We start from the raw sequence: 72089 nt of genomic DNA, 5'->3' as shown, positions 1-72089 counted from the left end.
TTTTTTTTTTTTTTTATTGCTTTTCCAGTTTGTGTAACCATTTTTTGACCTAACATCTTTCCCTCTCTTAGCTTATTGTCTTCTTTGTTGTAATACATTCTCAAGTAACTTCTCAGGGAAATGTAAGTGAGAATTAACTTTCCTAGTACTTCTATGTGTGAAATGTGTTATTCTGTCTCACCCTTTATTGGTTGTTTGGGAAGAAATTACTTGATTGGTTCAATCCAGATAAATCAGATTTCGATGTATTTGAAGAAATAGTCCACACATATCAGTAATTTACTTAAGGCAATAAAACTGCTCAGTGCAGTTGGGAAAAGATCACTGCTCATTTTAGTCCAGTCCAATGGAACCTCAGTTAAAAAGCTTTCGTAAAGCTCAGGGCAGATAAAAGAAAACATGATGTTACTATTCTGAAAATATCTACCAGAAAGTGAAACACATTATTTCTGTTTGTAACTGTTGACCAAGAAATTCATATGGCCATATCTATGAGTGTGGGCACATGTGGCACATAATATACTTCACACCTAAAACTCACACCTGAATACATGGCGTTCAATCCTGAACGGTGCTGAAACAAGTACTAACACCAAATTTAACGTTAAAAAGGATACATAGATACAATTCTACCACATATCTGGATGAAGGGTAATCTTATCATTTACAAATTTACAAACAGTGGCTGTACTGGATCATATTTAAAAATAAATTTCCTTAGGTTTTCAAAGCAGTTTTTCAAGGTGTCTTAGTATCCAGGGATCTTTTGAGTGCTTTTTTTTAATTTTCAGTAAACCCTGAGAGAGTATTGCTTACTGTTTTAGATCTTTCTTTTTGTCTCCGATGTTATAACATTTATGATGATGGGTACAGGTGCTGTGGTATAGTGGATAGATATGCAGCCTATAGCATTGGCATCCCAGGTGGGTGCCAGTACAAATATTAGCTACTCTATCTCTGATCCACTTTTCTGCTAATGTGTTTGGTAAAGCAAAGGGAGATGGTCCAAGCTCCTGTGCCTCTGTACCCATGTAAAGACACAGACGCTTCTGGCTATGCACTGGTCCAGTAATGGCTATTGTGGCCCATATGGGAAGTGACACAGTAACATGTTATTTAATTTCATGGCATTGTGAATTTCTGTTTTTCTTCATGTTTTTGGTTTTGCTTTGTGGCTTTTCACTTGAGGGGGGGTGGCGTTTAAAGTGACTGTGTAGTGGAAATTAACATGTCCAGATGTGAGGATACTGCACAGTGTGGATCTCTACTTCTGGATCAAGGATGGACTCCCAGTGAAAATGTTGGATGTGTCTTGACAGAGGGATGCTGAAATCTTTGCATTTGTCCATGCTGCAATGATGAACTTACAACTGTTTATGAGTAACTATTCTGTTGTAATGATATGGCAGAACTCAGTGTGTGTGTGTCGGATGTGAGGGGCGGTGGTTAGAAGAGGAGTAGGGGAAATCCCAGGACCTATGGAACTGTATCATTAAATGATAATAATATGATAATAATAATAATGAAAACAGGAAAAAAAAGTATGGTTATGTTATTCCATGTAGATCTGCTACAATTCATTTTGCTGGGCATAAATACTTAATTTTTTGTGCCCAGAGAGATCATTTATTGGTTAAATCTTCAACTTGTACGAAGCAAGATCACATATGGGTGCCAGTTCATGTCCCAGCCTGCTCTACTTCCCATTCTGTTTCATGCTTCTGGTCTGGAAAAGCAGCAGAGGATGGCCCAAAATCTTGGGACCGTGCATCTGTGTAGGAGATCCAGAAGAAACTCCTGTCTCCTGCCTCCTGGCTTCTGGCATTAGATCAGCTCAGCTCTGACTGTTGCAGCCTCTTGGGGAGTGAACCAGCAGCTGGAAGATCCTTCTTTCTGGCTCTCCTTCCTTCTGTTAGTTTGCTTTTCTAAGAAAAAAATAAAATAAACACAAAAAAGTAAGTCTTAAAAAAATGTTTGCCACATTTACTCCATGTACACACACATACACATACAAGCATACATGTTATGTTTTATGAAAGCTGGGATGAGTATTTTAATATTATCTAGTTTGGGATTCAGTTTTTAATTCAAAGATCACAAAGTACAGAAAGAAAGCCATAATATAAGAGACATAAATAGGTGGAGATCAGTTTTACAAATATTTATATACCAAAATCCACAACATTTTAAAAAGATTTGTTACTTTTTTATTGGAAAGACAGATTTACCAAGAGAGAATAGAGACAAAGATCTTCCATCCACTGATTTACTCCCAAGTGGTCGCAACAGTTGGAGTTGACCTAATCCAAAGCCAGGAGCCAGGAGCTTCTTCCGGGTCTCCCACATGGGTGCAGGGTTCTAAGAGCTTGAGCCATCCTCTGCTGCTTCCCCATGTCACAGGTAGGATCTGGATAGGAAGTGAATCATCCGGAACACGGACCATGCCCATATGGAATGCCGTGTTGGAGGTGGCAGATTATCCAGTTGCGGTGGCCCCCAGGACACATTATTCTATTTATTTATTCATTCATTCATTTATTTATTTTTGCATATTAATGCATGAAAATGAGAGGAAAGCTTATGGTATTTTTGTGTGACTGGCTCAATGATCCCTAAAACAAAATGATTTCCTATTCAGTCATTCATTGGTAGGCATTTAGATTTTTTTTTTTTTTTTGCTTTTGTGAGGAGTGCTGTAATAAATGAGGGGGAACAGGAGTCTCTTTCAAATGCTGACTTCATTTTCTTTGTGTGTATCCACAAAGGTGGGATAGCCACAAGAGATAGTTATACTTTCTATTTTTTAAAAAAGACTGAAAACTTGCGACCTTCAACTCTAAATGAAATTTTGAAATGTTAATTTCACATTTTTTCCTCTCTGCATTTCCTTGTTCTTACATTGTGCAACTCCCACTAGTTTATTTAGAGGAAAAACAGCTTGAGAACCATATATCCGATTTAAAAACACATAATGTACTAGAAAGAAATCAAGATAAATGGTAAAAAGCAGATGTGTCTTACACATGGGGAACTGACAGGAAGCAGTGAGTCAGCAGGTATTATCTTTTCTTAGAAAATTCTATTGTTTCATGTTAACACATTGCACACTATTTTTTTAACTTTTTATCTTGATAATTAGGGTTGACAAACTATTCAAATATAGAGGATATAGATTATTCATTGTAATGGAAGTTATAAATATAGAGTCAGAATGTTTATTACAATTTAAATAGAAAATAATGATTGATAGATACAAAACATACCTATATGACATCTATTTTCCACTGATAGTCCTTATCAATTAAGAATATCCACATAGAAGGTAAATTCAAGTCATCATGATATTGGATTAAAATAAAGGAATGATTAAAAATCTTAATAAAAAGCCAACTCATAGATGTTACCATTTGATGCAATGGTTATAATATCACCTGAGATTTGTACATGTTGTATCAAATGCTTGATTCACACCCTTGCTCTAATTCTGTTTCCGTCTTTCAGATCATGACTATTCTGTGAGGGAGCAGCTCATGACTCAGTTGGTTGGGTCTTGCCGTCCACTTTGAGACCAGCTGAAGTTCCTAGGTTTCAGCAAGAGCCTAATTTTGACTGGTTATTGCGGGCACTTGGGAAATGAATCGGAGAATGGACGATCACTTTCTGTCTCAATTTCAAATAAAGCAAAAGAAAATACATATGTTTTTATTATAACAGATAGAAGAGCCTAACATGTTTTATTCCTTTTCCTCTCACCTAGGGTATGTGTCAGACTAAAGTTCACTGTTGTTATCTTGTCTTTACACTTAATTACACAATTGATAAAGTGATGACCAAACATTTTCTCATAATCAAGCATTGCAAACTACAATGTATCAATATATTATTATTATTTTATAACTCTCATCATTCTTCCTTTCGCTCTCTTTTTTAAAGTTTATGATACAGTTCAATAGGCTTTTGAATTTCCCCTCTCTCCTGGATTCCCCCCTCCGCCTGCCCCAAACACTGATTTCCAATTTATTAGTACCATGTATAGTCCTTTATAAGTAGTCATAAGTTCATTTAAGTGTATCCTGACATTCTAGGTATGAACGATGGCAAACAATCCAGCATCACATTGTCAAGATACATGTAACAGTTTCATTGGAAGTCCATCTTGGATTTGGAAGTAGAGATGTACACTGCATTGTGTTTTCCCAATTGGATATGATCGTCACCACTACACAGTTACTATATTGCCCCTTAAATGAAAATCCGTAAAACAAAATTGACAACTTGAAGAAAAATACAAAATTTATAGCAATATCAAGTTAAAATAACATGCTACAGAATGAACTATGTGTCACTAAACTAAAAGAAAATAAAATTCTTGAAGAAAGTGATGCTACTATACAACCTATGAGTCACTGAAGAAATTATTAAGGAAAAAAAAAAAACTTTTTTTTAAAGAAATGAAAATAAAAACAAAAATATCAAAACCCAAGAGATACAGCAAAAAACAGTTAAATAAGATTTAGAACAACAGATACTTACAATCAAAATGCCTCAAATAAATAATGCATCTCAAGGATTTATTAAAAAAGAAAAAATGAGCGGTCCAATTAACTATTAAATTATAAACTAGAAAGAAACTGATAAAGGGAAACACACAACTACTAGCACAAGTTAGCCACATGCCAATACTTCTTCCCTTTACCTATGTATATTGCTCGTTGTAAGTTTCTGTTAAAAAGTTCCAGCAAAAACAGCACCAATGTGTGAGGCTAAACTGCTGCCTGATAGATATACTGACATCTCATATGAATTGTTGTTCGAGGCCCAGTTGACCCACTTTTGACCCACTTCCCTGATAATGTTCAGGGAAAAGTAGAGATAGTGTTTGGGTTCCTGCCAGCATCAGTGGAGACCTGGAAAAAGCTCCTGATTCCTGGCTGTAGCCTTGCTAGTCATGACTTTGGGGCATCTGCAGGAGCTGAGAGATGGAAGATCACTGTGTGTCCATTTCTCTGTAACTCTAACTTTCAAATAAACAAACTTATGTTTCTAAATATTCTATCAGCAGTATTAAGTATTCACACATAAAACACGTTCTTCAAATAGCTTTCTGAACAAAGACTATGAGATTAGCATGCAAACTATAATAGAAAAAATGAAAAAAAATAATCATCATCCAACTATGAGATGAGTTTTGACTTGTCCGAGGTAGAGATAAAAGTCCCTATACATTTAGGCATATTTATTTATGTGTATGAAATCCTGAGTCAAAGAGAGGCAGGGAAAGACAGAATGAGAGAGGGATCTTAGGTCTACTGGTTAGTTTCCTAAAATGACCACAGCAACAAGCCAAGAGGCAGGAGCTTCCTCTGGAATTGTCATGTGGCTGGAGGGAACCATGCGCTTGGGCTACCTTCTGATGCTTTCTAAGACACATTAACAAAGAGCTGCTTTAGAAATGGAGTAGCCAGGACTTGAACTGGAGACCATATAAAATGACAGCGTTGTAAACAACGTCTTAACCTACCATGCCACAGTGCCTGCCCCTCGCATAAACTGTTTTAAGCTTGCTTGTGCTATGACTAAATATAGATGTATAAGAGCAGGGGGAGTTTTTGAGATAAGTGTACCTGAGTTTGCTAAACATGGGGAGATGCGTACACACATTGCCCATTCATCCCTTACAAATGATTAATAAATAGCAGTAAACTGAGTTTTTTCATTTGTTTGTTTAGATAATAATCCTCACGCCCCAAAAACACAGAAGGAAGGAATGAAATAGTAGTAATGTAAAGCAAGTCAGAGAGGCAAACGATAAATGAGCAACACACAAACAGAAGAACATACCAAAAACCAGATCAATACACAAAGAAGTTACAACCAACTATGGAACATTCAGAATAAAATACTGCAGAAAATAAAAAGGAACTCTTGGAAGATAAACAAATGCTGTTTAAAAGGAAAAATTCCGTAGACGGATGATAAGGTAACTTTGAAGAAATCTAGATATCAGAATTTTAAAAAAGTAGAAATGGAAATAGGGCTAAAAGCAAAAAATGCACATATTTCATCAATGTTGGATTTTCTACCCTTCCATATAGAAATTGTGGAGTAAGAAAATAGGAAGGAGAAAAATATATTGATGTTTTATAGATATAAACACCATCAGAAACAGATAATATGTATTTTCCCATTCATTAAGCACAAGATTGAAAGTGTATGTGTGAGATTAGTGAAGAAGAAAAAGTAAATTTGCCCTAAGAATTTCCAAATGCTTTTATTTTCTAACTTTGAGTCCTATCAATGTTGCAACACTTTTCCAACAGTCATCTTTCGAGGCATTTCAGGGTTAGCATGGTGGCAGAGGAAGCTAAAATCTGCCCGCAGCATCCTTATCCTATATGGGCATCAGTTCAAATTCTGTCTGCTGCACTTCCTGTTGGATTCCTGTTGAATATTCCCTGGGAAAGCACAGGAGGATGACTCACACCTTTGGGCTTTTGCTCACATGTGGGAGACCCAGAAGAAGCTCCTGGCTCTTGACTTCAGATCAGCTCAGCTTTGGAAGTTGAGGCCATTTGGGGAGTGATCCACCTTTCGGAAGATCCTCTCTGCTTTTCATAACTTTGTCTTTCAAGTTAAATGAATCTGTCTTTTCTTTTTTTTTTTTTTTAAGAGATGTTGCAATTTCTTCACTGATACTGCTACCAGTAAGTGAATAAATAAGGCAAGGTATAAATAAATGCTTACTTCAGAATTATCCTTTGTATTACTCTTGATTGATCTGTTCATATAGGGTGAATTTATTTAAATTTCCTTTAATATACAAAAATCAATTTGAGCCCAGCCTGATAAACACATGGATATTTAGCTTGTAAAACTATTTAATTTTCTTGGTAAAAACTTCATTTGTGAATATAGTATACTATGTGATTAATGAATTCTCCTGGATGGCAGTTCACAAAGGTTCAAATTTATGATGAGTAGTTGACTTAATAAAAATATAAATAGCCTCATGGGACAATGCTTTGATGATAACATGTACTTTGTATCTGTTTGTCTAATCTGTCATGTCTCACTATTCTTCTGTCTTAATTCATTCACCTCTATTCAAAATTCATGAACAAAACAAGATGTATGAACTCCAGGAGTACGGACAACATGACATTTATCAACTAAGTCATATATTAATTCAGTGTGCGTCATTCCTTTCTGGTCTTGCGGAGAGCAAGAAATGCCCCCACTTGTTTAGCCTTGCATTCTTCGGGACTCAGTATTTATATAGTATCACACTACTGATCCATAAATGTTTGATGCTCTGAAGAAAACCACTATGACAAGCATAAAGTATTTTATACTTGGAAATAGAAATGTATCAAAGGCTTAGACATGAATTCCTCTTGAATCTTCAGTATTTACCAGACCTAAAAAGGAATAAAGCTGCATCCCCGAGTGTATTTCCCAGAATCTGGCCCTCTTGCATACTTTTCTTAACGAAAAAAGCTGCTACATGTTGACAGAATCTAAAATACAATCTTCATTTTCAAAATTCTCTTTCACTTTTGTTCTTCGGAATGTTGAGTATTGGCTTTTTTTTTTTTTAAAGATTTTATTATTGTTATTGGAAAGCCGGATATACAGAGAGGAGGAGAGACAGAGAGGAAGATCTTCCATCCGATGTTTCACTCCCCAAGTGAGCCGCAACGGGCTGGTGCGCGCCGATCCGATGCCGGGAACCAGGAACCTCTTCCAGGTCTCCCACGCGGGTGCAGGGTCCCTAAGCTTTGGGCTGTCCTCAACTGCTTTCCCAGGCCACAAGCAGGGAGCTGGATGGGAAGTGGAGCTGCCGGGATTAGAACCGGAGCCCATATGGGATCCCGGGGCTTTCAAGGCGAGGACTTTAGCCACTAGGCCACGCCGCCAGGCCCGAGTATTGGCTTTTACAGTGGCCCTTCCCATCCTACAAACAAAACAAAAGAAACAAATCAGACAAACAAAAGCAAAGCATAAATATTTTCTTTTATATTTCTGGAAATGAGAAAGTAACTTACTTTGTTATCCTTTCCATCTTCAATTTGTCATACATATTTCCAAAGTGTGGCTGAGGACTGGTAAGTACAGTTCTTAGCTTTGTGTCTGTACCATTTCTTTCTTTAACATACTTGTTTCCTAGTATATTTGTGATTTACAAAGAAAGAGATAAGAATCTCTTAGCCACACATAAATCATTGGGGGATATGGTGATATGATTCAGTGTAAAGCTATCACTTAGATAAAGTTTCTATTTGATTGTTTACGCTGAGAGAGAGAGTCAGAGAGAGAGAGAGAGAGAGAGAGAGAGAGAGAAAGCTAGCTTTCATGTGTTGGTACATCCCCCAAAGCCTCCAAAGACCAGTAATAGAACAGGAGCTGATCCAGGAGTAAAAATCAATTCAATTGTCCCATGGGCTTGACAGGAAAACAAACCCAAGCCAGCACGGATACAGTTCTACAGTCAGGAGCTGGAGCTCAGAATCAAACCCATCATTCCCATGTGCAAAATAGGAATCTTAACCACTAAACTAAAAATCTTATTGCATGGACACAAATGAGTCTCATAAGTTTGTACAGACTGTAAAATGCAATGGAGGTTGGTTTTGAAAAAAAATGCTTAAGTGAAGACTTCTGCTCTTGTCCTTTTCACTATTAATAATAATAATCTTCCTGCCTCTTGTGTGTTATCTCCAAAGGAATACAATGCATAATTGATATGCTAAAATTTATGTGGGCACAAAGTCTAGATATATCATTCCTCTTAGACAGTCTTGGAGATTTATTGCAGAAGACCTCAATCTAAAAGATAGGTCAAAGTACATTTCAACAAAGTTGAGTATAATCTTGTTCAGGATTTAATTTTATTGATATATTTTGATATCAAAGCCTCAGAGACATTCATTAAGTGTCTTTTTTTCTTTTAGTTAAAAGAAAATTCCATCTTCTTTTCACCGTTCTGTAAAGTACCACCAACGAGTTAATTTGCTAGAAGCAACCTGCATTTTATAGCTATTCCTTTGGAAATTAAGAACACAAAGGAATTGCATGTTATTTGAGAAAGTTATTTGTGCAAGTTGTATGTACTTTTATCTTCAAGAGAGTTTAGAAATCACTTCAGAATTGCTTTGTGGTTTAATGGACAGTGACAAGGTTTAGTAATTAGAAAAATGAAGAACTGAATTTCAGCCTAACTGCTATCTAATTTGTGGTTGTTCTCAGTTTGAATCTTGTAGTCTGTAACGACAATAGAGTGATAGACCCCTCATAACAAGGTCCTTCTTAACTTCGTCCAGCAGACAGCTTTTGGACTTGATCTGCAATGTCGATTTTACAGTGTGTCATAAATCTGTAGGCCTATCATTCAGATCTTGAATTTGGCAATCTTCATAATCACATGAGCCAGTTCCTGAAGATTTAGTTTACTCTGCACATCCTATTGATCTATTTTGGTCAGGAACCTTGACTGACATGATTTTGGAAGTTGGGCCTTGATTTTTGGAGAGTCTTAATTAAGCCCTCATTCTGTTCCCATAGTCTTCCCTAAAGAAGGATGGTCATTGCTCCCTTGATCATTTCCACATTTTCAATTTATGCCAGAAAAAGGGGAACTGGATGAATGCTAGAATTTATATCAGGGTTAGCTGCTAAAAATGAGGCCTAAGAATGATTTCTTGGACAACTACCAAATGTTTGATTTTTTTGGTTTGTTTAACCCAGAGAACATGTTAATTTGCCTGCTGACACTTTCATCTACTTCTTCATTCATATACCTAACAGACACAGCATGACTCACTGTTATGTGTCAGATAATAGGTATCAGATATCTTATAGAGTATATAGAAATGATTCTCTTGTGAAAAGATCCACACATAAATCATCATGATACTCATTACAACTGACACTTGAGAAGCTCTTATTAAGTGATATGCACTGTGATAATCCTGGTGTATGAATGATATTATTTATACCTTGGAATAACTGAATGAGATAGATGTTAATACACACTTTTTATAAATGAACACATGATATACAGAGCTTAAGTAAGTTTTTTAAGGACAAATAGCTGGCTTATGTTACAGCCAAGATTATGATACCTCTCAGGCATTGCTTGTCAGCTGGGGATATGGGCCGTCTGAGCAGTTCTGAGCATGCGAAGAGGAAGTGAGTTTCAGAGATGAAATCATCTCAGAGCAGGAAGGGTGGGAGAAATGAAGGAAGCTAAGATGAAACAGGGCCCTGGTCAGAAACAGCCTTCATTGGCTCTACCGTCTCATAGAATGAGAATATACTACATCTTATTTACAAGGCAAATTATGTGACCTGATTTGCATTTGAGAAAAGTAATTTTTTCCAATGATAAAAAAGAGAATTGGAGAGGAATTAGAGCAGAAACTGGAAGACAGAGGAAGAAACTCAGAATTGTGTGGGTAAAGTCAATGAGACAGAACTAAGGATTAGAGCTGGGAGGGATGCATTATCTCAACAGGAGAGTTGGGTGGCTTGTATAATTTATTAGTTCACAGACTTGCAGGAGACAGCAGCCTGGGAAGTTGTTCAACAACACCACCCACCTACTCCCAACTTATTTCTCTGCATAATGATGAAAGAAATGTTTCCAAGCTCTGTAACAGTAACTAAAAATAATATAAAATTTCATATTGGGCAGAGGGCAGGAGGATGTGCTCTGCTCTGCCTAGGTTACATTATGTAGCCCCTGGGCACTCGATGATCAGATTACTGTGTTTGAATTTAGACTCAGACCTTAGAAAAAGATGGGGACTGTGGTATCAACAGGAGAGTCAGCAAATTTAGAAATACTTGAGACACCTAGGACAGCTAGTTGTCCAGGAAGACTGTAGACAAAGTAGAAAGGAGATGCTCAAGGTTAGAGGTCTGGCAAACCTTAATATTTTAAGAAGAAGCGGCTAAGGCAAAAGCATGTGTGAGAAAAGACGGGACTCGCATCTTACTTTATCTTTAGGACACATTTAGAATGGCAGTGTTATGTAATGAGATACAATTAATATGACGAAAGAGAAAATAGATTCAATAGATATATCAATTTCTGGAAACTGGAATTAAGATAAACCAAAAAAATGAACGGTACAATATGTCTAACACAAGAATGATGTTTGATGATGAATTTTTCTCCTGTATTCAAATTCTGAGTAATTAGAAGGATAATCAGCTATTTCCTTCTTCCCCTCGTGCTTATTAATGATGTGAATGGTTATATGTATGACTTCATTCTTATTATTATACTTTATCCATCTTGCATGCCTTGGTCAGTGTCTCTGTTTTTTTCTATATATGCAAGTGTGCCTTTTTTATCACACTGCAGAAATCTGGCAGTTGGCATCTTTCCATCAAAAGCTTATAGATTCTTCTCACATTAAGTGGTTTCAATGAACAAAGAAATTTCTTTTCCTCTTATGAGTTTTCCCAACTGCTAAGGACTTTGGAATGGCTGTATACAAGAAACAAATAACTCTTCTGACACTGAACATTGAATGGCTTTACTTTCTCACACATTCTTGGACCATGTAGCATTTTTCTTGTGCAGGGCTGGTGACCTACAGATCACGATGACAGACTCACTACATTGAAAACAACACAAAGATGTTCATTATTTCTTTACGTGTTTCCTTCTCTTCTCATGATATTGTTTGAAAATGGCTAAACTGAGTGGTCAGCATTTTCCACAAATGCTTGCTGGAGTAGAATTTTAGCATAGAGAGCGTTATTATCAGCAGAATTAATCTGTACAATGCCATTCATTGATATGCAGGAGGGCCATAACTTTTAGCATAGAGTTGCCACATAAAAAACTCAAAAGCTTCAGAAAAAAAAAACGTACATTATTTTAATAATGTACTATTATTTTAATATCCATGGGTGTGATCATTAAACTGTATACTTAATGTTTTCCTAATTAATATTGTTCAGTTGTGGAATAGAATTAAATACATCTTTTTGAGAAAATTGGCACTTTTCAAAAGAACCAGTCTTGAGAGTTCTTGGTTGTCTTTTGATAAATAAGATATTATGCTTTAAATATAAGATGTTCCTGACAGAATATTTTGCTGGTTTAAAGTCACTTACTAATGTTTTGCTGAGAATTTTCCGGCGATAACGCTTAGGTTTTGAAATGTATCTTGGCAGCTAATGAGTGTGAATGGGCAGAATTATGGTCAACTGACTTCCTGATCAGAAAAATCATCACCAGGAGGTGAAGTGCTGGTAATGTTATGGGGTGCAGCCAGAAATAGCCAGCACCCATTGACAGTGGGCAAATGAAATTTGGCTGTGTCCCCTACCCTCTGTCCTGAAGGCGGGTCCTAGCAGCAATGGAATTCTATCCTGAACTACTTCCCCCACTTCCTAATTTAGCCAGGATATTGGATGCAGATCAGTCCAATTAGTCTAGATGTTCTTATTCCTGTTCCTGCACATCCCATTGAGCACTAATCAACTCCTTAGCCCACAACAGTTAGGTATTCGCTTCTGCCCACCTGTGAGTCACCTATCAACTGAGAGGGGATAATATTGCATTGTTGTGTAACAACTCCCCTCGCAAGCCCCTTTAGAAGGCCTGTGGAGTAGGGGCCTCTCTCTCTTTCTGGTCAAATGCTTCCATTACTCTGGCACCTCGACTCTTGGCTGACGCAGAACAGGTAATCCCCTGAGCACAGCCCCTGTGTACTGCTTAGATCGGACAATGGATATAGTAATATTGTTTCTGGTTTGTGTACTATCAGGAGTTCCAGGAGAGGTGAGGACTAGCAGTAGCGGAAAGTGGGCAGGGAAGCCAGGGAAAGATGAATGTCTGCAGCTTTGTAAGTGGGTCCAGGTTATTCATTGCATGTCTCTTAGGATAACTTATATTGTTGGGGAAGCTGGGACATAGGTCTTTAACTTAATAGATGGACTTAAGGATAATGACCATTTGTCCCTCTTTGAATTATGTTTAGTTGGATTATGAATTGGTTGGATTGCCATACGAACTTAGAATTTGCTATTTCTAATATACTCTATTGTCACCACGTTTGGTTAATAAAGACTCCTTAATAAACCTTAAACATGCCTGGTGTGATCTCGTTCGCACCCCGCAACAGTAACAGCCAAGCACTTAGGACTTAACTAGACAGCTTCATGTCCTAATTTTGACTTGGGAAGACTTTAGTTTACTTTTTAAACATTCTGAAGTGTTGATTTCTTCATCTGAAAAAAAATTGTAAGTTTAATGTTTCAAGGAGTGAAGTTTACCACCTGAGCAAATCCTTAGTAAGGGGTAGCTCTGGATCAGTTCAAACTTGTCACATCAGTGGAACAAAGTTCGTGAAGCTACCTGGGATGAGTTCCCAGGATAGGGATCTACATGGCTTCTTGAAATGGGAGAGCAGCTGGCCAAGAGTGGGGATCAGAACTTATATAAGACAATCCATGATAGTGTGATAATGAATAGAAGATCTCTAGTGGAGTGCTGATTGATGGAGATCCAGCTGTTAAATGGAAGACTGTTGTCCAGTTACAGTGACCACACAATTGCAGAGATGATGCGATGTGTCAATACACTAGTGTGGGGGAGAATGGTTGAAAGGATGTAGAATCTAGATATAAGGCCTGTGACTTTTATGGTCAGGAAAGCCACTACCTGCTGTGCAACAAGGGGGAAGCAGGTGGGTGCTGGAAGCTGTGGGTTTGGCGATTGAAACTTATGAATGATGTATACAAATGGATGTTGTATGTTGTAATGTGGATGAATAGAGAAGAATAAACAGCATGAAAGCCAACTTTGTGAGAAAACCACCTGTGTAGTTTCTTAAGAGGTGGTATTTAGAAAGATCTGGTACTTAGTTTGATGTTCGGAACTCTCGTTGCTTTTGCTTAAGGAACCATCTGCTTATTTTGTAAGAGGTCCCAGATTGTTGGTGGCAATTTTATGCATATCTATTTTAGATATACAATTTTCAACCAGAAACAGTCTCATTCTCTTTCACTCTGGAACAAATGGTAATATGTGGAATTTTTTTCTTACTGTCATGAGTGGAATTACGCTAACAGATACAGCCCAGAGTTGTTGTAAACTGTGATATATGGGTGTGCCTCTTCACGCTGGAATATTACCAGTTTCAAAATATCATTATCTTCAAGGTAAAGAAACTCTGATGTAGCCTGATGACAGCTTAAAGAAGAAAGTTGTATCTATGGATCTGGACAACTTTAGTATTACCTAATTTCAGAAGATGCTAAGCTAGGTGGCAAATTCTGAGAAATTAAACTCCACACAGTGTTGTGTTGCACTTGGTATGCATATCATCCCTGGTAATGGAAGAATGTATTTTTATAACTGAGTCAAGGAATCATAAAGCTGAACCAGACCGATGCCAGAGAAGAGTCATTGGATTTGGCAGTTATAATTAGTCCACCAGTAGCACCTGTGTAACTCTTATGAGCTTTATTTTTAAAGTCTGGCAGTGGATTCTGGCTGAGTGGTCAGAAAAGCTTCGTTTCTAAGTGCCAAATCACGCTTCTTGCTTTAGTTCACTTCTGGGTCAGTTTCCTGTTAGTTCAGAGAAAACAGCTCTCTTAATACAATACTCTGTTTAATATGAGGTTTTCTTTTACTGTAACACGTAAACAGGACCTTTTCCACTCTTTGCTCTGTTGTTTTGTTCGTTTGTCCTTGTGGACTATAGAGACTGAGCCAAATGGCCTTGCACACTAAAGATTATTTTACATGGACCACAATTGCAGGCTTCCTCTGTACGTGGGCAGGATTGCTTCAGCCACTGGGAAACTGTTTTATGGCCAGAGATCTATCACCTACATCTAAAGGTCATGTTACAAATGTGGATGCAAGAGGGCAGCAGCTGATGAGATGTGGACAGACACATTGAAATGACCAGGAAAACAATGTAAAATGCAGGCCCTAATTTCTAAGGCGCAATCACAGTTAATTTGTGTAAAGAAAACCAGAGAAGTTTAAAATTAGACTTTTGGATCAGGGAGTTTTCCTTTATGTTTCTCTCCCAGATGTTTATTCCTATTTGGTGTGAGAATTTTGTTTTAATCACTTTTCTGGAAAGGTTTATGAATTAACTACAATTAAATTATATGAATTCTGTAGAATGTCAAAACGCAGTTACAGATTCTGAGTCTTGCTTGCATGGATTTTGTAATCTAATAGGAAATTTTAACAGTTATTTCATGGTATTATTATAACAACTGTATTTTACACAAACCCTGGAACATGAGATCATAGAGAAGTTGCAAAGTCTGGAATATCTCAGGCACTTCAATACCTGAAAATATATCCTGGGATTCCACATTCAGAGTCTACACCAGCGGGTATGTGAGGGCATCTTCCAAGCCTGTGGACATGCATATTATGAAAAAATCATGCGTGGGTTTAAGTTTTTAGCCAAATATAAATTTATTTTTTAATTGAAACTTTTCATGAATTCTTTAACTACCCTCTTATAGTACCTGGGCTACTATCACTCCCTATGGAGAATCATATTTATGAAAGAGCCTTCCAAGGGCACAAGCAGTGGGGGCACTTCCAAGAGGAACCAACAAGGGTATTCTAAGAGGTATAGTCACATTCATCTCCAGGGCACCTGTACACACAGTTTTCCTTTGTTTCTGTGTGGTGCTTCTGAATATTGTATTTAACCTTGTCATTTATGATGGGTTTTTTTACACTTGTCTCTTCTCTGTCATTTTACCTTAATAGTAAGGAAATAAATGAAAAAGAGGTTATCGTTTCTCTTTTATTACTTCCTTGATCACAAGTATCCTAGTTTGAATTGGAGGACAGAAGTTCTTCAGACTGAGAACTGGACATCTAACTGTGTGACAATTAAGGTCAATTAGGATTTTCTGGAAGGAGAAGTCTACACATTGAAATTCATGGAGCAGAAAGGTTGTATATTGCAGCAATCTGTCTTGCAAGCCAGGGGTTAGCCTCATAGTGTAGGCAAGAGTCAGTTAGTTCCCAAGGAATAAATATTTGTTGCTTTGCAAACTAACAGACCAAATTAAGGACATTATGTAGGCAGTTGGATAGCACATGTTTAAAAATATAAAATATGACCTCAGCTTGCAGGCCTTACAAAAATAGATATCAGGCTGAATTGGCCCAGAGATTACCATCTGATCCTTGGCAAAAATGGTTTGTAGGAAGCACCGTTCCATCTAGGGACTTTCAATTCTCAGACTATGTGTATTATTGTGGGGTCTTGTGTCTAGTTGCCCTCCAGGGAATCTGAATGAAGAATGTGCGGGTTGTTTTGGGCATGGAAGTGTGTGCCACAGCCCCATTTTCTTCATTTTCCCATCACTCATTTTAATGCATAAGAAAATCTGGGAGAATTTGAATGAAGAATGCCGATTAGAAATCAGCTAGCTCCCTAATGAGATGATGGAGCAGATGTCTACAACCCAGGAACACGTGCATTGGTGTTTTATGTGAATAAGTAATAAATTTCTATTACAGTAAGCCAAAGGAATCTTGTGTTTTATTCATGCCTGCAGCTGGTGTAACCCTAATTAAAACACTGTTTCACAGGTATGTTTTAGCACTTTAAATGAATATTTAAATGCATAATACCTGTACAAGTTGTACAATTTCTTCCAATTTAACAAAGTTCTCCATCTTCTTATTTCTGAAATACCTGATGGTCATTCTTTTTGTCATTGATATACTGAATCTATTTTCAGTTCATTAAGTTGCATTTTATTCTAATTGACTTTACTCAGAGTTTTCCAAATCACATGAAATCATAAATCACAGGTTTAAAAATATTTTCAACTGATTAAAATTTGGCTTGGTTGTTATGAAAGCATTTGATGAGCTGTACAAGTTTTAGAATTTTATATTTATTTGAAAGTCAGTGGAAGAGCATAAGAGTGAGAGGAACTGAGAGCTCTTCGATCTGATGGCTAAATCTCTGTCACAGCCTGATTAGGCCAGGCTGAAAGCAGTACCTGAGAACTCAGTTCATGCATCCCAGAGGGTAGGGCTCCAATCAGCTGAGCTGTCAGTGCTGCCTCGCAGCATTCACAACTCGAATCCAGGCATTCTCATATTGGTCATGGCATGTCCCAAGCAACAGCTGAACTGCTGCACTGAACACTCCCTTCGGAACTGTGCAAAGTTTTGAAGCTGCAACTCCTTCCCTGATTTATATATGATTACCTTATCACTTAAACAATGAGAAATTGGCCAGATTATAGTATCACCTCATGACCTGAACTGAAAACATGACATTAGGACAGCAATAACATTATTTTCCTTTAATTTTATAACTCACATACTATGCAGTCACTAATTTGATGAGAGGTGAGGATGTTTTACTTGATGTTCTGTTACTAAAAGCCTACCTTTTCTCTTAAAGAAAAGAAAATAAGATTATTTAAATAAATGTTGGTTAAATTATTGGAAATAATTGATTTTTAGATGGATGTGAAACAAATACAAGAGAAAATAGAATACTGAAAGTAAGAAACTGAGATGCTTCCATAGTCATGTTTTATATTAGCTGTGCCATCAAGAAAAACATAGAAGAAAAAAATGAAAGGTCTTAAGTCTCCTTCAATGCATTCACAATGGCCTCAACTACTCTCTGTGGAAATAGTTTCCCATTTAACGCCTTCACTTAAAAGTCATCTTTCCTTTTCAAAATCAAAGAGTTTAATACATACAAAATTTTAAAATGTTACTTAAGAATGTTATCTTTAAAAATATGTAGAATATTTGAATGACATACTGTATTAGAGTAAATTACAGAATTTCAAATTTGTGTGATTTTTACACATTTTTTGCTTATTAGTAATAACTATGAAGGGAAAGATGTAAAAATAAATGGCATAAGTGTTGGTAGAGTATTTTTCATAATTATATAAACATTCATTGATATAAATTAGGTCAAGCTTAAATAAATCATATATGTGTCAACAAAAAATATATTTGTTAAATGGCAAAAAAATTGAAGCATAACTTGAAGTTGTTATTTCATTAACTCCTCCACATGCTTGTATCTTCACTTTCTTTTTTGTTTATGTCAACAGCAGAATCAGAGGAAGAGACAGAGAGAAAGACTGAACCGTCTTTTGGGTCACTCCCCAAAATAGCCACAATGGCAGCTTTGGTCCAGACTGAAGCCCAGAAACTAGAGGTCCATCTGGGTCTCCCACATGGGGACAGAAGCCCAATTACTTAGGCTTCCTTTCTAAGCACATTGGCATGAAGTTTGATCAGAAGTAGAGTAGCTGGGAAAATGAATGGTATTTCATTATGTGATGCTCATAACACAGGTCATGCAACCTAGTTCACTGTGGACAATGCTGGACACCATGACTTCAAAGATTCCTGAAGGTTGACTTGTGGAAGGGCACTGTGTGGGTTTAGCTATGTATTTTCACGGTCTGCTAATTCAGACAATATTTGGTCATGACATTCGGCTTTTCAAATTTTGTTTTCCTATCTTCATCACTTGTTTTGCTTTCTTAGATGTATGACCTCTTCCTTGGGAAAACATTGCTAGCCATTTTCAGATTTTTAGAAGACTGGGAAATCTACCAGTCTAATCTGTAAATTCATCAAGTATGGCATCCTAACTGGTAAATTCTTAAATAATAGAATGCATGCAATTTGATGATGCTAAAAACTGGATTGTGGATATGAATCACATTCTATTTTTTTTTCAAAAAACTTAGCAGTTCTTTTAGGAAGTCTCTTACAATAAAGAGCACAGCATAGGTCACTCATAACATGGTAATATCAGTGGATTGGTCAACAGAACCCAACCATGTCTATTTGTTACAAATAGCTGTGATCTGCTATTTCGATTTCTTTCTTTCTCTCTCTCTCTCTTTTTTTTTTTTTCAAGTGTTTTGTATTGGGATTTTAATCTCATTTCCTGGAATTCAGATCTTGTACCAATTTATTCTAGGATAGGAATGTACTTTGTTTTTCTCCTCAGGGAAAAACATGAAACTGTGGTTAGACAGTTTATTCTTGTATAGGTTGGATTTGATGGACTCAACAAAAGCTTGCTCTAAAAGACCAAACAGATGTTCTTTGCTTTGTGGACAATATGACCTCTGTTACAAATGCTCAACTCTGTCCTCTTCACTCAAATATATCCATAGATAATAGATAAAGAAGAAAATAGAACACTTGGACTGCATGACTATAGCCTAATGGTGAAATCTTCATGAAGGCAGAGGATGTATTTGAAATGAAGCATTGCTGTAACTCACATAGTAAAAGTAAACACATTGTTATTCTTGTGATAATCACTGCAATCCACCAAACAAGCATCAGTTCCTGGAAAATATTTCTGGCTAATTGGAAATTTATTTTTTCTCAAGAGATTCATTCACAGTTGTTAAAAGACACATATTTACCCACATTGAGAGAGAAAATGAAGGAAAACACATGATACTAAAGACTTTTTTCATTTTTCTACCTTCTTCTTTTAAATTTATTTACATTATCATCAAAGATCTAGTGCTCCACTAAATAAATATTTCATGAAATAATATAAATGAATAAATAGATCACAGTTTAGCAATAATACAGGCATGGGCTATAAGCAATAATCAAAGAAAAGATGTATGTTCCATGCATACACAACACATTTTAAGATAGTCACAAATCAAGAAATCTTTTCTAGCTTCATGGGATAGAATAGCCCAGTGGATCTCAATTTTTATCATGTGTAAGTACCCAGTAGAAGGCTTATTAAAGCACAGATTCCTTGAATACTATTTCAGGAGACCCTTTTCTGGTAAGTAAGGTAGAGTCTGAAAATTTTGCATTCCAAATTCTTAAGAATTGCTATTTCATCAGGATCACCTACAGAGACCTCCACTCAACACCAACAGATAGAATAGTGGTCAAGACCTATTAGTAATTCAAATTTCATTTCCTAAGATTCAATAATCAACTGGGTTTGAAAGCATTGGCTAAAACAATGTAATTTTGGCCTCTGGGTAATCTTGTAAAATAGCTAATTCTAAAATCTTCCTATCAGTGAAAATGATGATTTTTTAAACTCAGGGTAGTCATCTGAAAGAGATTTCATAGAGTTAAATGTGTTTATTTGAGAGGCTCTCCAACATTGGGCAACTGTCGTGACTGCAGAAGATGAGATTTCTGTGCCTACTCTCCTATTTTTCATAATTAACATAAATTATAAGGGAGTCCGTCTTCTAAATTTCCTTCTAAGTGATGATTATGATGGTGATGATGATAATGAAAATGATTTGCCAAAGGAAGAATTGAACATATTTCTACATTTCTGTTTACCAAAACTGTGTCATTCTGAATGAGTAACTAATGCTATCTACTGCACTGTTGAATCCTTTTCATAATACAACATGTTAGATTTTAGAATTCTGCTATTTTGGTTTAGAGTTTTTTTTTTTAACAGTTCAGCATTTTTTTCTATGCTGCTAGTCTAACTTGGAAGACTATTATTTCAAAGTTAAATCATATGGGTTGAGTCTTTCATCCAGAAGTTCAGAGGCCCATTTTTCCTTAGAATCAGGGGGCTTGAATTTTGGCTCCACTTCCTAACTTCAACGTCCTGCTAATGTAAGCTCTGAGTGGCTGTATTGCCAGCTTATGTAGTTGGTTTCTGTTGCAAATGTGGGCAACCTGTATCAAGTTGCTGGCTCTTCCTTTCAGCCTGGCCTAAGCCTTGCCCTTTGAGTAACGGGGTTTTGAACCATGGGTTCATTCTCTGTCCATTACTCTGTTGCTTTGTTTTGAAGATAATAATAAAAAAGTATGAGCATCACAAAAGTGCATCATAATGCCTGTGTGTATTTTAAAGAATGATAGAAAGTTTCATAAAACTGGAATATGTAATTATGTAATTATACTTAAGAAAACGAAATGAATGTAATTATACTTTGGGAGATTTACTTTTTTATTATTTTAAAGTCAGAATTAAAAAGTGAGAGAGAAGGAGAAAGACTCCCCAAATGGCTGCAGTGACTGGAACTGGGTGCAGGGGAAATCTGACTACCTTCTGCTACATTCCCAGAATATTAGCAGGGAACTGGGTTGGAAATTGAGTATCTGGGTCTCCCACTAGTACTCATATGGCTCCCAATGCAGCAGGCAGAAATCTATCCTGATAAGCCACGGCACCAGCCCCAAATTTGTGTAACTTTGAAGAAGGATTCATAATTTTGAAAGAATTTAGAAGGATTTGTTCCCTTATTATTTTGAATAGAATGCAGAGATTTGGGGTAAGATGTTGAAACATTTGGTAGAATTTAGCAGTGGAGCCATTCCATCTGAGCTTTTTTCTGTTGCTAATGGTTTAGTTATTGATTCACTCTTCATCCTGGTTATAGGTCTATTTAGAATTTTTTAATTATTTCATGATTTAGTGTTGATAAATTGTGTGTGTGCAGAAATCTGCCCATTTTTTTCTAGGTCTTCTGATTTCTTGGCATATAGTTGCATGTAGTAATTTCTGATAATTCTTATGTTCAAATTCTATGAAGCAAATATCAGCTTAATACCAGAACCAGACAGAGACACAACAGAGAAAGAGAACTACAGGTTCGTGTCACTATAAACACTGATGCAAAAATACTCAATAAATTCCAGCCAAGATAATTAAACAATTAATCAGACATATTTTAACCTGGACCATGTAGGGTTTATCCGTGACATGCAGGAATGGTTTAACATGCAAAATTAATAAACATCATATACCACATCAACAAAACGAATAAACATTACTTGATCATCTTCTTAGATGCAGAGGAGGCATCTGATAAAATTCTATCATCAATTCATGCTGAAAACCCTAAGCAACACAGGCATAGAAGGAACACTCCACAACACAATTAATATGACATATGAAAAACTCAATGCCAGCAGCATACTGGATTGAGAAATACTGGAAGCTTTTCAACTAAGATCTGGAAATAGACAGGATGTCCATTTTCACCACTAGTATTCAATATAGTGTTGGATGTCCTTGTTAGAGCTTTTAGGCAAGGAAAAAACTAAATGAATGCAACTAAAAAATGAGAATGTCAAAGTATACTTGCTCACAGATGATATGGTTCTACACATAGGAGAACCAAAAGCCCTAAGAACTAGTATGATTTATTGTGGAACACATAAGAGAGTTTTGCAAGGTGGCAGGGTACAAAATCAATGAACATAATTCAATGGTCTTCCAGACCTACCAAAACCAGAAAGAGACACTGAAAAGTCATATGAATTCTTATGGATCTCATGAAAAATTCTCTAAGGTAGAAAAGTACAAAATCAATTTACATAATCCAGTGGCCTTAATATGTACAACTAGATGGCTGAGAAAGAATTTGTAAGAACAGTCCTATCCAAAATAGCAAAGAGGAACATAAATTCCTTAGAGTAAGCTTAACATGAAAGACCTCTACAGTGAAAATTTCAAAGCGTCCAAGAAAGAAATAGAAGACATTAAAAGATAGAGATTTGTACCATGCTCATGGATTATCAGAATCAACATCATTAAAATGTTTGTATTACTTAAGGTAATATACAGATTCAATGCAATCCCAATCAAATCCCAACAACGTTCTTCTCATAGCTGGAAAATATAACACAAAAAGTTCCTCTGGAAACAGAAGAAATCACAAATAGCCAAAGCTATTTGAACAATAAAAACAAAGTTTGGGGAAATCATAATTTCAGACCTGAAAATATACCATAGAACTTTGGTAATCAAGACAGTCCTATTCTGGTACAGAAACAGAGATCAATGGGACAGAATACAAACCTCAAGGGGACTGAAAATAATCCAGAGAAGAAGATTGATGTATTCAACAAATGCTGAGGTAATTGAGATAATTGCAGAAATAAGAAATAAGAAAGCAAGATCCTTACGTTTTGCCTTTCAGAAAAGTCATCTCTAAATGGATTAAAAGATTCTAAATCTTCACCTAGAAAACATCAAATTATCCATGAAAACTATAGGGGCCACTCTACAAGTTTACAGATATATGTAAAGACTTCTTTGAAAAATAATCAAAAGCACAGGAAGTTAAAGCCCAAGCAAACAAAGCATTATATCAAACTAAGAAGCTTCTGTACAGCAAAGGAAATGATCAACAAAGTGAAGAGGCAAATAATAGAATGGGAAAATTTTTTTGCACACTATACAACAGGAAGGGGATTGACATTAAAGCTCTTCAAAGAGCTTCAGAAACAATCCTAATAAAACAACATATGCATATAAGAAAACATCATGCTACATATCAGAAATATTCTAGATTTTTACTTTTCAATAAAACTGCAGTGGGGGAAACTTTCCAAGATAAAAGACAAAGAAAAGAAGAAGAAAAATGATTTCAGAGCTAAACAACTGGGCTGAGACCCAAACGCTCCCATGCAAGCTATCAAAATCCATTTCTTACCTCTAAATGAATGAAATTTCTCATTCATATTATGGTGATCGGTACATTATACAATATTTTTAAAGTGCTTAAGACTGCATTTGCTTTATTGTGCAGAATGAATACCTGCTTATTCTGATATTCAGAAAGACTGCACTGCTTTTCTTAAGACTACAATCTCTAGAATACATCTTGTGTAGAAAAGGATTTTGTCTAAGACCTGGTTATCTAATTAACATCAGTTTCACACTTAGCACAACATAGAATTTCATGGAACTTGGGAGATAATAAGACTATAACATGTGTAGATATAAAAGAGGAAGATACAAAGATGAAATAAAAACTTTACTTTCTATGCAGTAAAAGAAATTATTATGATAGTTACATCCATTAACGTAGTTTTCATCAACAGAGTGTGACTGGTCAACTTCTACAAAAAAAAAAAAAAACAAGGGACTATTTCACTTCACTGAGGTTTTAATGCCATAGCAGGAAGAAACAGAATGTGAGCCACAATCTTTAGAAAGACAAAAGGTTGGGATCCCAAATAAGTCTGAGAGAGTGCTTACGCTATGATATGTGTGGCTGGGCTGCGCCAGGCTTGAGGCTTGGGATTCAAGCACTGTTCACTGCTGCCATGCCATGGGCAGCTCTTGAGCTAGTCTGGGCTCGAGGTTTGAGAATTTTCTCTGTTCACAGCTACCATGATGTGGACAGATCTTGAGCGAATCTGGGCAAGCTCAGGATCATGACTCTGTCCACCACTACCAGGACATATCCCAAGTAAGTCTGGGCTACAGGCACAGGTGCTTACTCTCCTCGCTATGTGGGTGCAGTTAGGGGAACTTGGACTGGGAGATAGCACCAATGGTGCTAGATGAAGACCTCAGGCAATCCAGCAGTGCACTATGGGGACATAGGGATTTGGAGTTACATGGTATATAGGGGATGTCACAGGAAGGGGCAAGCAGGGACCTGAGGGTTCATGTCCTGATGAGGAATGATATCTCTGGTACTGCCATAGACAAGACCACTGTATTTGCAGTGGAACACACCAGTGGGTATCAGAAAAGGGAACGGGTATTCCATAAAGCCAACAAATACATGAGTGAATCAAGTCTGTGGGTGGAATCTGAAGGGAAGCATGTGGGTTCACCCATGTGGAACACAATCTCTGTTGGCACATGCAAGATCTGTGGCTGGGAACAGGCCTGGTTGGGGAGTTAAGGGGACACCCTGGCTGGGCTGGAATTCCTACTGGTGAGAGCAAGAGCCAGAATTAGGGCATTGTGCTCGGCTGAACATGGCTTCAATCTCCCTCAGCACGGATGTGGACTGGGTCTGGGCGTTGCTGGACTGGACTAGACTCCAACACCCACTGGTAATCGTGAAAGTCAGGGTGGGTCTAGAACAGGCTGGGCTAGGTTTCGACTCCTGTTGAACCATGTGAGAGCTGTGTTTGGGCACAGAACAGGTGTGGCTGGGCTGCAGCACCTAAGAAAAACAGCCAGAAAGAATTTGGACTGAATTGGCAAGGGCACCGTTCCTTCCAGGACAAGAGGTGGACAAAGCTAACCTGGGTCAAGGATCCACCAGTGTGCACAAGATCTGCCATTGAGAGGAGACTGGATAGAGGTGTACTCCTTTGTCAGGTTGCATGAGAACCAAGAAGCAGCCCAAACCAGGTGAGGTTAAAGTACTCGCTGGCGTACATGTGGGTCAGATCTGGGAATGGGACTGGCTGGGCCAGTTCATACCATCAATTGGCAGATCTGAGAACAAGGATGAGGTGCAGGAGGGGCTAGGTAAGTCCGCATTACCAGTCAGTTCACACTAGGGTCAGGACAGGGTGCGGTGCTGAAGCACCTGGTGATGGATGCTGAGTTGACCTGAGCCATGCCAGTCTGGGAACAGTGGGTGCTGGGTCCCTCAGGAATGGAGAAGCCTTTTGACCTGCCTGCAAGGTGGGTGCTGGATCTGTGAGCCCCAGTGGTGGGGGTCTGACAGGGCTTGGGTCACCTGGCCCAGGTCCTTGGGTCCACCTGCATTGTGGGTGCAGGATTTGTGAGCCTCTGGGGTGGGTGGGTTTTTAGGGCCCTGGGTCTCCTAGCCTATGTTATCAGGGGAGCATGCCTGGTGGGTGCCAAGTTCATGAGTCCCGGTAGTAGGGGTTCTCGCAGGGCTTGAATTACTTGGCCTAGATCCTTGGGTCCTCCTGCGTAGTAGATACTAAGCCTGTGAGCCCCAGGGGTAGGGCTTTCTGGCCCAGGTCCATGAGTCCACCTATGAGAACTGGTCCTCTTCAATGTAAAGGATGGAGTGCTGGACGACAGACCTTGGTGCACATGGAGGTAATGGTAGCCCATCGGGTTCTACTGAGGACAATGACAGCAAATATCTGTGCAGCCAAAGGACATTGGAAGGGATTCCTCATCCATACATTGTGAGATCAACAGCATTTCAGAACTATCACATCTACCTGGACAGAACCCTCGGAGCATGTGCCACATTGCGACCCTGGGTTGATAGAGGATGGCCTTTCCCCATCCTTGGGTACAGGGATGGTTGGGAGTCTGGGTATGGCCTGTTCCCTTATCTCCCGCTCCCCCCCAGGAATTGGAAGATGAAATAGAAAGTTTGGAAACAATGATCATACCCACTTATTTGTAGCCCTAAATGCGTCTCAACTTGATCAACTATGTTGACATTATCTAAAATAATAATAATAAAAAATAAAGATAGGAAGTCTATCCTGCTTCTTGTTTGTGATTCTTTTAAATATAGATTGTCAGTTTCACCCAAATTTAGAAAAGTTTTTCCAAAAAATGCTGCTTTAATTCTTGCCTTCTGGAGACTCCAATTAAGCATATGTCAATATTATTGCAAAAGTGTGTATTCATTTTTATTACACTTTTACCCCATGTTTCACTTTAGAGAGTTTATTACACCATTTAACATTGTTAAATTAATGTGCCATCTTATCTGTCCTTTTTCTCATTTTTACTCTCTCTTATGAAATCTGCACTACTTAAATATACTTTTAAGAGCTGCAATAACACACTTGATTACTATTTCTGTCCTCTCTTAAAATACCAGGTTTCCTATGATTCAGATGTGAAAAAATCACTAGGTCAGGATGTGATTATATTAGATAGCTTTTGCACTCACAGATCCCAGAGGAGGGAGCTCAGACCCGGAGATGCTGCTTGCGGAGGCTCCAGGTTTGATGCAGAGGGAACAATGGGAAAATGTGGGTGAGCATTTTTACTTTCAGTTGTTTGTACATGAGAAAAACATGAATAGGCCAATTTAAAGGTGTAGAATTGATTGATTTCAGTAATTTCAGCTGTCGGAGGCTATATACATTTCCCTTGGTTGTTTTTTATGTAAGGTTATTGGGGCAGAGGAATAGCAACCCAGAGTCAGACCCCCGCTAGCACTCGATGAACACAGTTGGGGTGTAGCCTCTGAAACGGTCAGTCTGGATGTGAAAGATCTGCTTGAGGTTGAGGCTTTTTTTTTTTTACCCCTACTGTATAATGTCATGAGTGGGGAAGTTCTTGTGTAAGTAGTGAAACCCCCAGGATTCAAATCATCAATAGAGAGCATGTGGTTATTCTAAGAATCTCTGCATCCATTTGTTTGATAATCTTTGGTTCTCTTTATGAGTAACATTTCCCTGATTCTTGGGATGTTTGGTATTTTGGGAATGAATGCTCGGCATTTTACTTTAGTTTGTTGAATATCTGAATTCTGCTGTCTTTCTTTAAAGAATGTACTTTTAGATTAGCTCCATGTTTTTGGTATCTCATTAAGTTTTACTAGAGTAAGTCAAGAATACATTTCATTGCAGGAGATTTTAACCTCATATTCCAGAAAGTTTTATGAAATCTTTTTTATTCTTATCTATATCACGAATGCTTGCAAAATGACAAGAGTTGTAATAAAACTGTGCAGCAAAACATGAAACAATAGATCCCATATTATTTTCTCACATATCAGGTAAAAGGAATTATGACATATAAAGATAAGATAATGTACAAATCTTTGATGAACAATAAAATATATAAATGTAATGACATGGAGTTGCATTGTATTCAAAATACAGGGGTCTGGAAAAGTCTGACAGACTTTCTGAAAATAAACATGATTTTAGTTTGAGCATATATACTCTATATATGTAGGCTAGCATGTACTCAGTTGCAAACTATGCACTTGTCTACAAGTAGATTATCAGAACTCGAGGTACAAAAGCAAGTAGTTGACATTACTGGAAGGATAATGCTTTTAAGTTGCAGGGATCACAGGTATAAACCTAGCAACGATGCATCAAGGAAAGCATGTAAGAGAGAAGTGTTTAAACTGACTCAAAATGACAGCCAAATTTTTGACCAAAAAAAGAACATTATAAGAAGGATTTACAGTGATTTATGGTAGGAGAAAACTGAACGTATAGTTGTAGAGTCACTAGAATAGTGAAAATTTTTGCAATAAAAATTGTAGTTTTTGTCAGTGAGAACATGGCAGAAGAATGGACAATAGGTTGTCCTAAGACTATATCGGACAAATGATGACCATATCATTGAATGCTTGCAATGAAATCTAAGATGCATTCTGTATCATGAAGACAATGGTATTGTTCAATGCATGTTATGGATCTGAAGGTTAAGAGTGAGATACAAGATGGTAGTTCCTGCTTGATATAGTCTTAGGCAGGCAATTAGTTCAGGGTCACAAATTTGGGATCCAATTTTTCCCTGCCCTGTAATCATTATTGTTCATCTGTGGGTCAGCTGACACTTAGCTGGGACCCAGGGGGAGGGGGGGTCATGTTGCATAACCACTCCCCTTTCAAGCTCTTTGGGAGTCCATGCAGGGGAGGAGCTTGTGCCCTTTGTTTCTCACACACTCCCTTGCTGTCTTGCTTCCCTTGAACTGCCCCTGGGAAAGGAAGGCAGCAGTCTCCCTTGCTTAACTTCTCCCATTCTGGCCACTTTCCCTGAACACGGTCCACATGTGTCTATTTCTCTCACTCTGAATAAACCTTACCGTTTTTCTTAAGCTGTGTTTGATTCCTGTGCATAAAATACTATCTACGACTCAAAAATCTAGGAAATGAATTCTAGGCTCAAACCTAGACAAGTAGAAGATTCAATTGTATATTCATTTCCTGGGGGTACAATAACAAAGTAGTTTAAAGAATAGAAATTTTAAAAAATGTTCTGGAAGCTAGAAATCTGAGTGAAATTTTAATGAGGATTGATTTCTTTAAGATCCAACAGGAAAATCTTTTCCAGACTTTTTTCTTGAACTTGTATGGATCTGTATGTCCCTCCCTGTATTTCCACATCTTTCCTTTGCAAAGGTTTGTGTGCATGTTTTCTTTTCATTTATGACTATGGATTCTGTTAAAGCCTGGTGAGTGACCTCACTTTAAACTGACTACTTTCATAAAGACCCCATGCTCTTGAAGGGTTGTATTCTGAAGTGCAGGTATTTGGATTTAAACATATGAATTATGAGTAAACACCATTTGAATCATAGCACCATGCATGTCAGGTAGAAACTATGGGAGAAAACTAACACATTATTCAGAGTCCTCCTTTACCAAGAGAAATCAAACATAAAAATAGTTATGAGACAATAATCTTTACGGCTTTAGCATAATATGAATTAGTCTTGAAAAAATATATAAAGCTGTAAAGTTTTAAACTGAGGCATTGGTTCTGGTTACATAAAAACCCATAAATTTTTAAATTTGTCGTGCTGTTTGGATTATAAATTCTTTACTTAAAAATAAATTATAGTCTCAAATCCTCAGGATTCACTTTCTAGTATGTAGAATTACCAAAATTTTATTGTCTTTTTACCAAACAAGGATAAGGAGAGAATCTTAACAATTTTTTCCTTACTTCTAGCCATTAAGTCAGTGTATGATTTCACAGAATTCCATGAATAATTTGATCACTATGAAATAAAATTTACCTCACTATCTTTGGCATTCGCTTAGTTGCATCAGATGCTGTTTCCAAATATTTTCTCAACAACTATAAAATACACAGACATGATATTCCCAATGAGAATAGAACTAATTCTTTTGACCTAAAAGTAGAAGTATTGGGAAAATGGTATAAAACTCACACCCATGTTCAAATAGATGAATTTCTCGTACTTCTAAAAAAGTGAATTCTGGGAGCATTAATAAAAATGAAGCAATGTTTCAATATTTTTTCATTTCAATAATTAAGTGCTAGATTATATCTTTCCCTTAATTTCTTGAAAACTATTCTTTTTGCTTAAGGTAACTCAGAAGATCAGAATTTTATTGAAGATTGTTTCATTTTATATTTTCTCTGTCTTTGATTTTGTTGTGTAGTACCACAGCTGACCAGCTTCCTGCTGAAGACAGGTGAATGAACAACTCCAGAGTCAGCAATCCAGTCCCAACACGGAGAGACTAATGCCCTCTGTTTGCTGCAGGTCCAAAATATTCTAATTTAGAATTTATACTCTTTTTAAATTTTATTTTCTTATTTTATGATACAGTTCCATAGTTTCTGGAATTTCCCTAGCTCCCCACCCCAAAACCCCAGCTCCCTATCGATTTTCCCCTATAACATCATAGTAGTCTTTCATAAACAGTCTGCTGTTTAAATGTAGCCTGACACTGTAGGTATGGGCAATGGCAAAGAGTTGAGCATCTTATTGTCAAGACCCATTCAACAGTTTCATTGGGAGTCCATATTTTAGAGTAGAGATGCACACTGCATTGTATCTTGACATCTGGATGTGAGAGTGTCTACTACACAGTTTCTATACATTCCCCCAAATGAAAATCCATAAATCAAAATCAACAACAGGAAGAAAAATAGAACATTTATAACAACATGAAATTAAATAATATGCTTCTGAATGGCTAATATGTCTCTGAAGAAATTAAAAAGAAAATCAAAAAGCTTGAAGCAAACAAGGTTACTTTGTGACCTGTGTGTCAGTGAGGATAGTAATAAGAAAAAGAAATCTTTTGAATGAATGCAAATAAAAACAAAATATCAAAACCCATGAGATGGGGCAAAAAGAAAATTGGGAGGGCTATTGATCTTGTATTATGCATGAATTTTGCCTTCTAGCAGAGAGAACATATGACATTTGTCCTTTTGGGATTGATTTACTTCACTGAACATAATGGTCTCAAGTTGGGACCATTTGGTTGCAAATAGAATTTTTTTTTAATGGCTGGGTAATACTCCATGGAGTAGATGTCCCTTTTGATGGGCATCTTGGTTGTTTCCATGTCTTTCCTACTGTAGATTTTGCTATTGTAAATACAGGACTATAGATCCCTTTCACAAACGCAGATTTCATTTCCTTTGGCTATATTCCCAGAAGTGGGATAACTGGGTTATATGACAGATTAATTTTCAGTTACATCATATGGAGAAGAGAAGTATGTTTTATCAAAAAGTGACAAATATATACTTTTAACTTTAATTATAATTTTAAAATATTTATTAATATAAAGAAAGCAGATGTGATAGGACAATTCTGAAAAGATGAGCATAGGCAACATAATTAATGATGGAGTCTTTCTTCTTATGTTATATATTCTATGAGTTGGTACAGTTCTCGTCTGCCATGCCAGCACCCCATAAAGGTGCCAGTTTGTGTCCTGGGTGCTCTGTTTCTGATCCAGCTACCTGCTGATGAGCTCCACCCAATTTCTCTCCCTCTGTCCAACCAATTTCCTCTGCATTGTTACAATAGCATAGTTCTTCAAAACAGCCATAGATAACATGTTTTTTTAATTTAATTTATCATTAGAGGCTAAGTGCTCTCCTTAATAAAAGATTCAACAAGTGAAAAAAACCACTGGTAGAAATATAGAAAATATTTAATGTTAGTTCATACAGTCAGTAAAATCTTTATAGATTTCTTTCTAGCCAATGGTGCTTGATGCTTTGGAACCAAGACATTGTACACAATGAGGTCTATTACATCATGATTTTTATTTTTCCGGTAGTGTTTTGTAAATGGATTATAAATAGGTTGTATATGCGTCTTGTGACAATAAATGTGCATTAGAGACATTGGGAGAAAAGATACGTATTGACTAGATGGATGTTTCGTGATGCATGACCTGTAAAGTCTCACTGACAATGCAGCATGTGAGTACAGACCATAAGGAAATGATACAGTGACCCACAAGGGTCTTTGAAAGGAACATTTTGGTGGACCTGGCACGATACCCTAAAGGCTAAAGTCCTTGCCTTGCATGTGCAGGGATTCCATATGGGTGCCAGTTCTAATCCAGCTCCCTGCTTGTGACATGGGAAAGCAGTGGAGGATGGCCCAAAGCCTTGGGATCCTGCACCCATGTGGGAGACCCAGATGAAGTTCCAAGCTTCAGGCACCTGGCTTCAGATCGGCTCAGCTCTGGCCTTTGCGGCCACTTGGGGTATGAATCATTGGACAGAAGGTCTTCCTCTCTGTCTCTCCTCCTGTCTGCATATCTGACTTTGTAATAAAAATAAATATAGAAAAAAATCTAGTCAGGGTAACTCTTATTAAAATAATACAAAGAGCAAAAATGACAGATTAGCATGCCATCAAAGTGTTCTTTTCCTTAAGAGGTAATAAATGTAAGGCTTAATATATATTTTCTGGGACACAATGAAAGTGCAAACCCTATTGTTTTCCTTGTACCAGCAACATATGTAGAAAACATAAAAAACCCAAAGCACATTAACATTTAAAACTACAACCTGCAAAGTAAGGTAAGTCGTACAATATTGTTTTTTACATTAGGGAATGTACTTGGTTTCATAAAAGGCATGAAAAGAAGCAAAAGAAATCAGAAATTGTACGTCTACACCACAAATTCTTTCTTATTTATGTCATCACTCCTCAATTACTCATATACAACAAGCTAGTCTACCTTACAAATACATCAGACTTGTGGCTAATGCAGTTGTCACGCTCATGGTTGTATGACAGTATTTAGTGACATTAATACAGCCAATTACCAGTATCTTTATGACTCAGTGAATTTTATATCTTTATACTCTTCCTTAATTATCTGGCTTGACATTTATGGAGAATTTCCCCATAATCATAGTCTTTAAGAACTGAATTAGGAGACGGCTGAAGAAATTGGATAGTGAAGATACAGATATTTAATCCCTTCTTATTTGTTTTGTCACAATTGGCTAAATTACTTACCCAGGGACATAGAAAGATGTTTGCAAAATTTTGATCTCCCCCCAAATCTCCCATGAACACAGAATCTCGGAAGCATAAACTGACAATGAAAAGCACCAATGATTAAAGAGATTTGGATTTATATGTCTTCGGCAATAAACCATTGTCAACTGTTCCCAGTGATGTCTTCGTTACTATTTTCTAATTTTTTTTTTAGTAGAAAATAAGGCCGGTGTATGTGACAGAGTCCTTCAGCTACTTCCTCAACAATTGAGCTTGCAAAATCATGGAGAAGGACATTCAGAGATAACCTACCATTTAATGTCCATTATTTCCCCTAAACCCACATCATTGTTGGAATTCTATCAATGTACCATTTTGAACTTTTTACATTGAAATGGCTGTCAACTTCTTATGTTAGTTTTAGGTATAATATCATTTTAATCTTAAAGAATGCAGTGTTTACAGGGACCGTTGCGGTGGCCTAACGGTTAAAGTCCTCACTCTGAACACTCCGGGATCCCATATGGACACTGGTTCTAATCCTGACAGCCCTGTTTCCCATCCAGCTCCCTGCTTGTGGCCTGGGAAAGCAGTTGAGGACGGCCCAAAGCCTTGGGACCCTGCACCTGTGTGGGAGACCCGGAAATGTTCCTGGCTCCTGGCTTTGAATTGGCTCAGCTCCAGTCATTTAGGCCACTTGGGGAGTGAATCATCGGATGGAAGATCTTCCTCTTTGTCTCTCCTCCTTTCTCCCTGTCAATTCAATTCAATTCAAAGTCAGATATATATATATATATATATATATATATATATATATATATATATATATAAATATATATATAATATATATATTATATATATATATCTGACTTTGAATTGAAAATAAATACATCTTTTTAAAAAAAGAATACAGCATTTACAGAGGTTAGATTAGTATCCAGGTATCATAAAATGCATTTCCTGTTTCTTTGAATAAATACAATCATGTTTTACCACACATAACACTATTTTAATTTTATTTCAACAAATTTAATTTTAAAAACTTGAATAACTTCTGTTAAAAAATAAATCGTTTTTTTAAGATTTATTTTTATTGGAAAGTCATACTATAGAGAGAATGAGAGACAAAGATCGTTCATCTTCTAGTTCACTCCCAAGTGGCCGCAGTAGCAAGAGCTGAGCCAATCTGAAGCCTGGAGCTTCTTCTGGGTCTCCCAGGTGGGTGCAGGGTCCCAAGGCTTTGGTTTATCCTCTACTGCTTTCCCAGGCAACAAGCAGGGAGGTGGATGGGAAGTGGAGCTGCCGGGATTAGAACCGGAGCCCATATGGAATCCTGGTGCATGTGAGGGAAGGAATTCAGCAATTAGGTTACCACGCTGGGCCCACAAAATGGTATCTTTAAAGTTTATTTTAATTATTTAACAGTTATGAAATTGCTGTTTCATATTTCAATTAGGAATAAATTGTTGGAATATATAAAGGAAATGATGCAATATGAAGCTTTTGCTGTACTCTACTACATGACAATAGATTTTGCGATTTCTATCCTTATATCAGATATAATTATTTGTGCTATAAAGTCAAAAGTAGGCTGATTCATTTTGAAACCACCCAATTGTTCAATTTATGAGTAAATAAAACTATACTGAAGTTTTTCTTTTTAAGATTTTTAAACACTTTAAAATGTTTATTTTAGAAGTGTATTACTGTGTTAGATGCTAAGAGTTACAAAAAGCACGTTATGATTATTACCCTCATATAGAGTAGATTCAATGTCGCTCTTAGATGCAATTCTAGGACTATAGACACATCTCATTCTTTTCTCTATCCCTTCCTCTCTCTTCTTTCCTTCTGCTTTTTTTTCAATGTTGGGAGAGCATATTATCAATTTATATTGTGGCCAAAGGCTTCATACTACACTAAATGAAATGTTTAACAGGTAGAAAGAAGACCACAGGTCAGTGGGTAAGGGTTATAATCAGCAATCAAGGAAAAAGATGTTTTATATATATATCAACTTAACAAAAACATTACCCCTCATTAAAACTTTTATGGTTTTCTGATTTTCTTAGAAAATATTTTACTGACAGTGTGCTGGGAGAGTAGCTAGGTCTGTTTCACCATAGAAACTTCAGAATGGAAACTTCCCTGTGGAAGTGTAACCACCACAAGTACCTCTGTCAAAAACCTCATTTTATTTCCTTCTGTGCAAGTTGGGCTTAGGATGAGTAGAGACATTAGACTCATCCATTTTTAATTTTTCTTCCCTTTATCAAAGATGTGAGGGCTATACTATGCTACATTCTTTAGGTGGGGTTGAAGTGATATGTGCCACATTCAGGAAGAGCTATTTCGATTGATCAAGAGGAGATGTGTTGTCCAGAAAGTCTCTGTGATCCTCCTCAAACTTGAAATTAATAATCAACGAAGCACAGAATCACTAAGGATGGATAGTGTTTTGTTACTATGGTACAATTTTCTTGATCAATTTTTTGGGGGGACGCATAGTTAATATGGACCTATATTTTTAAAAAGTTAAAACCTAAAGTGTTTATTTAGTTGTTGGTCAGTTTCAGGTCATAATAATAAGGTGTCAGATACTGGAAGTCTGACAAAGAACTTTGTTATTCATGATACAGCCAAAGGCATGTGCTTTGTGTTTAAATACCAATTCCCACTGATTCTGGGAGGTCCAAGGAAATGCTGCAAACAGAGCAGGCTTGTTTCTTTCCTGATGATCAAGGTCAGAAAACCCAAATCTACATAAATAGGAAGGAAATAAGTCATCCTGAACTTGTCCTTGTGTAGACACTGTACTAGAAACGATGCAATTTTTATCTTCTAATTTATAAGGAGACTTTGTCTTCCAAAGCTACTTGCATAATGGCATCCTTGAAAACACTGGAGACAAGTTATCCAGTACCTCTGTTTGCAACACTCATAAGAAGCGCATGTGGATTGTTTTCCAATGCAGTAATTCTGTTTTCTTGTTAAGTCTTTTGTAATCCAACTCATACTATACCCTTAATGAATTCTTCATGAACTCCTTTAGTTAAGTACATTTCCCTTCTTTTTACTTCTATTCTATTTTGTGTTTCTTTTTCTTGGTAATATATGGCTTGCACCTTTTCACTGTGTCTGTATTTATTTATCAGTAAAAAATGATGATAAGTAGAAAATTTCTTACGAGCAGATGCTGATATTTTGCCCAAATACATATTTTTTTCTTGAAACAATTTTGCAAGTATAATCTCATTGACAGTCTTTTTTTTCTATAAGTCAGATAAGCAACAGAACTATAACAAGAAATGATGAACAGATCAGAAACAACAAAATCTTCAGAATGTTTAAGTATAGAAACTCTTCAATTTATGATAGGCATACATATTGATACACCTGTTACAAATTTCAAAATACTGTTTAAAAATATGATGTAATACAACCAGTCTGTCAAACACTATAGCTTAGTGTAACTCCTTTTAAATATGTCCTAAACACTCAGTGTTAGCATACTGATGGCAATAGCATGTAACATTTAGTCTACTTCTTAGTAATCGATTGAATGTATAATATTTACTCACAAGTGGGCATTTCATAAATGTGGTACGATAAGAACACAGAAAGCTCAATACTTTAAAATTAAAAAAAAAAAAACCCTGGCAGCACAGCACAGCATAGATAATTGGCTACTTTTCACTCAAGGCCATGGGGCTGTCCATCACTGTGAGAGACAAACCACTGAGCACTTAGTAGTTCCAAATTCAAGCTTCCTTCAAATTTTCTACTTAATATATATAAGCTTCCAAGTGATTGTGTAGTCCAAAAGTCATGTCAGGCATCACCATATGGGGATTTTGTACTATGTCTTGGTCAAATAATATCCCAATAGATAATTGTTTAATTTAAAATATATTGGAAGAAAATCTAGAGATTAGATTATAGATTATAATTAGTGGTATGAATTTTTTTTTTCTGTCACTACCTTTGCTAATGCTAGCTCTACTTTGTCATCATTTACTATGGCTTCCATCAGAGTGTGAGCCTGTACACTAACAGCTTTGTAATATCTCTTTGTATATTTCCAGATCTTAAGTTTTGGGGGATTTTTATTATTCCAATCTTCAGATGAAGAAATCAAAACATCTAGAGTAACCTATCGAAATTCACATGAGTCTTAGGGGTGAGAATAAAAAAATCCTTTTACTTTATGACAATGTCTGTTTTTAACTATTTTATAATCATGATGATCTGGTTATGGCTCACTAGTAAAACCACACCTAATTAGTGAGGAAAGCCTAATTGCATTTTAAAATGATTATTCAAGTCAAGAGGCAAAACACGTATCCAATTCACTTCAAAATTCTTCAGTGTTCTATTTTATCAGATGCCTTCACTTTGCGCTGGTCCCAGGAGGTCATGTCTGGTAATTTATAAATAACTGTAAACAAGCAAAGGAGTAAGAAGTCAGCCACTGATTTTAGGAAATTGTCCCAAACTTGTGATGCTAAAGAAAACAAATATTTTGGCTCGATCTTTCTTTCAAATGTGCATGCATGTGGTTATATATTTACTGTCATTTATTGCTCTTGGGAAAGTATGGTGAAGAAGGTAATTAAAGACCATCTGTTGGTGCAAGTGCCTTTAGGCATCATAACCCTAGTGTTCTGGTTTGTGTGGTCATAATTACAGCATGCTAATCCAAGACTTCTATTGCGCTGCCACTCACTGAGATGTTATAAATGGAGATACTTTTTTTTTTTTGCTTTTGTAGTAGAAAAAAATGTGTGTTCCCTTTCATGTCAGGATATATTATTTTTAAATCCGTTTGACTTTTAAAGTATGAGACAGTTGTCAGATTTGGCTTTTATTGCGTTTTTCCTTCAGCTGACTACCACAATGCCAAGTTTTCAAGTTTGCATGTTCAAGTTATTGGGATTTTGTTTTTCTAAGAGCAAATAGATTTCACACTTCTGAAAATAGGGAAAATTACTGCTCTACCCTCTTCCCCCACCAACTTTGTTTATTGTTCAACATTATTTGATTTAGGTTAAAATTAAAAATAATTTTTTTACAAGTTGTGACTAAACAAGGAAAATTCTGAAAAATGTTTTTCTTGTCATAACTGAGCGTAAAAGAACTGGATGAAGAATGACTTTTACTTTCAAAATTTAACTCTGACAAAACAGTATATTTTGCAAAATAACTTCAAGCTCAAAGAATTAGTGTTCTTTTAAAGATTTACTTATTTTTATTACAAAGTCAGATATACAGAGAGGAGGAGAAACAGAGAGGAAGATCTTCCGTCCGATGATTCACTCCCCAAGTGACTGCAACGGCTGGTGCTGTGCCGATCTGAAGCTGGGAACCAGAAACCTCTCCCAGGTCTCCCACGCGGGTGCAGGGTCCCAAGGCTTTAGGCTGTCATTGATTGCTTTCCCAGGCCATCAGCATGGAGCTAGATGGGAAGTGGAGCTGCCGGGATTAGAACCGGCATCGTATGGGATCCCAGTGCATTCAAGGCAAGGACTTTAGCCGCTAGGCTACCACATCGGGCCCAGAACCAGTGTTTTAAAGGTCTGTGAGCCTCAATTAAAATGTGATTTGAGGGACCAGTATTGCAGCATAGCCAACTACTACTGCCACCTGCATAATTGGAATCAATATGGAGGCTAGTTTGAATGCTACCTCCATGTTAATGAACATTGGGAAACAGTGGAAGATGACCCAAATACTTGTACTGCTGCACCTGGGCCAGAGCCCTGGCTGAAGCCTTGGCTCCTAGTTCAGCCTGGCCCTGTTCTGCTGTGGCCATTTGTGCAGTGATTCAACAAATGGAAGATCTCTATCCTTTCTCTTTCTCTCTATAGTTCTGATTTTAAAAAATAAATTAGAATAAAATAAAATAAAATTAAAATAAAATAAACTTCACAAATATTGTTTGTCTGAAAAAAAAATTTAAAATGTGTTTTTTTCCAGTTTACTAAACTTTATCTACACGTCAGACTTACTTTGTGAGTCCTCAACAACTTCACAGCTTTGACAGATTTTTAACAATGAGTATTATACATTTCCAGAAAGGCAAACTATAAATGAAAAACTTACCTTTCTTTCAAAGAGTTGTAGGCCTATTTTAAAATTACAAATCTTTTGTTAAGTTGTACTACTAAGTATTAGTGCTTTTAAAACAAAAGTTGAAAACTAAGTGTCAGTGGGTCGAATTTAACCTACAATTTTTTTTGACAGCAAAGAGAATTAGAATATTTGAACATGAGTCCTTTCACTTGGGGCCTGAAATTCTAGAGAGCCACAGTCATAAGCATTAAATTGTGTTTTAGAAGACCTACCTGGTTAGGAATAGTTTATGAAAAAGAAACATACATACATACATTAATTGAGATAATTATGTAGAAATGTGATTCTAATTATATACATTAGATGGAGAAATTTTGTTTTTAAATTTCTCTCACCTAAAAAGAAACCATCCTTCTACTCAGTAGCCATGTTAAAATAGCTTTAAAATAAAACTGTTTAAACTCTTGTCAGGTTGTCTCACCCTCAGTAAATATCAAAAGCAGTGAGGTAATCACACAAGTTTGTCAGGGCTATTGGTGATGGATTCCCATCGGACAGGCTTTTATCTTACTGTCAAGGAGTTGTAAGAATTCTGAACCCCTTATGCCAATATTTTCCCAGACACTTAAGCATGAGCACTATTCTGTTGATATGTGCAATTCAAAGCTGGGAATCGTGTGGCCTTAAGTTCAACCTTGGGTCGTTCTCTAACTCAGTCTCCTCTTTGAGACTTGGAGTGTCAAGTCCGTCAAGCGGTTTTGCCCGGTAATCTGCAGCAGCCATCAGCTCCTCAAACCCACGCCTCTTAGCAGACATGTGATACTCTAACATGTGCTTAAACTGGTTTTTCTGAAGCTAATGTGTTCTAAAATCCCTCTTTAGGTCTGCTTTCCATTAGTGCAATAACTGCTTGGATGATAGGAGATGGGTTTAAAATAAATTAACATCTTAATTTTACCTTTTCTTTTCTTTTTGGTGTGATGGGTAAAGTGGAATTGTTAACGTGCTATTATTTGAAGGACCAATGGAATTTTCTCTGAAGCTTCTTTATTGGCTTCATTAATTTTGCTCATGCCTTCAGCCTTCATCTGGCTTAACAACAGTTCATTTAGGTTTTATATTCAGACCATCTATTCTCCATAATAATGAGGCTTTGTGATAATGTGGATAAATTAAATCCACAGTCCTATAATTATGCACATGGTTCGCTTAGCCTCTGAACTGTAAATCACTTGAGCTAGGCTTTCATTTATTTCCGTCACACTATAGTGAAGTTAAGTTTGCTAGTGTAATAGCACATACCCAATAAAGGCAGATCAAATTGAAATGATGCTTGAAATTTTTTTTTTTTGCTTTAGTTTATTCTTTGTGAAACAGGCATAATGATGTATCCTTCACATATGCAGCAAAGGGAATTAGTAAAATCACTTCAGTAAAATATCCAGCATAGTGCCAGACCAAAAAAAGGAAAAAAAGGATGTTCCATCTGTGTTGGCTTTAGTTATTGATAGATATTTATCCTCACTGATTTTATGATTATTACTTGTATGGGATTTCTTAAGCTCTCCCAGTATAAAAGCTTTAGTGGCACTGTCACTGACAGAGCAGATAAAATCGAGACGTTTCCTGTGCTCTCTTCTTTCAATGTATTTACTAATTCATGTTTCTGCAGCTCAAGGCATTGCTAAATCTTGATGTCAAAAACGCATAAATCTGTGACATGTTCTTCAGAGACCTAAAATTACTAGAGAGTAGCAGAATTGCTGAAACATAGACAGCTCAAATTTTCCTTATTAAAGGATTGTTTCTTCCTTGAGGGAGCATTCACGGTTACTGGTAGTGGTTGGTTCATGCACTCTGAAATGTGTTCGCATTACTCACAATATCACACTTCAGTCATTTAGCACCAAAAACCTTCAAGCAAAGGAGTGCTGCGTTCATTAATTTGTACCATCTCGCATTACATAGTTTGCTCACAGGTGATATCTCATTACACAGTTAACCACAAAATAATGCCAAAATTGGAGTAAGATGATCTTGACTTTTCTATACTCTCTTTTTGCTGTGCCAATCAGTCAGTTTTTCTGGATTTCAGTCTTCATCTTAAACTATGTAATTTCTAACTTTAAAATTATGTTGGCATTTAGAACTCAAAAGCTTTCTCATCATGTTTGCCAGAAAGACTGATTGGGTTGTATAACCACAACCCGGGGTTCCAATTCACATAGATGTACAACAGAGCCTATTGTTTCCTCCACCTCTTTTCATCTATAAGATTGTGTGTTATGAATCCATATATTGGGTTTTTGGGAACTCGTGTTGCCCCTTCACTAACATGGGAAGCATTATTTGTTCACATTACCAAAAACAACTGAGAGAACAGGAGTACACAAACTGTAGTTCAAATGATTTGTTTTCTCTTTTTACCAGTTAAACCTTAATGTACAGGTGTTGGAAGTTTTCAATATTCTATTAAACTGAGTTCAATTTAGGGTAGGATTATAAAATGATATGTTATAAAAAATCTCATTCAGAAATAGCTGTTTTCATTTGCCTGCTTACGAAAATATAGCTAGTAGAAACAAGAACGCTGTATGTATCTGTTAGCAGCCTTTGAAGCTGCCTATGGGAGGATATGGAGTTATGTTGCCACCCTAGACCTGCACAGCTGTTAGCAACAAGAGGCTGACTGTGGAATTGAGGAGTGAGGCCAGCTTTGACTGTGTAGCACATCTTTTTTTTTGTTAAAGACAAGAATCCAGATTTCATTTCTCTGCTTGACTTCATAGAACTCAGAAATTACTGCAGATAAAACAACATAATCTACCCTTGCTATTCACTGGAATTGTGCCAGTGGGGAATTAATGAATTTTTCCTCTAATTATAATCTCCGTTGGTAAATAACTGGACACTCCAAGATTTCATATGAAGAGATCCATATGGTCACAGAATCTCGAAGCACTCTTGTTTGAAACTCTTCCTGGTTCTCTCACCGCTCAACGGAGTCGTCATTGTGCCTGCTCTTGTCAAGGATGATTTAATCATTCCAGCTGCATCCCCAAATGAACCAAATGTACTCACCTTGGCTTTGTTTTCAGAAAGGTCACCACTGAGTGTCAGTCTTAGCTTCCCTAGTGGAGGTCTAGAACTAAAGTAGAGAAACAAAAGTGTGGAAAACTAAAACCATTTCTGGCCAGCTTTTACTAGTGAGGCACCACATTGGAAGACATCTGTACAGTAGATAGTGTCTCTCTTCTGTATCTGTTAGAGGTTCTGAAATGTAGACATCTGATATGGCCTTGCAAAGACACTTTGGTATCTAACCAATACATCGTGATTTTTCTTTAAAACTGCGACCAATTTAGTAGCTAAACTTGTGACCCAATGCGTTAAGCTTTAGTCTTCCACTTGGAATCCCATTTGTTCCAGGACCATTTCAAACCCCAGCCTCTCTTCTGATCATGCTATCTGCCACTGAACCTAGAATAGTGGCGGAAGATGACCCGAGTACTTGGACTCCTGACACGTATGTGGAAGACCTAGATGGAGTTCAGGTTCCTGAATTCAGCCTTGGCCAGTCCTGGACACTGTAGCAATTTGGGGGAGTGAACCAAGAGGCAGAAAGTCTCTTTCTTTGCTTTTGAAATAAGGAAATAAAACTTTGGCCAGTTTAATAACTCACCACTTTTTTTTTATTGCTTTCTTTCCCTGCCTGTCTTGCTTTCCTTCATCCTGTATTCTTATTGCCCTGAGATTGTAGCTTCCTTTTCTTCCCCCCAAAGCACCAATGTCTAAGTTTCACATCAGGCTCTATTAATTTCAGATTTTGAATAAGCTTGTTTTCTACAGAAGAGGAAATTGAAGTTCAGAGCAATTAAATTACTTTTCCATGATCAAATATTGCAAAATGCATTTTTAAAGTTCATTTCCTTTGGCCTTCTATCAAATAACTCTGATAAAGTTACCCTCTTATTAACAGCCAACTTAGCCCCCTGAAAAGTCTTCCTACTTTATGCAATTGCCATGCTGGTGTTTTCCTTTTGTTGAACAAAATTCATACTTTTTATTTTGCCTTTATTTGTGTGCCTTCATTTTATGATTTCTGATGTAGCATTCCCTATAGTCTTATGGGATTCCTTGAATTGTTTATTTCACAGGATTATGAGTATAGCAAAGGCCCTCTGGGAAGAAATTATGAAGAGCTTTGCTACAGCTGAAAAGGAAATTCTCTCTCCACTTACTGAATGGCTCCTGAGAAGCCCTCCACAGCCACATGTTAGAAACACACACACACACACACACACACACACTGTCCTGTCTCCTTGTCCTCCATCAGGTTTTGTAACTTGACTTCTCCAGCACCATTCCGTGTGTATGTGTGTGTGCGTTTCAAACTTGAACTTATTCTCTTACCAGGACATAATTATCTCTAAAAGCCAAAATCTATAGGAAAAAATTCTGCTTCTCCTCTACAGAAATCACATGATATCTGCTGAATTAATTAGGTTTAAGATATATATTAGACATTATAATATGTTGAGTCTTGCAACAACCAGATGGGCGTGCTTTAAATTTATAAAGAAAACATTTTAAGATGATCAAAGAGATAAAAAATGAGTATCTCATCCTTTGAATCTAATATATCTAATATATCTAATATACCATTTATATTAGATTCATTTTCCTCTTCTGTGAAGTGAGAAAGATACCTCCTGGGTTCTAATGAAAACACATCATTTTTTGAAACAACATAGGACTTGTGTACAAACATTTCAGTGATCAAAATTAATATAGTGCTTTCTGGACAAGAATCATGCTTTAAAATGGGCAAATAATGAAGCAATTTGTGCAAGCATATTTTGGAACACATGACCATCACATTTTTCCATCTCTTGAAATATGTTGTGTCATCAGCTGGACATCATTTTTTGCACTTTGTTCTTTTCAGAGTTAGCATGACAGCTCCCATCATGAATCATGGACTCATCCACTTATTTTCCTTCCATAGCGAAGTCTACTTTACAGACTCAGGCAATAAGGTTATGTCATAAACCTGGCTTTCCACTTCCATTCATTCTGTGATGTGTTTCCAGTTACAGTGACAAATTGATTTTGATCAGATTTTGAATTTCATCCTTTGTGAACAAAGGAGCCAAATGTGCCTTCACCAAATTGAGTTTTGAGTGAGTTTACTGGGATGGAGAAGGTACTGGGTATGAATATTGTGTACTGGATGTACGGAAGCTCAGAACTTAAATCAGTACCTTTACTTCCTGATGCATTAGCTCCTGAAAATTCTTTTTCCATTTCACTCTACTGTTCCTTAGTTAGGTGTATAGACAGAGCCCGCTCTCAGTGCTTTTCCACTCTCTCATTTAAAAGAACAGCAGCTCTGAGTTAATTATCTTCATCATTATTTTTAATTGTAGCATCTCTTTTTAAGTTTTTTTTTTTTGAGACATATTTTACAGAGAGAGAAGGGATGGAAATAGAGTTTGTTCATCATCTGGCTCATTCCCAAAATGGTCACAAAGACCAGAATTAAACTGATCCAAAGCTGGAAACCAGTATCTTCTTCTTGAACGCCCACATGCGTGCAGGGGCCCAAGAACTTGGATCATCTTCTGTTTTTTCCCAGGTCTAAGTAGAGAGCTGGATCAAAGTGGAGCAGGCAAATCCAAACTGGTGCCCGTGTGGGATTCTGGCAGTAGCAGGCAGAGGAGTAGTCCATTATGCCACTGTCTCAGCATCAGCACATCTTTTTTATTTCATTGGCTTTATATAGCGTCTGCGAACTCATCCAAGCAAAACTCAGACAATTTTCATTCCTGGTAACACTCTTTTGCTAGTAAAAAATATCAAGTAAAATTGTATGCTTCCATGTTTACCCACATGAAAATACTTATTTCAATGTGCAGCCTTAATCACACACACAACTTGATCTTAGCATTTGATGCTACTGTAAGTCATCTTCTTCCATAGAGGCATTATTCAATGGATAACAGCACTAATGGTCTTCTAAGGGCTCCAAAGATGCATTGGAATCTAACTTCATGTTAACATTGGGGAAAAAGGTAGAAAAAAATAACAGCTGGATGATGTCTAGATAAGGTGAGCAGCAGGAAACAGAATATTGTATAAAACAATTCAAATATGATTAATGTATTTGCCTAAGAACCTGTAAGACTGAATAAAAAGAGCTGTATGCAGATTGGTGAATGTGTTGCCCAACTTCTTGTAGTTTTGAGTGGAAGAAAAATTGAATCTGCAATTTTAGTTTTTCACTTAAATATGGTAGAAGTGTAAATTGATAAAGTAACATTATTAATCAAGATTATTATATATTGCTACATTTTTAAAGTAAAACCATATGATATTAGAGAAATCAGTGATTTCCTATTCCTCTTAATTTTCTATTCACACTTACAGTTTTTGATGTGTGTACGTACTGCTGTCAAAATTTGTAATTATTTTAGTGAACTTGCATTCTGCATCTTTTTATATTGTGATGGGATTAATTTTATTGCTACATATGACAATTTGTATTTCCTTATTTAAAGCTTCTGTTTTCACAGACATTCTCCAAGTTTATTATTGATGTCATTAATGTTTCAGATGTAGAATTCAATGACTACAGTGGAGAACAGTCACTTTTTAAAAAGATTTTATTTTAACTGGAAAGGCAGGTATACAGAGAGAAGAAGAAACAGAGAGGAGCTCTTCCATTTGCGAATTCACTGCCCAAGGGGCCACAACGGCTTGAGCAAGAAGCTGGAATGGCAGTGGAAGAGCCAGGATATGAACAGGAGCACCTGTGTGATCTGGCAGATACAAGGCAAGGATTTAGCTGTCATGCTGGGCATGAAATCCTTAGATATTTACTTTAGGTTTTAGTTTCAGAAAATCTTTTTATGGTTGACTTATTTATATAATAGTATTATGCATAATTCAAAGACATTTGTTCCTAAAAAATCAATGCCTTGATATCATATACTATTTTATCAATGCTTAGTTCTTTCATTTGTCTAATCATTTTGTTTCTTCTTTTTACCTTTGATTTGAGTCATGCCTTCTAAAATGGTGCATGTTGTTATTCAACTGACTATTCTCTTCCATCTTTGTAATATGTAAGCTTCCTCTTCCATTATTTTCTTCTTACATATAATTACTGAATACACAGTCGTCTTTGTTCTGTAGAGATTTCTTTCCCAGTGGCATCTTTCAGTCATCAACGTGTTTTTCAAGTTTTTTGTAGGTTCTTGGATGCAGGTGTGCAGTCAGCTTTAGCTGCCCGTTTGATGACAGGAATCCTCCACAGATCATCATGTGACTTCTCTCTGAAACCAGAGTCATTGGGTAGTGATTTTATTAGCAAAAGGTTGATTTTCCATCTTCTTTTGTGTTTCATTATTTTATTTACTTAAAATGAATCGACATCATGTCCTCCACAGTTCAAATTTAGGAGCACAGTGACATTTTCCACTTCTTTCTTTTTTTTTCTTTAAATTTTTACAATGGCACAGTTTCAGTTCACTTCTCACACACAGACTTAGCATCCATTATTCTTTGTTTTTACTAACTGGAGACATTTTATGAAGAGATTTAATCAAAGATTTTAATTAACTCCAGGTTAAAATTCACAAAGGCATGGATGAATATTTATCTTTTCCCAACATTGGTAGGTTAGAAGATTAAACAACTAATCACCATGTTACCTCAACCATTAAGAACTCATAGACTTTAGCATGATTGATTCATTCGGATCCATTTCAGTCTTTTATAATATTGATGATCAGTTTGGCGATGAAAACTTGAATCATTTTGCTTGAAACAAATCTAGACCTCTTTATCAGTTTCTTTTCTTTTGGTTAAACAAGATGCTCTGGTTTCCCCAAGTGTATTTCCTTCCTAAGAACTCAATCAATTATTTTACCATAAGATATTAAAAATAAAAATAAAACCTTTGTTTTCTTTCGGTGTGAAATTGTGACTATTGACAGCAATCTGCATGTATGAAGTTAAGAATATATACTGCAATTATACTAGCAAGTTGCTGTTTTGGATTTTCTTCTTATTGCTAAAAAGTGTTTCTCTGTTTTACAACTGACTTGAGAACCAGAGAGTCAAGGATGGACTAAAAAGTTATTACCCATGATGACACCATTAGATACTTTGAGGACAGAATGGTGTAGAACTACTGTAGAAAATTCCTTGGGCCACTTCACTACAGAAAACTGAGATGCTGTGTATTTTTATAATCAGCAAGATAATGATGGCTTTGTCAACCTGAGTGACCACAACAACGTAATCATCCTAAAAAACCGCATTCATCATAGTGCATGCATGATACTTGATTCCCTGCTGTCTAAACCTCTGACAGTTTTGAAAAATGGAGTACCATAGTATAATCCTGCTGCAGAAACTATTTTTTTAAACATGAAAATAAACGCTATGTTGGGGATTGTATTGTGGTTTAGCAGGTTAAACTACCATGCTGGCAGCCCACATTGTCAGTCCCAGCTACTCCATTCTGATCCAGCTCCCTGTTAATCTTCTTGGGAAATCAACTGACAAAGGCCCAATCCCTACAGCTTCTGCATTTGCTTGGGAGACCCAGATGAAACTACTGGCCCTGGGCTTTGGGCTGAAACAGGTCTGGATTAAATCTGTTTTCGGTGGCAATCAATGAGTAGAATAACTGTATTTCTCCCTCATTCTCTTTGTATCTCTAACTTTCAAAGAAAAAATCTTTAAAGACTGGTATGTCAATATTACACCTTAATTCCATAGTCTGGAATTAGCTAATGCAGTGAAATTTTTATTCTCCTTAGAAGGTGATTCACTCACTTAGCTCAAAACATTTGTATTTTTTCTGACACATTATTCTTAAAATTCTGCTATAAAATACCTTAAATGATTAATGTTTAGATCACTTTGAGCAACTTCTTCATTTTAATGTATTCTGGTGCTAGTCTGTGAAACATATTTTAATCATTTTGTTTAAGTGAACATCAGTGCATTTTTTTCTTGCATATATTCTGCACAGTTAATCATGTTGAAGATTTTACTGAATGTACATTTTATTCTACTATACTGATCTAATAAATATTAGTTCTGTAGATATTTTTCATTGCAGGTCATTTTAACTATAAATTCTGTTTTCAAAAATATTTTGGTGATGGGATTTCAAGGTCAAAGCCATCTACTATTCCTGGTGTGACTACACATAATCAAGCAGTATATGACAGATCAACAGGGAAAGTAATGTCAATACAGGAAAGTTATCTTAAAAATTCTTTCTGTTTCTGAACTCAGTGTGGTGGCCTAGTGTCTAAAGTCTTTGCCTTGAATGCTCCAGGATCCCATATTGGCGCTTCCCATTCAGCTTCCTGCCTGTGACCTGGGAAAGCAGTTAAGGACGGCCCAATGCCTTGTGATCCTGCACCCCTGTATTACAGGAGATCCAGAAGAAACTCCAGGCTCCAGGCTCCTGGCTTTGGATCAGCTCAGCTCCGGCCATTGCGGTCACTTGGGGAGCGAATCGTCAGATGGAAGATCTTCCTCTCTGTCTCTCCTCCTCTCTGTATACCTGACTTTTCAGTAAAAAAAAAAAAATCTTTTAAAAAATTCTTTATTTTTTAAAAGCAGTGATAAACAGAGAAAGGGACACAAAGAGAGAGAGATACAGAGCTTCCATTTGCTGACTCTGAAGCCAGCATCTGGGAGCATGAATCAAGTCTCCTACATGTGTGAAAGGAACCAAAAACTTGGGCCACTTTCTACTGCTTTCTAAGGAATGCTACAAATGAGCTGGACCAGAAAATAGTAGTTAGGACTCAAATTGACATATTATCTCTGCTATGCCATCATGTTGGCCTCAGGAAAATATCTTAAGAATTTATTGAGAGAAACTAAGAGCCATATTCACATAAAGATTTGAAAAGTGGAAATGGTAGATAATGAAGATCAAATACAAATTTGAAATGACAAAAGCCATACAAGTGACAAAGGGCCTCCATAACAGTGCTTAATACACCTTGATCCTCTACAACACAAACATTGACAGTTTAAGATCTTGCTTATAATTTAGCAAACTTCATAAATTATTGAATAGTCTGATCATTAAATCTATACAAAAGTAAATGTTCTCTTAAAGAAAAAGTAAGGTCTTTAACTAGAAATGAAAATACTCTTTGAAACCTGAATTTTCAGAATATCTTTAATGCATTGAAGGTAAGCAAGTATCCTCTTCTTCCTTTGCTGAATGTGCACGCTATCCCCTGGCTGTGGATAATCCACACGCTTTCCAATATGTTAAAGACATGTTACGATGATGCTTGCTATGTTGGTCTGTGTGTGATGCTTAACAAATATTATTACTGAGTGGCTTACAAAACACATTTACTTCTTACAATTCTGCATGTTGATCTGTCCAGCATCAAGACACTGGCAGATCTGGTACCTTCTGAGGCTGTTCTTACTGATAAGCAGCCCTCTTCTCACATAGTCTTACATGGAAGAAGTGCTGAGGGATCATTTTTGCACATTGTCTATTAAGACACTAATTCCATCTCCAAAGGCTCCACTCTAATTATGTAACCACTGCACAAATGTCCTACCCACATCAATACTTTGGGGTAAGTGCCTCAACATATGATTTCGTGAGAGGAATAAAATCCACATGTAACACTGTCTTAATGCCATGGATCATCATGGTATGCTCCCTCATACCACCTTCTAAACTTAAATAATAAATCTGATTACTTATCCAGGTACTAGTTCAATCACATTTGTTCCAAATGCGGTGTCTTTACTAGAACAGATTAACATAGCATTTGATGTGCCTATCCACCCAGAGATAGGCATAGTACTTTTCAGTCAATTAGGTAACAGAATCAGAATTTGATGGCATATAATATAATGATGTCTTCTTAAAAAAGCATTTTTCTTAATATAGTTGCATAGGCTCAGGGGTTTCTCTTTCCAGCCTTTCCCTCACCTCTTCATCCTGATGTTTTCCACTGTATTATTATAACACACCCATTCCTTCTTTACCATACATCTGTGTTAAACCTCTGCCGGTCATTAAAATGTAGATCCAAAGATTTATGGTCCATGTGGATATTCTGCAGATTTGTTGTTGGTTCTCACTGATGATGATATTATGCTGACAGATCACATGAGAAAATAATGTCAATTAGTCATGTTCTGGAAGAAAAGAAACACACTGAGAAAGAAACAGTGAGAAAAAAATTAAACATAGAAATCTACTACATTGAAGCTTTTTAAAGATTTCAATGGCTAGTACAACTTGGATTACTTCTTCTTAAGTCAAAGACAACTTAATAAAACTTGTTTTTCCTTCCACTAAAACTGAATCATAGTAGATTTCTGGTTTTTATAGATTTATTTATTGTTATTGGAAAGCCAGATATACAGAGAGGAAGAGAGACAGAGAGGAAGATTTTCCCCTCCAATGGTTCGCTCCCCAAGCGGCTGCAACGGCTGGAGCTGAGCCAATCCGAAGCCAGGAGCTCTTCCAGGTCTCCCACATGGGTGCAGGGTCCAACGGCTTTGGGCTGTCCTCGACTGCTTTCCCAGGCCACAAGCAGGGAGCTGGATGGGAAGTGGGGCTTCCAGGATTAGAACCTGCGCCCATATGGGATCCTGGCGTGTGCAAGGCGAGGACTTTAACCACTACGCTATAACGCCGGGACCTATAGTAGGTTTCTTCAACTCCTCACCTATGAACATTGCACTACACTTCAATGATGTGGACATTTGTTGGTTGCAAGTGGGGTCAAAGAAAGATAGCGCTTTGCATTGTAAGTGTTCGTGAACCCATGGTACTGAGCTATTTGTGGTGTAAAAGAAAGCAAAAATACAAATGTGGGACAGATTAGGCCGATCTGCTTCAGCTACTGATGTGCATAGGAACCAGGCCTGGGGGCAGGCCTAGGAGGGTTATTGGGGGTCACTCTGACAAGACTGCGGCTCCCATTTGTGTATGTTAGGGTGTCGTGTGGTGGGCAGAGTTACGCTGTGTTGCAGCATCCACTGGTTTGCTTATGAGATGGGACTAGGACTGAATTGGCCAGGTGATTGCAACCACCAGTGTGTGAGTAGGCTGATGTGGGTAATGGACTGAACCAGTCCCCACACCAGCTGACACACACAGGAGTCAGGGTCGGGTAACCTCCAGTGAGGTGTTTTGGGGATCCCCCCCAACTGGATCATTGAAATCAGAACTCCAACCACGGTGAAAATCATAAAATTCATGGTGTGACTGTGGAGTGCATGTGTCAGAACTAGGTCTCCATAGTTGCTTGTGTGGTGGACAGTATGCACAGATGCACATAGGAGACATGACAACAAATTCATTGAGGCCTGCAGAGGATGTCTAGTACCTTGGAGGTCAGAACAAATTAGATAGATCTCCTGGACAAGTATCTGGGATAATTGAGAATCTAAGGTGGACTATCAGCCAATGGATATTGGAGCAATGAAATCAACATCTCAGAACTATCAAGACCGCATGCTCCCCCTCAGGAACCCTGGAAGACATTGGGTGGCTTTCCCTCATTGCTGGGTACTGATGTAGTTGGTTGCTGGTAGCGACCCTCTCCCCTTTTCTGTCTACTTTCCTCAGATACCAGAAGATAAAAGGATATTTGAGGCAGTTGTCACATTCCTTGATCCTCCCCATTCTAATTTGTGTTCCACATGGGTATACATCCCTCTGAACTATGTAAACATTATCAAAAATAAAATTAGCTATTTTTTTAAAAATGCACCCCATGTATTTTCTCCTCAAACATTTGGTGATTGCCAGTACCCAGTGGAACAAGGAAGTCTATACCACTAGAAAATATAGGCTGATATGCTCTGTCATGGACAAAATACACAACACTCAACATCAAGTAACTCAGAACCTTAACTGGTTGACATGATATGGACACCCAGAGAGCCTCAGGTGATCACTTCAAATTACATAGAGGGCTGGTGATAATGAAAGATTTTATGTTGGTGAAAAGAGAAAATGTTGGACTAAAACATTCAGAAATGCTTGAATGTATCTCTCTTAGAAAAATATTATGGAAGTAGTCTTATATAAATATGCTTTGAAGACTTTTAGAAATATGAGAGTCCTGTTTTAAAATGTGATGATGGGGGCCAGTGTGATGGCTTGCTGGCTAAAATCTCACTTTGCACATGCCAGGATCCCATATGGGCACAGGTTCGTGTCATGGCTGCTCCACTTCCCATCAAGCTCCCTGCTTGTGATCTGGGAAAACAGTAGAGTTGGTAAATTTTACCAAAGTAGGCTGGGCACCTTTACTTTGGTCAATAAAATACTATTAGAACACTATCATAGTGTTTTACCTCCCTATGCTCTATGGTTACTTTCATTCTATAACTATATGGCTGACTACTTGTAACCAGTACCCAGTAGCCCATAAAACCAAAATATCTGCAACTTTCTCTTTACAGGACAAGTTTTCATGCAAGACATCTGTCCTTATCTCAACTCTCCTAAGAGATACAGAAGCACAACATATTTTTATTTACATCATGTGTAGAAGGCAAGAAAGAAAGGGTACTTTATTTTAATGTATTTGAGTCAGTGCACCTCATCATCTGTGCAGAGAGGATTCTAATAATAACCAAGATTGAATCCTGCTTTGCCAGCTCCTGAAGAGTGTGCAGAAGGAGTTGAAGGAGGTTCTATGTGCTGATACACTGTCTGTCTTTGACATTCATAGGGGATTGTGAACCTTGCATGGACATAGAAATCTGATTATGTTCAAGTGTTGTATATGAAGTGGCACAGTATTTGGCATAATGTATGAACATCCTCCCTAACATCTTAAACCTGTACATAGCAGTGTAAGTGCTATGAAATTAGGTGTTTTGCATATTTAATTTAAAAAAATTCATTTGAGAGACAGGAAGAGTTCCAGACCACTGGTTATCTCACCAAACCTCTACCAGGACCCCAGACCTGAGCCACACTATACCTGGGTGTTGGAACTCAATCTAGGTTATTCATATGGGAATCAAGGACCCAATCACTTAAATAATTTGCTGCTGCTTCCTGGGGTGTGTATTAGCTAGCAACTGCAATCTGGACTGCAACATTGACTCACACTTAGCTACCTTTATGTGGAAAGCATCCATTCAAACCAGCAGCTCAATCACTAGACTGCCTGTACAACACAGTATTGTTTGAGAAAGAACAGTTAGAAAAACAGATGTACTCTCTAGTACTCATAGTTCTTTTTTTCCTGAATAAAATCTAATCCAAGAAGTTACAGAAGTTCAACTGTGTGTCAGCCAAAATAATATAATTATAAATTAAAATATAAATTACAGATAAATCATTTTTCTTTAAAAATACTAACAAGGCATTCATCTTAGAAATTCTAGAATATAGTAACATATTAGAAGCATGATCTGATGAAAATGCTTATACAGTACCAACCATACACTAGATTACCACTATGAAAATTACATTGAAAGGATTTAGATGTGATGGTGGGAGTTTTAAGGGTTAGTAAAACTTATTTGGTCACAGAGGGTTGTTTTGGAGGGGAGAACATCAGGTTGTGCAGTTACTTCAAGAAAAGATATATATACTTTATATGAAATTCCAGTAAAAGTGGTGAAGGTCAGCCAATTCTGCGGGCAGGTCATTATGCTGAGGAATTCAGTCAGTGCGTGTGAGGTCAAGATTCTGGGAGGTCCCTTCAAGCAGGAAAAGAAGCCACCATGTAGGTTGGAACAGGCAGTATGTTGGTCTTGGGTGGCACTTGGAAAGAAGAGTCAAATTATATAGTCAAGCACTGGTTTCTCATCGCATGGATTGGGTCTTAGGGCAGGACTCATACTACACAGGGATCAGCATATGATAGCAAATGCCAGTTTTGAATTCTAAAGAGAATAGGAAATCCTTTAACCTGAACTTTCAGGAAGTTAGGGATGATGGTAAAATGAAGAGCGAGCGCATACATATATCTCAGGATTTGGTGTAGAGATATATGTGTTTGTCTCTATATTCTAGAGGTAATATCATTTGGAACTATCAGTTTCCTTGAAGGTTAGAACAGATTATTTTCAGAGAACTGACTTTGGCATTGTGGCTGATCTAAGCCATGGAACTAATCAGAGGCACAGATGATGATATAGCCTGGTAAAACCAGGTGTCTTTGGAACCATAAAACTCAAGTGATTTATAAATGAAACTAATTCACTTAGTTTGAAAAAAAAGAAAGGAATAGGGAGAAGAGAGAGAGAGAGAGATTGAGAGAGAGATGGGGATAGTTTTTTTTTTTTTGACAAATTTTCAAATATACTTTTGATCCGAGAAGTAGTAGCTAAAACGTCCTACCATAAGATTACTTTGTCATTCTCAAATGGAAATCATAAAGTATTAACTCCCCATAACACTTTGTGCATCTGATGCTTATCTCCTTGTTTGAGCTTTTAATTCCTTCTTACTGACTCTCCTCACACCAGACTGGCTTCAGAGCATCTGATACACGCATGGTAGTTCTCAGATTTTCCTAGGAACTGACAATTTGGTATGTGTTCTTGACCTGTTATGTTCTTTGGCTCCAATTAATCTGCTTTAATGACTCAGCTGGAAAGACTCAAATCCCTTCCACAAGCAAAATGATGATGATGCTAGTTTTTCATCTTATTTTGTTCTGCTTGAACAAAATACTTCTGGCTGCATATTTCTGCCAAATGGCATGCCAATGTCACCTTGCATAAAAGAATTGCTCAGATGATGTTCATCTAGAATGTTTGTTTGGTGAATTATTCCCAAAACCAAAAATCTTCCAGTAGTGATCAGATTAACATATCAAAATAGAAAATTATGGTAAGAGTATATACTCTATGTGTAGCTATTTGTCCATACAAATCTATTTATAGCTGGAGAGAGATCCTTATTTGTAATTCTAACAATCTATTTACCAGTAATCCCGCAAATGTTTCAAAATAATTTAAAAAACTATCTGGAGGACCAGAAATCAATTTGATGTACTTATTTATTTGAAAGAGTGAAGGAGTCAAGCAGTAGGCAAGATCCCCCATTTTTAAATTTATTTTCCAAATGCTCACTACACCTTAAGTTGAGCCAGGCAGGAGACAGAAGCTGGGACCTCAAGAGGGTCTCCCACATGAGAAGCAGGGACGTAAGTGCTTTGTCCATCACCTGTTACCTTCCAGGGTGCACGTTTGTAGAAGATGATGTTGGTATCTGAGCCAGGACTCCACCCCAGGCATTTCAGGATGGAGTGTTGGATATCTGAAAGTCTAAAGGCCCACCCTAGAATTTGTTAAAGTTTTATTTGACTATTTGACAGGAAATGAGGATGCAATTAACAGAAAGAGAGAGAGAGAGAGAGATCTTTTCTCTGTTGGATTAGTCCCCAAACACCTGTGAAAGCCAAAACTAGACCAGGCTGAAGCTTAGAAATTGGAACTTGATTCAGTTCTCCCATGTGGGTAGATAGGATTGACTAACAGAATCATTACCTCTGCCTTTCCAGATGCTCATTAACAAGAATTCCTAATTGGGAGCCTGAGTTGTGAGTTGACACCTGGCACTTCCAGTGGGTGCATGACTTGGAGATCCCAACTGACATCTTAACAGCCATGCAAAATGTTCACCCCCCCAAAGGTAGTTACAATTGTCTTAAAATAATAACATAGTGAGGCTGCTGTCATATTGGGCTTGTGCATTCATGTTTCAAAGTTAAAAGAAAGGCTATTGAACATCATAGACTTATATCATTTTATATAGTTTTATTTAAAATCGGTATTTTCTTTCAAAATGTCGGGGAAACACAGAAGCCTATTTCCTTTTAGATTTCTATTTCAGAGAATCAGCTGAACATATCTGTTGAATTTAATTCTTCCTAAAATAATAGATACTAATTTTGAAAATTAATAGTGACATTAAGAATTGCACAAAAATAAGAGATAGGTGGAATTAACCTTAACAACAAATTAATTAGTTACTCTAAGAGAGATTATACAAGGTGATAGTTTGGTAAGGAACAATATAAGTAAAGTGAATCAGTTTTTCTCCAGATAATAATATTACAAAACATCTTTTTTTTTTCAAAGCCTAAGTAATAAAAAGGTCAATGAAACTGAGTGAGAAAAGGATAAAAATATCATGGAAGAATGACTGCTTATTTTGAAAATTGCCCACAGTAAAGCTCTAGAGCTAAACTTTTCAGAAGCAAAAACTAAGTTTGACCCCAAGGTTTCAGATTTTGGTAGACTTTTGGTAGCTATGTAGCACTAGACCCTTACGTGACTAGTGACTTGTTTTTAAGTTTGGGCTTGTGATCTCTAGGATGGCTGAAGATGAAACATTAGTGAGCATTAAAAATTTATTTAGATTTTAAGCATGCATTTTTGAAATGATAGCTTGTATTTACAAATTGCAATTTAGGTTCCTTCATCAAATGTTTTCTACTTTTCAGACATAATTAATATAAGTTAAAATGTGATGAAAAACTGTGAGATAGTAAATATTTAAAATAGCATGCAATATTATGTAACATATATAACAAATTATGGGAATATGTATGTATCTGATGTGAAATTAAATGATGCATTGGAATTCCAGAAATAGAATGTTCCTGACATGAGAACTTTGCATGGGTTGAAATGATCACTTTCACTAAGGGACACTTCCCTTATTGTTAAGACATCTGTGAAGAGAACTTGGACATCAAACTTCACTTGGAAGCATACAGTCAACAGTGAAGTATTTGGCTAGCTTTGAAAACTCCCTCAGCAAGGTTACCGAGACTCTGGAGTTCACTTAAGAACACTGTGATTTGGAGTTGTGATGGGAGATACTGTAGATAACATTGTAATATTCATGAGCTCATAATAGATCATCTTTGGAAGCTAATTCTTTAGGAGAGTCTAGGGGAGTTTCTAAAATATTGAAATTAGCATTGCTAGGGAAAATAATGTTTATGTCAACATCTGAGACTGGACAAAAGCTGTGGGTGGACAGGCACTGCCTCTTAGGGAGGAGTGGCTCAACAGTGTAATCCCAACAGGAAATACCTGGCTTCAACCAGTGGACAGGCACTTCTGTGGAGTATGAAATAAAGTCCTAAACCATGTTCACTCTCATTTCTTAACTCTGTAAAAATAAAATACAGGGTTTCTGAGGAGAGGAAACAAAATAATGTCACATGGAGAGCACTCAATAATAATATTATGGTTTTTGGCCTTGCAGAGCTGGTCATGTTTTTTTGGTGAGCAAGGTGATTGTGAAATTGAAGAAACCACGGTACTTGGAGGGACATGTGGGGAATGTGGGCAGCCTGAAGTATAGACCTGAAATCATTCAAAGGGAAAACATTCTTTCCACCCTGGAGTCGACACAGTAACGGCTGCCGGGGAGGCAGCAGCAGCTGCAGTAATAACAGAAACAGAAGTCCTGGAAGCAAAGCATTGCCAGGCAGCCAGATGATGGCAGGAATGCGAGTGGGGAGCACCTTGAATTTTAAGGACTCTCTGGGAGAGAAAAAAATAAGTGACTTTGCTTTCCGGTACCCATCTTTTGCTTTTCAATTCCATTTATTTCTCAAATTCATTTGAAAAGTTAAGCAGAGAGAGAAAATGGTTAAAGGTAGAGAGGGAAAGAGAAGAGAGAGGTTTTACCAAGGGAATAGGATGGCCACCTAAGTCTCCTATGTGTGCAACAGACACCTAAATCACTTCATCTGCTGACTTCCAGAGTGTCAAAATGAACAGGAAACTGGATTTTGAGTGAAGCTGGGACTTGATTAGCAGAACTCCAAGAGGGGGTGCAAATATTTTGAGAGTTGTCCTAACCGCTACATCAAATGCCTGCCCTAAAACAAATTCTGGAGGGCAAATGTGACATGCCAGGATTGATACAGCTTGTGAATTTCAGTAGGCTCAGTGCTGCTCATGTGATCCTGGACAGCTGGTTTACATGCAGTGTCTGTTCTCTTGTCCGTAGTGGCCATGTTGCTTTGATGTCTTCTCCAGGATCCTGTTAAAGACTTAAATCAGAAGCCCAGATTATGTGCCCACATAAACTCAGAGAAGTCACTCAGTAAACACCAGTTCAAAGGCAAAATGAAGCATATTTTAAACCACAGTAAACTGCTGGACTCAGAACTCTAACCAAGAAAAGGCAGAAGACAGAACAGGTCAATCATTCATCTCAGCTATATGTTGGCAGCGAAATATGGGGCAAGTGGAGATTTTGTGATGGACCATATCAATCAGTGGACGACCTCATCGAGCGAAACTGGCAGCGATTCATAACTGGAGAACTATTAAAACCACTTGAGCAAATATCTCAGAGCATGCCCCACATCTGGGACTTGGGGTGGGCGGGAAACCAGGTGGGGCTTCTCCCTCAATATCCCCCTTTACCTCAGATACATGATGGAAACAATATGGACATAATAGTATTACCCACTTCCCTATACCCCCTGAACCTTTTTTTTGACCGCAATTAACTATGTAAAGATTGTCAACAACAATACAATAAAATAAAATTTAAAAAAACACAGTAAAAACAAAATCATGATTTGATCAGCATATGCTGTATAAATGCCTTGAAATATCACACTGTGATTCATAAATATGTAGAATTATTATGCTAATAAAATGTGCAAAATCCTCATGGAATGTAAAACAAACAATATCACAAGCGAAAAAACAAAACACCATGCTATGCTCTGGAGAAGACGGTGCGGAAAAACAGACAAATCAATTTATATAACTGAATCATTTATCCTGAATCTTCATATTTTAAGGTTTATTTTTTTTTAAGTCAGAGTTAAAGAGAGCAAGAGCAAATGAGACAGAGAGACTGTTCCTCCCGTAGATTCATTGCCCAGATTGCTGGAATGGTCATGGCTGAGTCCGTACACACGTGAAAAGCAGGTGTCATTGGAATCGTCTTTACCTGCTGAACCACAAAGCCAGAATGTCCTGAGTCTTGACATGCACAGTGCATACATGTGACAATATCTGTAATGCATATGATTTCTGTTTTTAAACTGAAGCTCTGTATCCCTTTAGATTTTTATATTTGCTACACAGCAGGTGTTTTATAAAAAGACATTATATTATTCATTTTCCACATTTGAGTTACCCTTTGTTATAATGTCAGTGAATTTTATCTCTGAATATATTTTGGAACGAATGAATAGCTCTTCTCAGCATTTACAATAAAGTATAATTTTTTCTCCCGGAATCAGTGACAGTCTGCTATATGGGAAAATGTCTACCCCAACCTATGTTCATTTGTTTAGTTTTGCCTACTTGAAAGACAGAGGTTGAGAGAGAGGAGAGAGTTCTTCCATTCTATGGTTGATTCTTTAAATGCTGTACTCCAGTCAGGGCTGGCAGAGATGGATCCAGGAGCCAGGGGCCAGGAACTCAATCCAAGTTTCCCACACGGGTGGCAGGGACCCAAGCTGTTGAGCTGTATTTTGTTACATCTCAGGAACCTAGATCAGAGGCAGAGATACTGAACTCCCATTAGTTCTGTATTATTACATCCAAAGTGGTGGCTTAACCAGCTGTGACACAATGTCTACCACCTACAGCCTATGCAATGCAAGGGAATACACCAAAGTAAAGGGGTAAATTTGGCTCCAGGAGTAGAAAGACAATCAGAAAAAGGTGTAAGTCGAACAATATTCATGTGTCATATTTAATACAGAAATATATTCGTGTAAATGGGTTTTTAAAATCACTTTTGGTCATCAAATGAGTTCAAGTGATACATAGAATGTTTATGAAGATTGCAGGAACCCCTTGTTTGAATTTGGCTAAATCTCCCCTCCTGGGCCCCAGCATGGTAGCTTAGGGGCTGAAGTCCTTGCCTTGAATGTGCCAGGATCACGTATGGGTGCTGTTTCTAATCCTGGCAGCCCCGCTTCCCATCCAGCTCCCTGCCTGTGGCCTGGGAAGGCGGTTGAGGAATCCTTGGGACCTTGAACCTGTGTGGGAGACCCTGAGTAGGCTTCTGGCTCCTGACTTAGGGTTGGCTCAACTCCGACCATTGTGGCCCCTTGGGGAGTGAATCAACAGACGGAAGATCTTCTTCCCTGCCTATCCTCCTTTCTGTATATGTGACTTTACAATAAAAAAAAATTTTTTTTAAAAATCTGGTCTGCCTGAATTTTTTTTTTTTTTTTGGAAAAATGGCACTATGCTTTCAGGGTATTATGACACAATTTTTTTCCAGTTCACATCATTCCTCCATTTATTAATGCAACGATAAGTGAAAGGTCATTCCAAGGCTAAATACATGAAGATATATCCATCAGTATTCTCCAGAGAAAGATGACTGAGAGAGATGAACAGAAAGAGACAGAGAAAGCATAGTTCATAGAACAACTTTGTGAATTCTGAAAATCTACAGGTTAACATTAACTTTAGGAACTGTCGTGACACAGTGGCTTAAGCCATTGCCTGGGACTCTGGTATCCCATGAGCAACTATGTTCAGTTCTGGCTGCTCCACTTCTGAAACAACTCTCTTACGATGTGCCTGGGTAGCCAGCAGATTATGGCCTGAGGATTTGGGCCTATATAATCCACCTGAGAGCCATGGATGGAGATCTTGGCTGCTAGCTTCATCCTGGCCAAGTGCAGATGGAAGGCATCTCTGTCCTTCACTTTCTGTGTCTTTGACTTTCAAATAAATAAATCTTAAAACATATACTAAGTGCAAAGATGTGAATGAGCTTTCTGAAGATCTTGAGACACAATTCATTGGAATGGATTAAAGCAAATTGACCTTAAACAGCCTCTATTACAATCACTGCGAATACTAACAGATTTTGAAATCTTGGTCAAAATCCATGCATCTTTGTATGACCCAGTTTTCAGACATAAACAAACAAATGAAGAAATAATAGAACCGACTATGCTGCTCAGAGATAGTTAGAAAACCCTTACATGATTCTTAATCAACTTTCCCTAAATGCTGCTGCTCACTTCTAAACAGACAGAATGTAAATGAGGCATTGGTGCTCATGTTTCCTTTGTATGAACTTGTTTTCTGACACTATCATTCTGAGATGATCATGCTGACTCTCACGCTCTTCCTTTCATACATACACCTGTAAAGATACAGAGCTGACTTGGCTGCCAGCTATGGCATATGATTTCTGCAGTTGAAGAAGCAGATACAACTTTGTGGAGATGGACATTTTAAAAAGTTCTTGTGAATTACATATATAAGAACCAGTGACTTCTAGTTCAGATTTCACAAGTTGATATGTTTGAAATAAAAATAGCTAAGGATGTTTAAATGTGCACATTTCAGACATAAACATCTTATCTTCATTTTTTTCCATAATGAAACAGAGGGAAATGCTGAGGCTAATTTAATTTTGATAGCTTAGATTTCTGTGCTGTTTTAAACACAGTTTAATCATAGCTTATTAAGGACATACATAGTGCAAAGCAAAGCTGGTTTGATTTAGAATTAGAATAATGCTTTCCAAACTGTTGTCTATAGGAAACTGATACTACAAGACATTTCCAACTGTTTTGTGAAAATGGATTTTTGTTTGGCAAAATCAGTAGGAACATGTTGAACAAGCAAATTTGTGTTCAGAACTTCATTCTCCCACTGAAAGATTTAAGTTAGAACAGGTTGCATGCTATATGAATTCCATCAGGAACTCCTATAATAATCATCATCATCATCATCTTATTATTTATTTTATAATAACAATAAAATTATTATTATTATTATTTTATCATACAGTTTAATGGATTTCTCCCTTTCTCTCCTCCTCAAACCTCTACCTCCCCACTGAATTCCCCTCTATCATTACAATCCTATTATAGTTATTATACATCACCTTAAATGAAAAGCCATAAAACAGTATCAAAATAGAATATTTACAACAACATTAAATTAAATAATGTGCTTCTGAATGACAATGTGTTGCTGAGGAAATTAAAAAAGAAAATAAAAAAACTTCTTGAATCAAACGAGGCTACCTTGTAATCTATGAGTCATGAGGATGGTAATAAGAAAAGGAAATCATTTGAATGAATGCCAATAAAAACAAAAAATATCAAAACCCATGAGATGGGGCAAAAGGAGAGTTGTGAGGGCTATTGATCTTGTATTATGCATAAATTTTGCCTTCTATCAGAGAGAACATATGACATTTTTCCTTTTGGATTGACTTATTTCACTGAACATAATGATCTCAAGTTGGAACCATTTGGTTTCAAATGGTAGAATTTCATTCTTTTTAATGGCCGGGTAGTATTCCGGAGTTTCTTTATCCAATCTTCTTTTGACAGACAGCTTGGTGGTTTCCATGTCTTTGCTATTGTAGATTTTGGTATGCGAATATAGAGCCACAGATACTTTCTCATATGCAGATTTCATTTCCTTTGGATATATTCAAAAAAGACAGATTGCTGGGTCATATGGTAGACAAGATTTCAGTTATCTGAACACTCTGCATATGGACTTCCAAAGTGATTGTGCTAGATTACACAGCCACCAACAGTGAAAGAGGGTGCCTTTCTCCCCACATTCATGCCAGATGTTGTTAGTAGAGTTCTGAATATGGGTCAGTCTCACTGGAGTTTGGTGGAACCTCAAGTGTGAATTCTATTTTTAAGAAACCAAAAGTGAAATCTCACATGGCTCTAATTTAATTTTTTTTATCAAATAAGATAATGCACACAACACAATTTTCTATAGCACGTTTTAAAGTTTCAGTGAAAGGTAAGTGAGAAAATGGCCTCAAATATTCTAGACTCAGGCTAAATTTCCAAATTCAAAACTGAAATTTATCTAATCATATTCGTAGACACTCAGCATGACTGCATCTGCTCCACATACGTGGCTTCATTTATTCAAGAGGGAGAGGTGTGCCTGCGATAGAGGATGGGGTGAGCAGACGATCATGCGGGAAGCTGAAGCCTGCTGCTGGAACTCAGCACATGGGTGTCTCCCACATGAGTGTCAAGGGTTCAGTCACCTGAAACTCACAATCACCACCCAAGGTTCCCATTAGCAGCAGGTTGGAAGCATGAGCCTGATGCAAGACTGGAGCTCAGGCTCTCTGTGCGGAACACTGCCATCTGAAGCAGCAGGTTGAATGCCTGCCCCTAGACGCTGGATTTTTTATTTCTCTCTTTCTTTGAAGCATGAAGTGTTAACCTGCTCTGACATTATGTCAGAAATTGTTACTGATCCTTATTTGCACTTCATCATCAATCCTTCAAATGTTGCAGAACATTTTTTTAAAAGATTTACTTATTTTTATTGGAAAAGTAGATATACAGAGAGGAGGAGAGACAGAGAGGAAGATCTTCCTTCTGATGATTCAGTCCCCAAATGGCTGCAACAGCTGGTGCTGAGCCAATCCAAAGCCAGGAGTCTCTTCCAGGTCTCCCACAGGGTACAGGATTCCAAAGCTTTGGGCGTCCTCGACTGTATTCCCAGGCCACAAGCAGGGAACTGGTTGGGAAGTGGGGCTGCCAAGATTAGAACTGGCACCCATATGGAATTTGGGCGCATTCAAGGCGAGGACTTTAGCTGCTATGCTATCATGCTGGGCCCATCAGAACAATTAAAATAACTATGTACCGGAATAACGAAATGTTTTATTGTTGAGTTGTTTCAAGTGTTCTTCAAACAACAGCTAATAAGAGATTAAGACCATGCTTTGAAAACGGGGCATTGTTAAGTATTAAATTCAGTGTCTTTGTTCCAGGATGGGCTGAACCAATGCATTACCATGACCACAAAAGCAAAGGAAAAAAAAAAAAGGTAACAATTATTAGGCTAATGCAATGTGTCGACTCTAGGATGTTTAAATACATAAATAATTGAAAATTTTTATAAATTGCACTGACAAGATATTACAATAAGCAAAAAGAATTCTGAGTTTATTTTATGTTTTACAAGAAAACTCTAGAAATGTAGCAATTAAATGATCCTGAACAATAAAATTAATTGGTATATGCATCCTGGCCATATATTTTAGTAATACCATGATGATAATGTTAAATATAAATTTTTTGAGTTTTGGAGAATCATGATGGTAGAATAGGATAAGGACACATTTAAACAGATGGAGAAACATTAGCCAGTGTGAAGCAGAGAGGGCATATTCCAGGAAACAGGAGAGGACAGAACAACAGCAGAGGGGTACTTGGAGATTAACAGACACATGAAAGCAGCAAACACAGTGGTGTGGTGTTGCTGTGACTGATACCCCAGCTGCATTCAGTTAAGGGCAATTTGAATTGCAGTAGCAGCAGGAACTCCACCAGCAACAAGGTGGGAAAGGACATAAACCGGGAGCTCAGGAGTTGAATACAAAGAACTGCCAGGCTTGCTGGTCTGTTTGATTTCACCAGGCGCAGAGACAGACCAGCAGCTCCCTGACAGGCAGTGCCAGCACAGGGTGGATTTCACAGTCCAGTCCACCCCCTAAAGCTGAATCGGGTGCCATTTTGTTTAAGGAGGCAAAGGCTGTGGGACAGGGCTGTGTGTGCACTGAACTGGTAGTGAACTCACTTGTGGCACAGTGAACTGCAACAATGTGTCATCCTACAGATTCCACCAAAGACAGGTTGGGGTAGCCCTCAGACCTGATGGTCAGTAGGTCAAGAACTCTAATAGTGGCACATCAGGCAATGAATCAAATGAAAGCTGATGTATCAGGAATCAAGATGGAGCAAATTTAAAATACAGTGGAGAGTCTCCAAAATAGGATGAAGGAGGCGGAAGAAAGAATCTCAAAATTAAAAGATATTTCCTGTCACCATGGGAAAACAAACAAAAAGCTGGAAGCAGATCTGTGTCAAGCTAAAAAAAGTACTCAAATATTGAAAGATTCTATTAACAGCCAAATCTAAGAGTTATGGGAGTCCCAGAGGGTCCAGAAACAGAAGCTGGGATTATGGGTGTATTTAACGAAATAATAAGGGAAATTTTTTCTGATCTAGAGAAAGAATTGGAAAACAACATCCAGGAGGGGCACAGAACTCCCTACAGGGTTGACCAAAAGCAATTTTCACCAAGACACATGATAACCAAGCTCTCTTCAATGGAACATAAGGAAAAGATCCTTAAATAAGCATCTGAAAAAATTTAATTGCATATAAAGGAATGCCAGTCACAGGAGTCCTCTCACAGGAAACTCTACAGGCAAGAAGAGAATGGAGTGACATATTCCAGATTTTAAAAGAAAAAAAAAATTACCAGCTCAGGATATCATACCCAGTAAAGCTTTACTTTGTCTTTGAAAATGAAATAAAATTCTTCCACAGTACAGTTAGAAGAATATGCCTCTTCCAAACCTGCCCTACACAGGATACTTAAAGTTGTTCTTTTGACAGAGAAGAAGAGCACCCACCAAAACCAAAGATAAATGTGAAGAGCATACCAGTAAAATAACCACAGAAGACTAAATCAATGAACAGTCCATTGCTAAAATGACAGGACCAAATTATCACCCATTCATGTTAACACTGAATGTAAGCGGCTTAAACTCAACAAGCAATCATCACAGATTAGTAGACTAGATTAAAAGAACAATCCCATCGATTTATTGCCAACAGGAGACATATCTCACCAACGAAGATCAGTGGAAACTATATCTCATGGATTTTTGACTTTTTTTTTTTTTAGTTTCATCGCTTCAACACTCTTCCTCATTAAATTCTTCAATGACTCATAGATCATACAGTAGCATCATTTGCTTTGGGAAGGTTCTTGATTTTCTTCTTCATTTTTTCAGTGACACATTAGTCATGATGTTGTTAGTTTCTTTTTTCTTCATGTTATTGATTCTGTTTTGTGGTTTTTCATTTATAGGGATGTACAGTAACTGTGTAATTGAGACTATTATATCCAGATGTGATGATACCATGCAGTATGCATCTCTACTTCCAGAACTAAGATGGACTTCCAATGAAAATCTCTGCCATTGTCCATGCCCGCAGTGATAGACATTGACTGTTCATGAAGTACTAATACTATAGTTATCAAATAGGGGAACTCAGTGAGGGAGGAGTGTTTGGGGAGGGGGTAAAGGAAATCCCAGGTCCTATGAAACTGTATTGTAAAATAATAATAATAGTAAAATTAAAAATATGTATGTTTCTTATTTTTCTTTTTTTCCCAAAATTTTGGGATTATTCCATTATTATGTCTCTTTACCATCTATGTTCAAATACACAGAAACAGACGAAAACACATAGACATATTAAACCACAAACTCATACGTTGAAGTATACCTTCACACACACACTTAATACACATTAACTTCCATACAAAATCAGATGATATGTAACAAGGTTTTATTAAAGATTAACAATGAACAATAAAACTGAAGATGGTTATTTTAACTCTTTGTGGAATTTTCTGAGATGCTTTTTTTCTTACATTTAGTCAATACATCTGACTATACATTTTTGTAATCATAGCAATATTTTTAAAAATTTTAAAATTTCCAGCATATCCCCAAATTGCATATACTTATAGAGTGATGTTTTAATATGTGTACAGATTATGCAATATTCAACTAAGGATGCATACATCGATTTCCTCAAATATTTGTTATTTCTTTATGATGAAAAATTCAAATTCTTCTAGTTCTTTGAAATATATTATGTTTATTGTTTGTCTCCCTAGATCATACGAATGCTTCCTTGGTGCCAGGAATGTTCATCAGTGTAAAATTATCATCTACAATACCTACCAGGACACTAGAGTGATCTCAGTAACTATTTGTTGAATTAAGAAAGTAATTATATAGAGGATGTCTTTAGAGAAGCATAACATTAAGACTATTCCTTCTACTAAGCAGTGAAGAGAGTAAAGAAATTATGGTGCCCTACTGTGAAAAGAGATGTTAAAACTGAACCAACCTATAGATATTAGAAGAATAAAAGAAAATACTGCCCTTAGGCTTTCTTCATCAATACCAATTTGTTTGTTCCTGATTTTCACAATATAGCTTTTGATTATGTTAAAAAACATGTTTTGGCATGTATGATGGTGGCCATCCTTTAGAGGGGGCAGAATCCTCAGTAGAGGTTTGTAGGTGGCCTTTACAGAGAAGGCAAAAACATCTCTTATAGTACTAGACACCACTTTTAGAAAATTCTATTTTCAGTATTTAAACTCTTCTCCCAGGCCCCAGAATGGGAACTAACAGGCCTGCAGTTTGTAGCAGCAGCTTTGAGAACTGGCTGGTACCCCATCTGCCACTGAGATCCATTTCAACCCTGGCAGGGAAATCAAAGTCCGGCTCTTTCATCCCCTTTTTTTGCTGCTTGTTTGCTTTGGAACTTTGGACGGCTCTCGTTAATAAGTGTTAACAAGGTCCTTAAAAAGGTACAAGTAGTAAGGAGAAAAATAATAAAAGGGAAGGAGAGAACTCAAATTAGAAGGACTAATGGGATGGACAGCAAAGCAGAAGGGAGTGACTGAAAAGCTTTTTAAGCGATTGTTTTCGAATGGGAATGTATATGACGACCAGGTTCTTTGCCAAACCATGGAGGTAGCATCTTCCAAAAACCCATCATTTGCTTTAATCTAATTTCCCTAAGGTGAAAGTTACTGAAAGTGAAATCATAAAATAATAAATATCATAATAAACCAGATTCACTTACCCAATAGCAGATTCGTTCTGGCTTCTACAATCATCAAAATGATTGGAACCAGGATATTTTCATCGTTTCTATTTTCTTAGAAAAAAAAAACAAATACTCCTGTTATTTGAAACAGTTCATGTTGGTGACTAAAAATTTCAAAGTAGTTGAAACTTGGTTTCTTTTATATAGCTACAAGTGGAATAAACAGTTATTAGAAAACACATGTACTCTTAATTTGGGTTTTACTTGATATGTTGAATAATGACTCATCAAACTAAGTGACCTGCATGAGATTAATTACATAAGAATCTAATTTAATTCTAGGACATACTTTTTGTACCAGATAATGATTAAAATATGATGTGGAAGTTAATTAAGGGACCACTGTTGTAGAATGATGGATTAAACCACCATGCGGAATCCAGGATCCCATATTTGGTGCTTCTTCCTCTCCCAGATTCTCCACTCTTAATTGAGCTGCCTGTTAATGCACCTAGGAAAGCAGCAAAGAATGGTTAAAGACCTTGGGCCCCTGCACCAATGCAGAATATTCGAAAGCTCCAGGTGACCATTTGGGGAGTGAATCAGCAGAGGGAAGTTCTGTCTCTCCCTCTCTCTCTCTCTAACTCTGCCTTTAAAATGAATGAATAAATAAAGAGTTAATTTAAAATGTTTACATCTCTTTTATTAATCTATTTAAATAGCATTCATTGAGGACTCCTATTTGTCAAGAATATTTTAGGCATTTGCGATAGAATAGGGATGACTTTACAAAATACCAAGTGGGTTAGGTCTTGGTCATGCGCTTGAAAGCTGACTCTAACTATGAGACTGGATTTAGGTTTGCTTAGAATTCAGATGTGTATAGCCATCTATTGTCTTAAGAATATGCTTAGGTGCCAACAGTTATCATGAACATGTTCTTTCCATGTGGGAGAGTTTCTGTTTGAAAATGCACACAATATTATACTTAGAGGTGTTTCAAGAATGGCTGCTCTGCTGCTGATCTAGCTTTCTGCTAATGCAGAAGGTAATCGAAATATGAATATATGAGTCCTGCAAGTCATGTAGGAGGCCAGGCTGGAGCTCCTGGTTCCTGACCTCAGCTTGGCCCAGCCCTAGCTGTTGTTGCCTTGTTAGGAGTGAACAAGGGTATGGATGATCTCTTCTCTTATTTCTCTGACTATGATGTTCAAACAATTTAAAAAAAAAGAGTGCGTTAAAGAACAAAATTGAAAAAAATGCATGCGCTCATGGTGCTTACATTCTTATGAAGATAAATATTAATAAACCAACAGAAAAAATAATATATAAACCTATCAGAAGTTACAAGTTTAGGTAAAATGGTGAGCACAGTTTTCATCAAAGAAGTGAATTTTCTGAAGCAACACTTAAAGAACAGGATGTAGTCATATTGAGAACATTTAGAAGAAAGTTATTTCAGGCTGAGAGTATACACAGTGTTGGGGGAGAGAGAGAGAGAGAGAGAGAGAGAGAGAGAGTAGTCAAAGTGGCTGCAATGAGGTAGGCTAGATAAGGTGGACTGGATGAGGCTGGAGAATTATTGAGTGAGGTCAGAGGTGTAATGGGGAGAGGTGCCTTGAGGGATTTGTTAAGTAGGTGCTTCAAGGCCATTAGAGGCCTTTAGCTTTCACTCTAAGTGAATTAGGGAGCCATTAGGACTTAGATCCTCAAATAAACATTCCTGAGTCTAGACAGCATTTGAAGTCATGTACAAAAAGAAATCAGTAAGGAGCTAATTCTTATGAGAAGGGAAGGCTATATGCAGACCTATAGGTTACGTCAGCATTCCTGCAAACTTGTTTTTCTTCCTTTTAAAAGACATTTGTTTGAAAGGCATAGTTACAGATAGAAGGAGAAAGAAAATGAGGGAGAAACATAGTGAGTGTAAGATCTTTCACCCACTGTTTCAATTCTTAAACAGCCACTATGGCCAGAACTGGACTAGGGAAAAGTCAGGATGTTGGCACTCTGTTAGGATCTCCAATATGGTAGCAGAGAGCACAAATATTTCAATTATCTTCTGCTGCATTCAAAGGTGCATTAGCAGGGAGTTCATTGGAAGTGAAGCATCCTGGATTTGAATCTTATATGCAATGCTGGCACTGAAGTTCACAGATCCACCTGCTATGCCACAAGGATGATACTCTGGAAATTTATTTTTATATAATTCTCCTTTAACTCATGTCTCACAAACAAAGGTTAACACAACTGCAAGAGTGATTTTCTTGTCAGTTGATTCTTGTAGCACAGTAGTGTGGTGAAATACCTATAGTTCTTTCTGATTAGCAGACTGCTTGGTTTATAAACATCTTACACCTCAATCTTATCTGAGGCAGGTCAACAGATGATTATCTGGCCTCTGTTTTTATGTGTCCAAACACAGACCGAGGTCACTTCAGTGTCAATTGTTCCATGACTTTGTTGGCTGCCTAGAAGGAAGTTCTTTTTCATGATTTAATGTCTGCCTCCCAGTAATGGCCAGTCTTTTGGTCCAGTCTTGACTTTTGAAAAGTCAAGGGATGTAATAGCTAGAAGTCGAATCAATAGGATATGCTAGGTAGACAGATAATTAAAGAGGGGCTTAAGGAAAGTAACTAAACTGAACCATAGACTTTAAGTGCAGCTAAAATAAGCTTTGTAATTGGAAGAAGATGTCGTTTCGAACTTTCCCAACTGGAAAGAAGTCCATGCATGACTGCAAAGTTTCAGAAGACAGATTTGATTTTATTCTTACGGCTTAATGCAATTGGTAACTTATACTGAAACAAATATTCGTCCTCCGTTCTAATATTCTTAAGGATTTTCAGAATTATACTACATCGACATTGTCACTACATGACAAGTGAGGTGCAGCCCAGATGACAGCACATTGCTGAGCAGCATGGCTTAGTAATATTTGTATTTCATCATAAAGGCCTATTTCTCAGTAAAAAGACTACTTTCAAACTCTTACTGTTTTTGATAATACATCTTATCACTAAAAAGCTATCATGGAGACATGCAATGAGATTGATGTTTTGATAAAGCATAAAATCCATTTGGGAGACCATGGACCAAAGAATAAATTTTATCTCCAAATGTTTTTCTTTTTTCAAAGTACATTTTATAAGGCTTAATCTGCCATTAGTAGTATTTCTGCTGATGCATACAGGCAAAGTAGATTAAAAATCTTTTGTAATAATTAGCCATTTAAAATGCTGCTAATAATATCCATGATTGGTGAATAGTGGTTAAAATCACACCTTAACAAGAGTGTAGAGACATTGATTTCTATTCCCCAAAGATGAGTTTAAGTAGTCCAAGATGTCCATGGAAGAAGATAAAGATGTAGAAACAAACCATCAAGCAAACCACCAAAATTACAAAGAGAATTAAAAATCTAATGATATGAATGTCTTTCTGTAATTGGGTAATGAAGTTTTAGTAATAAGTCCCATCTTAGTGATGCGAAACAAAAATGAATTCTTGAGCTACTCTTGGTGAGGATACTGTGAACATCACTGAACACAAAATAGAATTCAGAGTACTTAGGTATTATGCAAAACTGATATAAACTTAGTAGATTTCATTCACTCTTATCCAGCTTTAAATGATCCCCTTTCAAACTCATTGTTGAGGCAACTTATGGCCTCACATCCTATATTGAGTTTTCTTCTTTTTCATGACAACATGTAAAAATTTAAGTGAAGATTCTTTTTCCAACTGATCCTTTTATATTCTGAGTGAATTTAGCAATAATTTGGTCACGGGGTCTTAATACATGCTGAGTTCTTCACATCCAGAGCATTCATTTTCTCAGCAATTGGTATGACCAAAAAACGGCTGCATAGGTCTGTGAGTGGGAGCTTAGACTTACTCCATAACAGGATTAATAGCTGTGATTTTTATTAAAAATTACAGATTCCCCAGAATAATTTACAACAAGAACGTCTAACTTTAAAAATAGTAAGTTTTGAAGGCTTTTTTAAATTTTTTTTTAACTTAATCGGGAGTTATTTTCCTTTTGAAAGTTAGAACAATGTTATAATGTACACCACATCCTTAAAATTTGCTTGAGTGAAAGTAGAGATGAGTAAGGCTCTTCTGTGGACACATGAATTTTGGCTGACATATCGGACAGTGAAGTTTAGATCAATGAGAACATGATTATTTGCACTTGAGAAATGCCTCCTGAGGTTGAGACTCTCAAACCAGGACAAAGAATGTGCAAAGTTTTGAAGATTGAGAAGCTAGATATTGCATGTCTAGAATTAGGCAAAGTAGAAGTAGAGGTTGAGGAGGGGTCATACTCTGAAGTCACTTGGCTATCACACTACATTTAAACAGCTTCCCTTCAATTACTCAAACACAATGCGATCCTGTGCATCAAGTCAAATCCTAGTTATCTGATTCTATTAGCAAATTATAATGATAAGAATGATAGCAATAAAGTATTTCCTTATGCCCCCAAAATAATTGTGTCTATCAGTAAATGTCAATATTAAGAAAAAAACAAAACAACAAGACTACATGTTCCATCTGAGGCTGTTGCTGAAACCACAAGCTCAGACTTTTCCTTTCCTAACTATTCTTTGCTTTGAGAGTCAAATTGCAAATGATTGAGGAACTACCAGATTCAGCTCATGTTTTTCTTGGTCTTCTGCTGCCATGTTCTTCAGACACACT

The sequence above is a fragment of the Ochotona princeps genome, chromosome 3 (genome assembly GCF_030435755.1).
Source record: "Ochotona princeps isolate mOchPri1 chromosome 3, mOchPri1.hap1, whole genome shotgun sequence".
In the NCBI taxonomy this organism is placed as follows: domain Eukaryota; kingdom Metazoa; phylum Chordata; class Mammalia; order Lagomorpha; family Ochotonidae; genus Ochotona; species Ochotona princeps.
This window is presented reverse-complemented; position numbering follows the sequence as displayed.